General features: G+C 33.2%; 2 protein-coding genes across 2 annotated transcripts; one reads left to right on the top strand and one right to left on the bottom strand.

Moving 5' to 3' along the window:
- Positions 1–20,510: 20,510 nt before the first annotated feature.
- On the bottom strand, positions 20,511–26,066 carry LOC133179089 (endoribonuclease LACTB2-like). The gene is made up of 7 exons (XM_061313824.1): positions 25,930–26,066; positions 25,469–25,632; positions 24,239–24,362; positions 23,662–23,764; positions 22,892–23,116; positions 21,782–21,863; positions 20,511–20,683 (listed from the first exon to the last, which is right to left on the bottom strand). Exons 1-7 carry the CDS (start codon positions 26,061–26,063, stop codon positions 20,625–20,627), a joined length of 891 nt encoding a protein of 296 aa, XP_061169808.1. The 5' UTR covers positions 26,064–26,066; the 3' UTR covers positions 20,511–20,624.
- A 1,126-nt stretch (positions 26,067–27,192) lies between these two features.
- LOC133179080 (inner centromere protein-like) lies at positions 27,193–51,587 on the top strand. The gene is made up of 13 exons (XM_061313812.1): positions 27,193–27,278; positions 28,535–28,589; positions 29,643–29,727; positions 30,012–30,184; positions 32,433–32,819; positions 33,120–33,209; positions 33,658–33,765; positions 34,488–34,580; positions 37,041–37,109; positions 37,430–37,516; positions 38,630–38,719; positions 39,050–39,163; positions 51,219–51,587. The coding sequence occupies exons 2-13, from the start codon at positions 28,545–28,547 to the stop codon at positions 51,387–51,389; spliced, it is 1,512 nt and encodes a 503-aa protein (XP_061169796.1). The 5' UTR covers positions 27,193–27,278; positions 28,535–28,544; the 3' UTR covers positions 51,390–51,587.
- Positions 51,588–72,089: the final 20,502 nt, after the last annotated feature.

Raw genomic sequence — 72,089 nt, 5'->3', positions numbered from 1 at the left:
CTTATGATCTGACAATTTAGATTCACTATATGATGGGCATATGGTCATTCTTCTGAATTAATCATTAAGTACAGTTCCACATAACAATCAGGCAGCCTATATTTAAAAGGTGATACATGGGGGTTCTCAGAAGTTAATGATTTTTCACTCACAGCTTTTTCTTGGTCTATAAGCCGTGTATGTGGAAGGAAAAATATTTTGGGTCATCGTTACTATGGAAACCTGGACAAAGAAATTTCCCTAGCAACCACCCAATTTTTCTTTGTAGATTGACGAAATTTCACTCATTTAGAAGGCTTTATACGAAACGTAAATATAGTGATTTTTTCTCTTATTTAGTATAATAAGAAAGATACATTTTTAAAGTGTTCTGTCAACATAATAAAAAGAAATTACATTCTCTAATATATTTGCTATAGACACAGGTAAAGATACATGTTTCCCGTTTTTTGCTGATTCAGCATTTTGCTTGATTTTAGCAAAAATCAAGTCAATAATATTCATTTCACCATCTTAATACAACTGTTTCATCTATTTCATGTAAAACCACTGGAAAGCCTCTCTTAGAATTTGAAATAAAAAGTTTTGCAAATTTGAAAATTCCTATCTGTTGCTAAGCAACAAAAATGGATGGTTTGATTAATTAAAAGAGGAGATAATGAAAAGCATTGCAAGAAAAATCGAATTAATTGTAATCATTGAGTACCAAAAACAAATTTTAAAATAGTAAAATATACAGTATTCTTCCTTGTATACTAAAGACTATTTTACAATAAGCTATCTCCATAGCAACAGCAAATTTTCCTTAGCAACGAAGCATTGAAAGTTATTTATAGCACATATTCATCTAAGTTTTTAAAAGATTATCTGATTCTTCTTATTGAATTGCTATTGCATAGAATCGACATTGTCAAACTGGTTTTTCAAAGGTATTTTTGAGTTAATTCATCCATAGCAACAGAACTTGTCTACATAGCAACAAATGTATTTTATAAAGAATCAGTATGTAGCAATTCCTCAACAAAAATCTTTGTCTTTAAAGGATGTTTACTAGGCAAAAACATTCTACTAATGGGAATGCATATTACTTACTTGACTTATGACTGTGGTATTTTTTTCACTTTGAAATAGTAAATCAATAATCTATTTTTCATGCTAGTGGCTTATTGAGACTCTAGAGTCTTGCAAATTCCTGAAAATTTTGCATCATGACCAATATTTGCAACGAAAACTGGATAGTCTAACTTCTGACAAGTTTTAAAAAAACCCAGTAATCTCGTAATAAAAAAAATAGATTTTTGATAAGGTTTACTTGTGACAATGCAGATCTGGTGAGGTATTGGTTGACCGAGGCCGAAGGCTGAGGTTAATCAGTTCCTGACAAAGTCCGTATAGATACAAGTAGACCTAATTCAAAAGTCAATAAGTGTATTTTAAAGTATCAGGATTTTTTTTTTTTTTACATTTTTCACAATCCACCTATTTTCTTCATCAAATATATATTAACGCCCATAATATACTTAGTATTTTGTTTTGCAGCAAGATATAATTATTTTTCAACAGTTTAAACTGTTTAACAAAGGTGGAAAATAGTATATTAAAACTATAAATATTCAAACCATTTACTTATAAGGAGTTTAGACGGTTCAGTACTGGAGTCTGTGCGCAATTTGACTGGCAGATAAAAATGTAAGCATAGCTATCAAGATTGGCTAAGACAGAAAACCTAAATAAACAAACTCTTTTTAGCGAGACTTCTGTCTCCTGAATTACAAGATAAAAAAAACTTATTTTGATGAGATTACTACATATGTAATAAGTTATAATGAGATACTAACTCATGAACAAGATAGCTAATTTATTATAAAAAAAAAATGACTAACTCGTTGAAACGTTTTAACAAAATAACAAACTCGTTGTAACGAGACTACTAACTCCTGGAGAATTAGATTAAAAAATTATTATAATATGATACCAACTCGTTATAAAACCAAGATAGGAAATTCATTTTATTGGGGTAACTAATTCATTATTTAAGGAATGAATTTAATAGCTACTCCAGTTATACTGTACGGTATAACCTGCGTTGGGACAGTTTCCGCTTTATAAACCGTGAAGCGGTTAATAAAAAAGCGTAAACTGTTCCAACCCAGGTTATACCAGTGTAACCTGGGCAGCTATTAATTAAATTCATTTCTTATAATTCAATTTTCCAATTAAGGCAATTTTCCTTAAGAAATGCCTTCAAATTAAGCATATTTTAAAAGTACGTCAAGCCAAATAATACGTTTTTGGCGTAAGTCATTGTGACGTAGGCAACATATGTTATACGGTATAAACTACATCTTTTATTCTATCAAATGACGTGTTACAACCAGAATTAAGTTATTAGGAGATAACTATCTCGATTTTTATCATTTACTAGTCTAGTTATGACAGGATATTTACATTTAATAACTAAAAAACATTTTTGATATAACGAGCTTAATGAAAAAATAAAAGAAATACACTGAAAATAGTGATAGTCTTGTTTCATGAAATAAACAATTAAAGTTTGTGCTTTAACTGTAATCTAAGCTTGTTTTATATCTCCAAGTTGGTTCAATACACAAGATATGCTCTAGGTACGAATAATTTCTAAAAGGAGGCAAGCTACTGACAAACAAGTTGATGAAATAAGAATATCAACAGTCTTGTTTATAGTCATAATTTCGCAACTTCTATGGTCGATACAATGACTTTGTCAGCAAATACAATCTATCTTTGAATTGTATGCTGACTGAACCCATTCATAGTATTTTTTTATTGATTATATCCTTAATATTCCTTTGTATAAATATGATCTCCTGTTATGGCGCCTCTATTCTCCTGGATGGCAATGATTTGAAAAAAAATTAAATTAACATTAACTGAGGATGCTTTTATATTTTTATTACCGATCATGGCTTTGTTGGTCTTGTGAAGAATTTAAGATTTCCCCTTTGTCTTCATATTTAAAACTTTGATCGCCCATTATGGCCCCGCCCTACCCCCGGGGTCATGATTTGAACAAGATTTTTTTTTAAAATGATGCCATTAATTTTTCACAAAATCATCATAATATCCCTTTGGAAGAAGGCGTGTCCCTTCATCTGAACAATCTTGAATCCCCTTTACTCAAGGATACTTTGTGGCTAGTTTGGTTGAAATTGGCCCAGTGGTTCTTGAGAGGTAGATGAAAATGTGAAAAGTTTACAATTACAACGACGACAGATGTCCGACTCTTTTTGATCAGAAAAGCTCACTTGAGCCTTCGCTCAGGTTAGCTAAAAATCCTTAGCATGACAAACTTCAAATTGGTTCCCCCAAGAAAAAGGATGATCATTGTTGATTCTGAGGTCACAACGTCAAAGTCAAGGGTAAAAGAAAAATAACCCAGACAAGAATTTTTTTTTCCTTTCCAGCCAGTCATCTTCAGCTTGGAGGAATGATCTTTATTCAATATGAGGACACACCCTCGGATCATTAGCAAGCTCTGTTTTAAGTAAAGCTACAAGTGAATCACCATTACAAAGTTGGAGTTCAGACAAGCATTTAATATGTTTTCGTCAGTGACCTTGAACTTGCCAAAACCTGTATGGGTCAAGGTCATGAATTACCCACAGTCAAAAGCATTCTCTGTACAACGTATAAGCCTATTAATTCTCAATTACAAAGTTAAGGGAGCCGACTGGGGTTTTATAGTGTGAAAACTACTATAGAGAAACTCTTTAATTTTTTACCATATATACCTTACATTGACTTCAATATACATGCCAAGTTTAGTGAAAATCTACCGTCTGGTTATTTTTGAGGGACCGTCTCAAAATACAGGTACATTTACTATAGGATTATATAGGAAAATACCATTTTTTCGCTCTTCGGAGCAAATTATACAAATACTACTATAGACTTTTTGCTCAAATTTTATTATTTGATGAGTAATACTATATTGTACAATTTGTGCAAGAAACACAAAATTCTACCGTCTGATTTCCAGAGGGGACATCTCAAAATGTCAAAATTCATGATATTTTCCTGTTTTTACAGAGTACTACAAAACATGACGGACACCACAGATTTATATAAAAAATTATAAAAAATGATTGTGAGATTCTCAATTTCCTATGTTTAAAATTTCAAGAGCATCTATTTTATAATTTTTATTTTATGACATAATTAATTACCCCTCTTAAAGAACTTCGATTATTCATAACGTCAAAACCACACTATTACGAAATCTATCTAACCATCATTTGAAAAATCGTTTAAAAAATGAGTTATTTAAAAACGTAATTAGATTTTTTAACTTGAGATTTCCTAATTTTGTTAATTTTCATAAATTATGTAAAAATTAGTTGCCTTTAAAAAGTAAATACGTTTTATTCACTATGCTGCGCGAAGTATTGCGCAATGAAAACCCCAGTCGGCCCCCTTAAATGACAAACCAGAATTTTATACTTTCTGTAAGTGAACTTGAACAAAAATGGGTTCGGGTTAAGGTCGGCTTTACTCTTAGGTCAAAAGCAATCTTTGTACCAAGTATGAGCTTCCAGTAATTCTCCATTATATAGTTTTTCTGCCAGTGAATACGTACTTGCCGGAATGACCTAGGGTCAAGGTCAACAAACACTCTTGGATCATCAGCAAATTTTATTCCATGTATGAGCTTCCAGAGATTCGCCATTACAAAATCACTTATTACCCAGATAATTATAAAATTTTTCACCAAATGACCTTGAACTAATCAAAATGGCTTTGGGTCAAGGTCTAAACACACTTTGGTCAACAAAGCTATTACTGTACTAAGTATGAGCTTCCAATGATTCCCCGTTACAAAGTTTTGGACCGGGCAACAACTTTTATACACTTTTTTTTTGCCAGTGACCTTGAACATGCTGGCATGACCTTGTGTCAAGGGCATGGCACCTCCTTGGGTCATAAGCAATCTCTGTACAAAGTATGAGCTTCCAGTGTTTTTCAAGTTATAGCGAGAAGATTGCATGGACAAAATGGACACACAGTAAAGGGATTTCTGTATAACACACATCCCAACCCCCCAAGTCCCCAAGCCCCAAACTTTGTTTATGTGGGATATTTGAATATTTGTTACAATTTCAATAGCATAGGAAGATTCAACAAAAAAGTAGAATAGCCAGTCAGACTGCGCAAATTCAGTTTTACTGCAAAAATGTAATATAAATATTTTTAAAAACTTTCATGAATACATGTTTGTGCTAAATATTACTTTCCTTGCCTTGTTGCTAAGGAAAATTTTCTGTTGCCATGGGAGATGTGCCAAGGAAAATTTTCTGTTGCCATGGGAGATGGAAAAATTTTTAATTGCATTTAGTTTACACAGAAGAATATTGTATTTTTTATTCTTTTAACATTTGTTTTTGGTACTCAATGATTACAATATAAACATTTGTTTTTATTGACCTTTTGAATTCGGCCTACTCGTGCCCATGCGGACTTTGTCAGGAAATGATTAACCTCAGCCTTCGGCCTCGGTCAATCAATACCTCACCAGTTCTGTATTGTCACAAGTAAACCTCATCAAAAGTCAATTTTTTTATTACAAGATTACTGTTTTTTTTAAAACTTGTCAGAAGTTAGACTATCCAATTTTCGATGCAAATATTGGTCATGATGCAAAATTTTCAGGAATTTGCAAGAAATTTTAAGACTCTGAAGTCTCAATTGGCCACTGGCATGACAAGTAGGTCATTGATTTACTATTTCAAAGTGAAAAAAATACCACAGTCATAAGTCAAATAAATGATTTTTCATTCCCAAAAAGTAAAATTTTTTTGCCTAATAAACATCCTTTAAAGACACAAATTTTGTTGAGGAATTGCTACATACTGATTCTTTATAAAATACATTTGTTGCTATGTAGACAAGTTCTGTTGCTATGGATGAATTAACTTAAAAAATTACTTTTTAAAAAACAGTTTGACAATGTCGATTCTGGGCAATAGCAATCCAACAATAAGAATCAGATAATCTTTTAAAAACTTAGATGAATATGTGCTATAAATAACTTTCAATGCTTCGTTGCTAAGGAAAATTTGCTGTTGCTATGGAGATAGCTTATTGTAAAATAATCTTTAGTATACAAGGAAGAATATTGAATATTTTATTAGTTTAAAATTTGTATTTGGTACTCAATGATTACAATTTATACGATTTTTCTTCCAATGTTTTACAATTATCCCTTTTTAATTAATCAAACCATCCATTTCTGTTCCTTAGCAACAGATAGGAATTTTCAAATTTGCAAAACTTTTTATTTCAAATTCTTAGAGAAGCTTTCCTGTAGTTTTACATGAAATAGATGAAACAGTTGTATTAAGATGGTGAAATGAATATTATTGACATGATCTTTGCTAAAATCAAGCAAATTGCTGAATCAGCAAAAAATGGGAAACATGTATCTTTACCTGTGTCTATAACAAATATATTAGAGAATGTAATTTCTTTTTATTACGTTTACAGAACACTTTAAAAATGTATCTTTCTTATTACACTAGATAAAAGAAAAAATCACTATATTTACGTTTCGTATAAAGCCTTCAAAATGAGTGAAAATTCGTCAATCTACAAAGAAAAATTGGGCGGTTTCTAGGGAAATTTCTTTGTCCAGGTTTCCTTAGTAACAATGACCAAAAATATTTTTCCTTCCACATACACGGCTTATAGCCCAAGAAAAAAATGTGAGTGAAAAATCATTAATTTCTGAATACCCTTTGTATCACCTCCTGCCTGATTGTTACGTGGACCTGTACTTAAATGTCTAGCTCACCTTTGACCATCAGACAGGGACTGATGGCAAGACTCGATACAGTCTTACCATGGGACATTATTTTCCCTCTATACCTTTTACATGTATTATTGAAGCTTTCTCAAATTTGTTTGCTATGAACCAGAACATTATATATGAAAATGTATGGTTTGATTCGAATAATTATGCTCCCTTTTGTGTTTTCGGTGTGGGATGGTTAACAAGCCATCCAACATATTCTTTTCAGGCAAGTGCAATGGGTCGCCCATGTGTTTACCCAGTATAAGTTGTCTGCCCTGTTAAGGGGGAGGGCAGCGCTTCCATTGGGGTATTTATCCCTGGTACTAGTTGTGATATAACTATATATACATGTAACGTTAATCATCTATGTTTAGTCTGTGAATATGATATATTTGCTAGTCACACAAGTTCGACGATGTACAGTTACTGTATTGCATTTTTGCCTTTTCGAGAATGTACAGTTACATTTTTGCCATAGAACTGTAGGTAGCTAGATTTTTAAAAGTATTTTGACATACATGTAGGTAAATTTGCATTATATGTTCTTTTCAATGTATGTTTTTCTAGTCATGTTTTAAAACTGCTTTAACATTTTCATGTAATCTACTGTGCAGTTGTATTTATCATGTTTTCAACAGGGGGTACTATTTTTATTTGTGTATTTTTTCTATGTCATTTATGATGTTTTGCTATATATTTTACATGGAAAATAAATGACATTCAACTCTCTGATGATCTTATTTTCTGTGGGCGAGAGGCAGACATACATAAAATCTTTTAAATTTATTTTAGAAGATGAGATAAAATGAAAATAATTTGTAGAAAATCGAATTAAACGTTTCCCTCTTTTTTTTAACTATCAATAGTAAAACTGAATATAAGTAGGTAGCTTAAAATCTTTTTTTTTTATATAATTTTTTTAATTCATAAAGAAATTCCATAATCTATCATTTAACAGAGAATATTCCGACGACAAAGATACAGTCTGGTATAATATCTCATTCCATCACTGGTCGGTTAGGAACACCCGACACTCCGCAGAACATCAACCAGCAGGTGCCTGGGCAATCACAAGAGGGCCAATTTTGTGCATCAGTTAAGCATCAGGTAAGCTATAGGATTATCAGCAACAGAAACATATGTACAGGTATGCCAATTTCAAAAGTGTTTTAGTTACTGCGAGGAACTCATTTTACTGAATTCAGGTAGTCATCTTAATACAAGAATTTACCGTTTACTTTAATAAGGCATCATCACCTACTGCAGTTGACCAAGAAATGGGACCACTTACTGCCATCATGCTGGCCACACTACCACCTCAGGAACAAAAACAGTTGTTGGGAGAGCGTCTATACTCTCTCATTTCCCGTATGTTCCCAGTCATGGCCGCGAAGATTACTGGCATGTTACTGGAATTCGACAACACTGAACTGTTGCACATGTTGGAGTCTCAAGAGTCACTTGAAGCTAAGGTGACACTTTGTTATTAAAATATTATTTCAAGTAAATGCAAATTAAGACAACAGTGATAGGTTGCTTTGTTTGATATGATACAATCATAATAAATACTGGATAATTGAGTGCGTTCATGTGATAGCATAATCATTACCGATAATTATTAGTCAGCGGTAAAACGGTTACTAGATTGGAGCAATGGTATAATCGGGTACAAAATCTGTAACTGGTTTGTGAAAAAAAATGTGCATATTTGAAATAAATTTCAATTAAAGATTTACTAGTATTTGAAACACAATTTTAAAACTGAATATTAATCTTATTAAGTTAATTGTGAGATAATCAAGCTTCTGCGGATTGACCCTAACAAAAATACTAGTATACTACAGTTAATTATAGTTTAGGTATGTTTTTAAAGTTGTTACTTTGATAGTTATCAATGTTTTTATTATAGTAATTCAAAGTATCAAAACATAAACGGGATACTACTAACGTCTTTTAAAGTCTTTTTGAGTACCTTTGTATTTGAAAAAAAAAAATCTCTTCAGAAAAAGATACGTATGTAACATATGACGAAAATGCATTGGATACGATTAATCGGTTAAACTGTTGGGAGTTTAGTTAACTCATTTGCAATATTTTATTTTATTGCCATCCCAAATAATTATACTAGAACTTGTATACTGGACTAAAGTTTGGGTAAGTAGTTTTACTTCAATAAAAACATTTTCAAAAATTTAATTTATGTTACGACAAAGCTACAGTAGGTAAATAAACATGCCATTAGCCCAGTTTTAGTTTTGTTTACCACGTGTTTGAGTAATCTTGCTGTTGAGTTGCTTTAGAAAAGAGGGGTGTAAAAAGACCGAGTGGTACTAATAGAGCCGAGAGATCCCAATTCGGCTTCATGTAGTGTACAAAAAAAATATTTCGCTTTCGAAGGGGTAGGATTCATGCTAAGACAAAACAAGAGGCCCATGGGCCTTGAATCGCTCTTCTGATAACCTGTGCAACCTATCACTTCTATTTGAACCCTCGAAGTATCCTGTATATTTAAATAAACCCTTGAAATTCCAATTCACACTCTGAGAACCCAAGATGATTCTAAGCCAATTAGTACCTGAGAGTAGGTCATGGTGACCTACTTATCACTTGTTATTCTCTAAAGACCCATCAACTAAGTTTGATGATTCTAAGCCAATTAATACCTAAAATATTTCTTAAAATTATAACCATAAAATTTTATAAGTAGGTCAAAGTGACCTACTTTTCAATTGTTGTACTCCAAGAAACCAAGATGCATTAATTGACAAAGTTTGATGATTGTAAGCCAATTAGTACCTGAAATATTTAATTAAAGCCATAAATTTTCAAAAGTAGGTCACGGTGACCTACTTTCAGTTGCTGTACTCCGAGGACCAAAGATACATCGACTGACAAAGTTTGATGATTCTAAGCCAATAAGTACCCAAAGTATTTAATTAAAGCCATAAAATTTCAAAAGTAGGTCACAGTGACCTACTTTTCAGTCAATCTACTCCCAAAGATGCATCAACTGACAAATTTTGACGATTCTAAGCCAAATAATTCCTGAAAATATTAAATACAGCCATAAAATTTCAAAAGTAGGTCACCGTGACCTACTTTTCAGTTGTCGTACTCCAAGGACCCAAGATGCATCAACTGACAAAGTTTGATGATTCTAAGCCAATAAGTACCCAAAATATTTAATTAAAGCCATAAATTTTTAAAAGTAGGTCACCGTAACCTACTTTTCAGTTGCTGTACTCCGAGGACCCAAGACGCATCAATTGACAAAGTTTAATGATTCTAAGCCAATTAGTACCCGAAAAATTTAATTAAAGCCATAAATTTTCAAAAGTAGGTCACCATGACCTACTTTTCAGTTGTTGCACTCCAAGGACCCAAGACACATGAACTGACAAAGTTTTATGATTCTAAGCCAATTAGTACCCGAAATATTTAATTAAAGCCATAAATTTTTGCAAGTAGGTCACGGTGACCTACTTTTTAGTCGACCTTCTCCGAAGACCCAAAAGTCATCAACTGACAAAGTTTGATGATTCTAAGCCAATTAGTACCCCATATATTTAATTAAAGCCAAAAATTTTTGCAAGTAGGTCACGGTGACCTACTTTTTAGTCGACCTTCTCCGAAGACCCAAAAGTCATCAACTGACAAAGTTTGATGATTCTAAGCCAATTAGTACCCCATATATTTAATTAAAGCCAAAAATTTTCAAAAGTAGGTCACTGTGACCTACTTTTTTAGTCGACCTACTCTGAAGACCCAAGATGCATCAACTGACAAAGTTTGATGATTCTAAGCCAATTAATACCTGAAATATTAAATTATAGTCATATAAATTGAAAAGTAGGTCACGATGATGACCTACTTTTCAGTTGACCTTTTTTGAGGACCCAAGATGCATCATCTTACAAAGTTTTATGATCATAGAACTTAAAATGTCCAAATTATGCCTCTAAAACGCTTTGAAATCGAATGCCTACAAAGTCCAAAAAGTAGGTCACTGTGACCTACTTTTTAATAAATATGTTTTATGGCCCCAAGATGCATCATCTTACAAGATTTAATGATTCTAAACCTCTCGGTATTCAAATTAATGACCTTAATTGTTTTGAAAAAGATAAGCCATAAAATTCAAAAAGTAGGTCAATGTGACCTACTTTTTAGTTGACGTACTTTGAGGACCCAAGATACATCAACTGACAAAGTTTGATGATCATAGGCCTTAAATTGTTCAAAATATGCCTCTAAATCATTTTGAAAAAGAATGGCCGCAAAATTTAAAAAGTAGGTCACCGTGACCTACTTTTGAGTCAACATGATATGAGGTCCTTAGATACATCAACTGACAAGATTTGATGATCCTAGTCCTTATAGTAAGCAAAATATCAACATTTTAATAAAATGTAATTTTTGGTCAACTTTGAAGTGACATTGAGACCACGCCCTTTGCCCCAGGGTAAATCCCCGTGCAAATTTTAATCTACAACATATCCTCATCCTTTTGTGTAAGTTTGGTTATAATCTGCCCAGTGGTTCTTGAGAAGAAGATTTTTTAGCAACCATTATTTTTGTTTCTATTTTCCTAATTATCTCCCCTTGTTAAAGGGTCACAACCCCAGTTTTAGTATAAAAGGGAGCCCTTGGGCCAAGGATACCTTGTGACAAATTTGACAATAATTGGCCAAGGAGTTCTTGAGTTATGGCCCATATTCTAAAAAGTTTATGCACACCGCACACCGCACGCCGCACACCGCACAAATGGTCATAGCATTAGCTCTTTGAGCCTTTGGCTCAGAAGAGCTAATAAGATGGCAATTGTTCTTAACTGAAAGTTCCAGGACAGTGGATTGCTAGAAGCAGGCAAGAGCAATTGCACAGTTGCAGAAAGACTCCATGTTTTCAGAGCGGTCGTCTATGGAAACCGTATTTGCAGACGGGAGACGTCCAAAACAGGAGCGTTATTTGACCAATTTAACAATGCTCTCAAAGTGCAGCTAAACGCTGACTTCCAGAGAACGACAGGAAGAAAATAATTCCTATTCACTAATAGGTTGTTAGAAACAGACTACATCAGGCTAATTTCAAAGCCTGTAGCCCAGTAAACATCCCAAGTTAAAACTGGAGCATCGCAGAAGTTGACTTCAATGGGCAACAGAGCACAGAAATTTGCAACGTCACTGTCGCTCAGTTCTCTTCTCAGATGAATCTCGAAATTGTGTCGACTTCCATGATAGTAGAAGCTTGAATGATAGACGAAAGGAGAGATATGCTGAATGTTGCATTACTGAGCATGACATATTTGGAAGTGGATCAGTGATGATTTGGGAAGAAATAATTGTTGATCAAAACTGATTTGCACTTAATTAAAATTTCCCTGACAGGTTTAAAGTATTGTGACGTGTTCTCCAACCAGTTATGAGACCAATCGAAGTTGCAGTTGGGCAGGATTTTATCCTAATACATGATAATTTGCGACCTAATGGAGCCCGAATTGTAAATGAGTACCTCGAAAGAGAAACTTAACAGCGTATGGATTGGCCAAGTCTTTCTCCTGGCATCAATCCAATTGAACAAACTTAATTAGGGCATTCTTCAGTAACGCATTTCAGCCATTCAAACACTTCCTCAGAATCTACAAAACAACAGATACCACATGCGAGGATTGCATGGCTATCATGGCTAATGGGCAGCATGGAAAGGTGTTGTAGGGTTGTTATTCCTTCGCATGGAGTTCATACAAAATACTGACAAACAATAAAAAAAGATAACATGGATAAAACGTCTGAATTAATTAATTTATATATTTATGTCAACAGATATTGTGCAAGAAATGTTGTGTTTTTCAGTATGCATGGGAAGAATGTGTTGAGTTTTGTGTTAATCACTACGAAATTTTGCTTAAAATTGATTTTTAAATCTGTGAATAAATTGATGAAAATACTTAAGAAAAGCAACTTTTTTCTTTACAAGAATGCACATGACAAATACGTTTTCTATGATCCCTAACGTCTTTTGTCCAGTAATACCAACAATAATGAGATAAACAATTTTTGTAACTTTGTAAACCGTTAAAGTCGCTCGTCGACTCTAACCAGTAAAACTGATAAAAATGTTCAATGAAAGTATCATTGGCATATTTAAAAAGTAACTCTTGTCAGCTTCGAGTATGTAAACATTTAAGAAACCTTGTTTTTGCTGCGTGTCATATCTTGATGGAAAATAGATTCAATCCAAGCTGTTTACGGTAGACTTATTTGTATGCCAGCTTTTTTTTTCTTTTTTTTTTTTTTTTTGTTTGTTTGTTTGTTTTTTTTTTTTTTTTTTTTTGTTACGATCCCGCGTGGTACACATACCGTGGATCTTTCGTGTTTCTTTCATTTCAACAACATTTTGCTCTAAATGTTTAATTATTATGAATATGAAAGTAAAGAGCATGAAATGTTGTCTTCTACTATTGAAAGACAAAAAATGTATTAATTAATTAGCTAAGTGAAACTTTTTTTCTGTAGGACTTTTCTTTTCGGACAGCGTTCGTAAAGTATGGGAAGCACAAATTAAAGATCATCTGTAGACACAATCATGTTTTATACATTGTATAAACTTGAAATTTTGTGTAATACTTTCAGACTGGTCTATATTTTTCGAATTTCAAATTCTTTTAAATTAAAGTCTTCATCTTATTGTCCCCTCAGACTCATATGTGATATTTTATTTGTAGGCCAAAGAAGCTGTTGCAGTTATAAAGTCACTATGTTAAGGCATCGACTTCCCATGTTTAAAGTATTATTTATATTTACATATGTACATCCAAAAATGTGTAAATTACATTTCTACAATATATATATAACATTAAATTAAATTTTTGTATAATATGGTTTATATACATGTAACATGGTTTTACACCAGTGTCACTTTATTTAAATCTAAATCATTTTAAAAATACATGCATGTTCATTACTGTTTGGTAGGAAATCGTAGTGGTCTATTGATAAAACTTTATTTGACCAATTATATTCATTTTTTATTACAGTTTCAACAGTGAAATACTGTAATTTATTTACTGAATAAAAGTGATATTCTGACACAGTGTGAAAGGGTATCAAAATGGTATTCTCAAAGTGTGAGAATATCAGAAGTGCGGCAAAACTTACGATTTTCCTTCCCTTTACGAAGAGTGTTTTAAAAAAATCCCTGGTCTGTTATAAGATAGAGTTAATGAACCATCCTGAAAGAGACTAATAGTTATACTGCCAAAGTTTTTCCAAATATGTCGTTAAAAATAAAAAAAATCCATGTTTACAACGTTTTTCAATCTCGCATCACTTATAGCTATGACGTCTCAACCGCTCAACTATGACGTCACAGCCTGACACTTTGTTATGAAAAGACAGAGGCAAAGGGAAAATCAAAGAAAATGTAATAAACAGAAAATTCAATGTTTGTAGATGAATATGGAATTTATTTCACTCGTGAAAATATAAAAAATCCTGTCCCAATCGTGAAATAAATTCCATATTCATGTACAAAACACTGAATATCCTCTATGTATCACACCTGACGCAATACTGGGTATATGTCACTTTTATTGAAATTAGTTTTTATGATCCGCTACTACTTACTAACATCTTTCTTTAAAAGCTTTTTAGAACAGCTGATTTAAATCAGATTGCGTGTGCCCCTTATCATGATCGGGTAAAAAGAGAAATTTGTATACTTATTACGAAAATGATGGCCTGGGAGACGTCAGTCAACATTCGATCTAACAGATTTTATTGCCTCAAAAAATGTTTATTTTATCTAACATAGGATTTGTGAAATATTGACTTAAGACGAGATTGATCATACATGTACCTTTGTAACATCAATTTTTTTTTTCATTAGCTTCCCTGTATACTGCTACTTAAATAAAGGAAGTTGTACATGTAAGTTTTCGATCAATGTCTTTATCTAGTAAAACATCTAGGCCTAAATATGAAACAGATATCAGACTCTGGAGTGTCTTTGATTTCGAGTTAAACTGGATATCGATATCAAGGTTGGATACTGCTTTCAAAAGTATTTGAGAATTTTTCATCAAGTATATATTTAGAATCTACACACAAAGCTCAATTAAAAATCAAAACACAAAATGGGGGTCACTGTGCTTCTTTTGGCGCTACGGAGCATATGATATGACCTTTTAGCATTGTAATTACATGTACACTGTAAAAATTGTGTTTAGGAAATAAACACTTCTATTACATGTTTAGATCTAAACATGTATAGTATTGTGTTTAACAACTAAACACTTATGTCTTAACATGTTTTATATCTAAACGCGTTTAGAAATTAAACACGTTTTACTGTAAAGTGCAGAGTTATCTTCCCGGAAATGACACACATATATTTGAACGTTAATTTGAGCGGCTATCTAAACAAAGGAAACACAACAAGCTAAGGCGATGTATCAGTGAGAGTTATGACAACCCAATTCAAGGGATAACCATGACGAAATAGTGAAATACGTGAAAGGGCATCTTGCTACTGCAATACATGAAAGGTTTGTTTTCTTTTTCTTTGAATTAATTAACCACGATGAGCAATGTAAATAAAGTTGACTTGGGATATCTTGAATTCGTTAATAGACTTGTAGGAGAGGAAATAATATTCAATGTCATTAAAAACATCTATATTTATATCAGTGTAGTTCACTAAAATTTGAACAATTCTGTTTTTCTAAGTAATGTAAAATATCAGTGATAGTGTACTTATTCTAAAATCAGGCGTTCTTTCCTACAGGCACTGTACATAGTCCAGACTGAACTCAAAATACACGTATCAGAGTACCTGGTGTCATCTTCAAGTGCAATTTTGTTATTCCGTAATCAACACTTTGAAACTTCATTTGTTGAAGACTACTTAGTTAATTCGACAGTGTTTACAATTATCCTCGTGCATTTGAAATGGATTACTTTCTGGCAGTTATTGATGGGATGTAGATTATAATATGTGGTGTTTTGGGACTTGCTGAAAGTTAATAAAATTTGATATTTTTGTGATTGACATGGGGAAAACTCTGCAGCCGATTCAAATTATAATGATTATAATAAATATATATGTATAATAAATATACATTTTGTATTTTTAATTTAAAAATTCTTTAATAAAGCCTTTTAGAAATATTCAATGAAGTTTTGATATTAAATTGTCAGCTGAATATTTTTTCTTAATAATTTTGAAGATTAAAAGTTTGTTATCTATGTGTACATTATAAATTATGTGTCATTCTGATTGAATTGTTGAGACTAATCAAATCTATTCAATTCTATCTCCTACATTATTTGTGTAAATTAAGTACATGTACATCGCACAGTGTCCATTGTATTGTATAATTAAATACATATCCCAACGTTCAGTGGCTTTATGGAAAATAATTGATATTGGTTACATATTTTGAAAATTTTGACAATTATGCGCATTTAAAAACATATACGTTTTGCGCCTAAATTTACTACAGTGTTTTGTTTTTCGGCAGGTACAAATTATACTTATGATGTGTTTAGATATTAAACACATCTGCTTTTATGTGTTTAGAATTTAAACACTTGTGTTTATGTGTTTAGATATGCTTAATTTCTAAGCACACAAGTGTTTAAATTCTAAACACTTTCTAAGACATGTTTAGGAATTTTACATGCATATAAAAAAGGAGGTGACAAGAAAGTGTTTAGAAAAGTGTTTGAATTGTAAACACATTTTTTACAGTGTACGTCTAACACATAATCAAGTTTTTCCTCCAGTATTTTTTATTCAAATAAATTAGCGGAACAAACACAGTCTCATTTCATCTTGCACATTAAAAATTTGTGACAACAAAAGAGCAAAATACAGCGCATGGTCAATTATTTCACCTTTCTGCACTCAAAAAAATGTCATTTTTCTGGCATTAAAAATTTAACAAGCAATAAAATCGTTTGAAAGTAATGGCATTTTACCGAATTTAAGCAGAATGGTTTGAATTATCATATATATTTAGACAAGAAAATTAAAAGTGGGGGTCTGTGATGTTAATTTTTAGATATTACTAATAAAATGTTAATTTTTAGATTAAATTGGGGCTATTTTTCCTGGACTTTCACAATATATTTGCTATATTTGTCAAATGTGATGATAGAATTCATAACAATTAATTTAATATGTAATTTAAGACCAGTATAAAACATTTCACTGCACATAATAGCTGCGTGCATGCTGAATTGATAAATAGGATTCAAATTTAACAATACTGTAAATACTTTGAAAGAGAAAAATTGATCATTTTCTTCTAAAAAAAAAAAAAAAAAAAAAAAAAAAAAAAAAAAAACAAACAAACAAACAAACAAACAAACAAACCTCTGACAAAAAATATAGTTAATGCTTTTGGTACGGGATTCAATCATGAGGTTTTAATTTAATATAGTTTGATTTGCATTGGAGAATCCAAATTTATCATAAGAACTAAAACATGTAAAACACTACGCAGATTTATTTCAAATAGAGGTCAAGACAAAAATCCGCTCAAAAGCTAGTCTACACACATGATAACAAAAGATTATCTATTGTCGGTGACATTGTTTATTTAGTCATCATTTTCTACTATAATTGTATCTTTTTGTTAGGAAAGCTATGCTCAATTTACTGAAGAAAGTTAGATGTTTAGATTTGCCTTTAGACATTCAGCTGAAATTATTTGGCAGTATGTACCTACTTTAAAATTGTGATGTGTGGGGCTTCCCATAACAATAACTTACAGTAAATTATAAAAATTCATTTTAACAGTTTTACAAGATATTTTTAAATCTAAACAGGATGTGTAAGGACCTTGATGGTCATCTGAGTATGAAACAACCCTGTACGGTATCCATAAAATGGTATTTGATAATTACATAATGAAACATAAATCTGATGGATATGTTGCTCAGAAAAGTGAAATAAGACGATCAGAGATCAACACAATTCAGCAACAACTCAGAAAGTATATCTATATATTTGCTTGTATGTGCTACATGTGCAAGTATACATAACACACTATATCACTATCGATCATCAGATTAACAACACAATTGTGTACAAGCATAAAATAATTATACACAAAGAAGATCCAGCACAATTCATGCTATACTGATCTGTAGCTCTTTGTCTTTGAATAATGTACTAATATAAAGTGTTATGCCTAATTTTTATTCAAATATTAAATTATGTTAATATTCAAAGTTATTTATTGTCATATGAGAAAAACATTAATGAGGAATAACATCTATCATGATCAATAACTATCTGTCCAGCACCAGAATCCCTAACCCAATGGTAATGAAGGAAAAGGCGAAGAACTGCAATCGATCTCAAAACCAGAAGTTCTGTTTTCAGCACACACTACTGGTGTGTACTTATAATAAAGGAAGACCAATCTTAGTATAGTCTTCATGTGTAAAAAAAAGTCTAATCAGACCAAAACTGTAGAAGGAATAGCGTTTTAAAAGAATTTGAAGAAATTTCAATTCTTAGTAAGCATATGGCAACACCGTTTGTCGAAAAAAAATAAATAAAAAGAATTATGTATCTTAGTATAGTCTACTTGTGTACCAAGTCTTATTGAAATTTGACAACAACTGTAGGAGCTAGAGAAGCGTTTTAAAAGAATTCTTTGAAAAAATTTAAGAAATTCGAAATCAAAAACCGATAAACAGAATTAAGTACCTTATTATAGTCTATAGACTTGTGTACCAAGTCTTATTGAAATTGGACTAAAACTGTGAGAGGATAGCATTAAAACAAGAATTTCAAAGAAATTTCTATTTTTAGAAACCATGGCAACACTGTTTGATAAAAATAAAAAACCGATAAACATAATTACGGTATGTACCTTAGTATAGTCTACTTGTGTACGAACTCTGACTGAAAATGGATCAAAACGGTAAGCAGAGTAGCGTTTTAAAAGAATTTCAAAGAATTTTCTATTTTTCATGAGGATGGCAACACCATTTGTCGAAATAAAAAAAGATATATATAGAATAATTTATCTTTGTGTCTACTTGTGTGACCAAGTCTTATCGAAATTTGACCAAATCTGTGAAAGTAGTAGCGTTTAAAAAGAATTTCAAAGAACTATTTTTCATAACCATGGCAACACCATCTTTGAAATCCAAAACTGATACACTGTGTATACAGAATCATTCATCTTACTAAAGTCTACTTATATACCAAGTCTTATTGAAAATTGACAAAATTTTTTGAGAAGTAGCATTTAAAAAAAAATTAAAAAGAAATGTTCATTTCTAGTAACCATGGCAATAATGTCAAAATCAAAAACTGATAAACAGAATTATGCATCTCAATAAATTCTACTTGTGTATACCAAGTCTTATTGAAATTGGACCATAGCTGAAAGAGGAGTAGCATTTTGAAAAATTATTTACAGACGGATGGACGACAGACACCTTACCAATGCATACATGTAACCTCTTCTGGTGTCTGACCAGTAGAGCTAAAAACCTATGAATAGTATAAATCTGTGTACAGGGCTTAAAATGCAGACCTCTGGAAACCCCAGGTGGGATCAGGTACCTAGAAAGAGTAAGCATCCCCTGTACCCATCACACCTGCCTCAAGTCCTATGTACTATTTATCAGGTAGACAATTTCACGAATTTGGAACAAAAGACCTTGCTCATAACAGAATTGTACTTTGTTTGCATCCTACATGTCCTAGATTCCCACAAAATATTCTTAAAGTTTAAGAAAAAAATCATTTTCACTATATCATCAATAGAGCCCTACCTTAACACCACACCATGACCCAGGGCCATTAATTTCATTATTTGAGAAGAACCCTTTCACAACATAGCCATGCACTTTGTTTGTCTTCTTTATTTCCTGGGAACAAAGAAGATTTTAAAGAATAAATACATTTTCATTACATGATCATAAGAACCCTGCTCTTATGCCAGAACCCTTGACCAAAGGTTATCAATTTAACAATTATGGAAGAAGCACCCTTGCTCATCATAGCCATTCATTTATTTTGTTTGCTAAAAACCCAGCGAAAGAGAATATTTTCAATGAATTGATAGACTTTCATTATACGATCAATTGAGCCCTGTCTAAACACCTGAGAACCCCCTGACCCAGGGGCCTTCAATTTCACAATTTTTGAAGAGGTAGTTTGTCTGATAAATACCCAGGAGCAGAGGAGATTTTAAGGAATTAATGCATTTTCACTATTTGATCAATAGAGCTTGGCCTTAACACCAAAACCCTGACCCAAACCAAAGGTAATGAACTTCATATAATTAAGGAAGAGTTTGTCTGCTAAATACCTCGGAGCAGAGATTTTCAAAAAATAATTAATGCATTTCCACTAAATGATTGATAGAACCCCACCCAGACACCCACAACCTTTGACCCTGTTTTGTACAACATTTGAAAGAGGCACCCTTGCTCACCATATTTAAGTACTTACATTGTTACTTAAAATACAGGGGTGGGGAGTTTTTTAAAAGAATTTTTGCATTTTTACTACATGATCAATAAAGCCGCACTCTAACACAAGAACCCTGACGCCATGAATAGAGGGGCCATTGAATGCCCATTATAAGCATGCCAACAATTTGACTGCTTGATGTCCAAAAAGGTTTGCTGGCCCTCTCTTGACTCAGGATCATATTCATTTCATAATATTACTGTCTATCATGTTTTCTTTCAATTCATAATTTATTGATTTTCATGACAGAAAACCTTGCAATTTTTACATTTGAAAAAAATATGCATGTGAGTCTTCAAATTTTACTGGAATTCTTTATCCTCCACACCTCTTCGTTGTCTTTGGTATCTTGTTCTGAAAATAGTTCAAAATATAAAATGTTCATCAGTCACCACTATTGTAGTGGATATCATTTTTTCAAAAAATCCACCACAAAACACAATATAATCCTTGCAAAATTATGTCATTCACACAGCAGGTTTTCAAAAAATTTTGATATGTTGTGCTTGACATGATGAATACAAATGAGTCCTGGTCTTATGAGCTTTTGAGCCTTTCATAAATATACTCCTTCACATGACCACTTTATACATGTATCTTTGTAGTTAGAAAGTATGAAATTCAAAAATCAAGCACTTCCAACAAAACTGTGTCCACAGCTTAGTTTACACCTATTACAGTACTAAATTTGAATTTTTCACCCTAAAATTAACAAGTTGCTTCCTCTTTCCTCTTGACATCATCATCTACATGTATTTAGCAAGTAAAAGACAGAAAGGTCAAGTGATACTCAATTCACAATCATTAATCCAGACTTTTTGACCCACAAATGTAGGGACCTGTTTCCCTTGTCATCTAGGCCTACCACCTCTGTAACATATTTGAAATCAATATGTAAAATGGTACTCTGCATATTGTGACCATGACACTTCAAGGACACACAATAACTTTGACCTTCATCCTTTGATTCTCAATGAATATGCATGTTTCTCTGATCAACTCCCCTTCTCAAGTAAGATTGTGAAAAAAAGGTCAGATGGTACTGTGCTGAACACAGTGTCACTTCAGCTTGACCTTTGGTACTCTCCATGTTGTGGCCACAATAATGGTAAGAAAATAACTCTTTCATTTTGACTTTTTGTCATTCAAATCAATAGTGACTTGTTATCTAATTTTATTCAGCTTTAAGCTCATCACATAATTAGTGTAAATATTTGCAACAAGTAAGTAACCATTTCAATTTACAATAACGTATTAACAAACATTGTGGGGGACTCATAGAAATATGGATGGCCAGATACATTTATTGCTTAGATACTTTTAAGACCTTTTATGACTCTATTCCCTTATAACTGTATTGGTCATACAGATCTATTAAAGTCATTTTTCTTTGATTGCCTTAACTTCTGCTGCATCTGCATTTGAAATTTTTGAATATATACATATTCTTACCAACTCTGTTGTCCTTTATTAACTTATGGAGGTGGCGTTTAACATTACCAGCTGCTGATAATTCTAATTCTGGTGCCAAATCCTACAGATATTACAAAGACATAAAAGAATCTGCAATAAATTATGAGTACATGTTTTTGTAAAGACTAAAAATAGGTTGGTACTGATCAAGTACATGTCATGCAAAATCAAGTTTCTCTATCAAATTCAGTTCATGTGTTTCATAGGTCAGTGCTGAACTTTCTCTGCAATGTTACTTAATTAAGAAATACTGGCAAGAAGTGCTACAGTTACTACAGGATGTGACCCTGGAGAATATTAATTGCTTTGGTGGCACTTGCTACCTTTCTCTATGGTATACCTATAACTGTTTTATTTTTTACCAATACAAATGTTAACCTAACTAGTTAAAAGCTGTCTTCTGCTCAATGTTACCTCAGTCCAAAACACTGCTAGCTGACTGGTTGATTTGTATTTTAAAATTAGAAAGAGTTATTTATCATGTGTTTTATATTTGTACTGTAACTTTATTAAGTAACTTTTAGGAGTGAAATGTGCCAACTTAGACACAGTTCAGATTTAAGTAGATATTGTAAATTTCTTATTTTACAAGAGTACTTAATATATTGCTCAATGAGTCTAAGATTTCAAATTGAAGGAATTAACATTTATAAACTCACCACTAGTCACCAGAGGGCTGCTGATAAAGAGTTTTTATATGCAATTCAACCACACACCAAAAAAAGTAATTTTGATTTGTGAGTGGTGCTTTTCACGAAATTATGTAAATGATAATAAATTTGGGAATCAACAGTATTCCATATCCTTAGCTTGTTACAATAATACTTAATTATTTAAGGTTGACACCATTAGAATTTTAACCAATATACAATGACCATATGCAATTAATATTACCATTGAGTTGATATTTTTACTCTTTGACAGTTTGATTCAATTTAACAGATCTTATACCAGAGCAGTATAAATAAGATTTGCTCTCGAGGAAACAAGAGTGAATTCAAAAGAATCTTGGTGATTTAGAGAATATAAATTACCCTTCTTTGTGGATAGAGAGGTATAATAACATCAAATAAGTGAACAATCACTAACCTCATATACATTTTTCACAATTTCCAGAGGTGTGAAAGACAATGTGGGTTTCGATTCCAAAAACTGAATTATTTGATTCTCCCTCTGTAAACGATGACTGATATAGAACTGTATTTTTTCTACTGGGTTTTCCACAACAGGTCCATGAGATGGATATATCACTAATGGATTCAGATTTGCCATTTTTTGTAATGAATCCATGTAAGTGTGTAGGTCATCAAATACCTTTAAAAAAAGCAGTAAATATCTGTAAATAAAGTCCAAATGTTCAATCAGCAGTTATTTTGTGAAGATACAGAACAGACATCAAGTTATTAATAGGTATACTGGCAGTGGCATTTGATCAACAACAAAAAATTTGTACTAAACAGGAGGGTTCAAACCTATGCATTTTTTGTCTTTTAACACTAAATCATGTAAAGAGAAATGAATATAGTCTACCATACAATTACATAACATATAATGACTTTTTTTTTAAAACTGTATTTAAATTTCTTGTTCACACCTATTGATGAACACTTCATAAAATAATCATATGGTTTAACAATCTAATTAACCTTTTCCTATTCTTCAAAATAAAATGAATGTTTGATTCCTTTATGAATATAAACATGTATTTATCTAATGTATAATCCAAAATGTTGGCAAACAAACCTCAAGCTTAACAAAAAAGCTTGTCAGAATTTGATGTCTAAGAAAATTTTACCAAGATAAATCGGTAAAAGATTAGTTAATGCAGGGATGTAAATACATCCTTGTTATTTTGTTACCGCTGTAGCTTCTCCTAGGACACTGTCTCCAGAAAACAAAACTTTGTCCTCTTCTAAAAACAAACAGATATGGTCATCTGTATGACCTGGGGTAAATACAGTCCTGAAAAAATATATTTACATGTGTAACAGGCAGGAGAAAAATGTAACGGTCCAGACCAGGATTCAAACCAGGTGTGGTATGATATTTGATACTGCAAAATATTGAACCTGGGTGTAATATTTGCATAATATTTTAAACCCCTTGTCTTTTAACTGCATGTGAATGTCTTTAAAAGGGTTCAAAATACTATGGCCTTAATATATATTTTGAGTCATGGGTTCAATAGTGTATAGGGAGGTTAAATATTTAGCAGTGAAATTTTAAATCTGGGTTCAAAATATTGCAGGGTTCATTACATTATATGACAGTGGGCCCCCTGAGTCACTAGTGAGGTGCACTACCAACTAATTAACAGTGCTCTTTAACTAGAATATGAATGTTGATGAGTGGAAACTTTGACGATTTTAAGTCATTTGTCAATTTCGTCATAGTTTCCACATCGTCAAAGTTTCCACTTTTACAGTATACATGTACCTTAGAGTTGCTCCTTCAGTTTTGAACACATGGTTATCTTCTATAAAATGACAAGGAATGCTACCCAAGTCCACCTCTGTCTTCTCTGGGGGTCTTCTGAACTTTGATACTCTTGTTTCATTGGCTGAAAAAATATCATTTTGGGTGAAAAATCACAATAAGATATGAAACTTCTGAAATGGTTTATTTTGACATGATCTTAATTTTTTCAAAGAAACTACTGAAATTTTCAATGAATTCAAGTTACAAAAAATTTGAGTTTCTTTATTCTTTCATCCTGAAGATGCATGCATGCAGCCAAAGAAAATCTGGTAGTTAAGTGCATCTCTAAATGAAATGAATTAAAATAATCTAGGTAATGGCAATTATGGGCCAGGCAAAAGCTTCAATTTAAGTTCCTTGGAAATGGACCTTTTCTAACAGGAACCAGTTGAATCATCTGGAAGATGTAGGTCAGGTCATAGCAGCATCCAAAGCACTGTAAGTCTGATATTGTGCATCCCTATAGATATCATTCGTGCATGTGGCCCGGCCAAGAAGAGCTTATAGTTATGTACTGTATACAGCAGATACCAGTAATATTTGTCCCCATTTTACTTTTGCCCTTGGTGTGAGGGGGCTGATTTTAAATGGGGTAAATTCAAAGAAAACATTTTTTTTAACAGAACTGTGTCTTGGTTAATTTAAAACTTGAAGAAATACCAACAAAAACTACACTTAATTCTGTTAATTTTTCTTTGAATAACAGAAGGATTTTCATCATATGATATCTGTTTAAATCCTTTGGTAATGTATGCTGATTTTTTTTGTCTGAGAACATTTGATGGTACTATGATTGTAAATAAGGAATATCTTGAAAAAACCGTCAGTGAGAAAGGTACATTATAAGATATGTATATATACATGTACTAGGTTGTGTGTAACTTTAAGCCTGTTAAGTGGCCCATCATTTGTACAAGAACATATCTCAATTCTGTTCAACAGTTACTAAAGCATTATCTTAGAATATATATATATATACTTTTCATTATACATGTACAATGTAAATATATTTTCTCTTGATCTGGAAATGTCATGTGCCAATCTGAACAGCATTTTAAGATATTGTTCCTATTGCATGTATTGAGTTATATAATTGAGTATACATTTTCCTATGCATATGATAAGGGGTAAATAGTACATGTAGCTATGATTTTCATCATGCACAGTGATTTTTTTTTAATTACTCACACTTTGTTACATCCCTGCAGACATCAACAGTCCCCCCTACATGATCCAAGTGCCAATGGGTCAAGATTATTTCCTGAATTTTAAGCTGGAAGTCACACAGAACACTCTGGAGATTTTGGATGTAGTTGGGAACACCTGGATCACCAGTATCAATTAAGATTCTCCTGAAATTAATAATACATGTCAGGAATTAATCATACAAGTTACACCCCCCCCCCCCCCCCCCCACACACACACACACATACACAATTTTTAACCCCAAAAGATATACACGAGTTAATCCATATTTTGCATGATAAAAAAAACATATTGTTACAATTTTTCTGGAAGTTTTTATATGGCATCAATCTTCACGGGTTGATAAAGGAAGGTTATGCCCATCCTAACTAAAATCGACACACTTATTCACCTTTAGCAGTTTAGCAGATGATCGAGATACATTGTAATTAAAAAATATCTACCTGTCCCCGGTTCCTACTAAATAAGTATTCGTTCCCTGAAGTGTCATTGGATTTGAGTTGCATCCTAAAATTCTTATAACTCTCTCTGACAATTTTTCAATGTTAGGAATAAACGACAGTTTTGGTAATGCCATGTCTGTTTACTTATGTACAGGGTAACCACGTGACTGTCATGTGTCACAATATCGACGACACCTCGGCCCGTGACGTCTGACACCTCGGCCCTGACAGGTCGGCCCAAAATTATTGACACGTCGGCCCATATAAAAGACACCTCGGCCCAAGCGGAATTTTATGATATAAAAAATTAATCCAGTGTCTGAATTATTATTATTATCAATGTAATTATTCTTTCTGACGGTTAAACGATCGATATTTTAAAAAAGGACATTTTATTGTTTATTCTTATGTCAGTATAAATAATCGTATAAAATAATAGTTTAAGTACGTAAAATAATTGCATTATTGATCTGAACTTCATCGTATGTTTCATCTTGTTCATTGATTTAAAATCATAGTTTAATACAGATAGCTAAAAATAATATTTTTTTTTAAAAATCAGGGCTCGAACTAGTTTTTAATGTAAGTTGAATTCTTAAGAAATAAATGGATGTAAATGTTCTGAATGACTGTCTCACAATTAACTCTCCTCGTAATTATTCCCTCATTGTCACCAATATGACACGCACTGGAGATTTCAAAGGATGCGCCATGGCATCTTGTTTGTTTATCGGTTAGTACTTTCAAAATTATAATTAATTTTTTTTTTATTCCTTGATTATAGTCAATCATGTAGCTTGTGGAAGGTCTTTTTATTACTAAAAATAATCTTGATCATTTACTTTTTTTCGGTCAAAATTTTATTGAAGTCGCAGATTGGAAATATATAATACCTCACAATAAAAATTTGCTTGGGCCGAGGTGTCTTATGTATGGGCCGAGGTGTCTTAAGTTTTGGGCCGACCAGTCGAGGCCGAGGTGTCATTGGGCCGAGATGTCAATGGGCCGAGGTGTCGTTGGGCCGAGGTGTCTGACATTCATTTCGTACATTCATGAATATAAGTTAATTCCTGGATTTGAGGTATCTGTTTAGATACTTAAAATACATATATTCTGAACATGTTGAAGAGTAGTTCTTGCACATACTTTTTCAGTAATGAACCAAAATACGTAAACACAGCATTTTTATTACGCCAAACGGTTACTCACTATAGTGAGGTACAGTACGAGTTACTGAATTTTAAACGCTGCCAAAAATGTCAGCTTCCACGAAGTTGGATTGATTGTTCTTTTCCTTGGTGTTAATTTCCTATTTAAATGTTTATGTCAAACCTTTGACCGATAATTTAGTAAGATAACATTGCAGACATCTCTTTGTAGAAAGATGAGAAAAATTTAAGTCGACTGTTTAGATAATAGTCGACATGTTTCATTTGTTATTCACCGTTATTTTCAAGCTGAAATAATTTAATTCTGGTTGTAACGCTGCATTTGATTGGATAAAAAATTAACTTTATATCGTATAAAATGGGTTGCCTACGTCACAATGACTTGCGTCAAAAACGTATCGATCCGCCTGACGTTACATTCAAATTTTGTACAAATTTAAGTCATATTTAAGGATAATCATCTTTTTTTCTTACACCAAATGAATGAAAATTAAATTATAAGGAATGAATTTAATAGCTACCCAATTTATACGGTATAAACTGGATTGGAACAGTTTACGCTTTTTTATAAACCGTTTCGCGGTTTATAAAGCATAAACTGCCCCAACCCAGTTTATACCGTATAAAATGGGTAGCTATTAAATTCATTCCTTAAATGGAGCTGGGTAGACTTTACTTTACCGGTCCCCAGATCCGCAAGATCCGCGCGCTCATTGCACTATGACGTAAGATTTACGTCACTCAATGATTAGGGTTAGTTTTGCACATTTTTCGACTGGTTATGGTTAGTCTTGTACCCACCTGAAAGAATAGGGTTAGTCCTGGCACAAGTTTTCGACTGATTAGGGATAGTCTCGCATCCATCCGAGAGATTAGGGTTAGTTCTCGCACATGAGTTAGTCTAGCATCCGCCTGGGAGATTTGGTTTAGTCCTCGCATACCATTCGAATGATTAGGGTTAGTGTCTTGTTCTTTTAGATTAATTAAGAAATTCAGTTACATCTCTATTTTTTGCAAGATCTTAATTCAGCTTCAACGTGTTTACATGAAAAAAAAAAATGGCTAAGTACGAAAGAAATGGCACTAAGCATGCACCACACACACTTCGTTGACAATTATTTTTTATCTCCTTTTCACCGAATAAACAATATTTTAAATTATTACTTTTTTTCAGAGAACGAGGTTTAAAACGAAATTTTAAACTAAACTTTTAACCGTAGAATTCGATTTTGGGGTCAAAAAGGCTTTAAACCTCATACTTTTTTTTTTATCACTCACGCGATCTCATATATATTGAAGTCGCCTACGGCGACACTATATTTTAGCGCGTTTTTCTGGAGACCGGTAAAGTTAAGTTGTTACATGGAGCTTATCATTGCATTGTAACAGCATATACCTACCTGTTCATGAAATTTTATACATACCCCTTGTTTTAGAATAGTAAGGATGGACGATGACGATGATGATTTTGGCGACTTTGGTGGATTTGAGGTATTAAATCATCATACGTTTACATGTATGATACTGTTTGCTAATGATTGTAAAAAAGAAACTGATAAATTTCAAAATACTAGAATTCTATAATTAGCCCTTTCTATGTATCTTTCATTTGTATGTATGTATATTACATGTATTTTTATGTAACAGTGGTCAGAAGGTCCATTGGCCCTTGAGAGATAGCTCAATTGGTTGAGCATCTGACTATAGTGTTTCAGGGGGTCCAGGTTCAAGTCCTTGTCTGGTCCATCACACTGATGCCATTCCATACCCTGGAAATGACAGGTGATGGAACTGCCAAGAAAGAGCCAGGGTTCGATGGTGTCTTTTGGGGGAAAAGACCTTTCAGAAGGAATGTGTCAGTCAGACAGGTTTAATAACTGATGGTCAAATAACTTTGTTGGTAGAGCACCTGCCTAGTGATTCAGAAAACCCGGGTTTGAATCTCGTCACATTTAGTGCCGTGCCATGCCCTGGAAGTGACAGGTGATAAACCTGTCAGGGAAGAGCATAAGTTGGTGCCAAGACTTTTAAGGAGAGAAGAATGTGGCAGTCAGATAGGTTCCATACCTGTTGGCCAGTAAGCTCAGTTGGTAGGGCACCTGAAGAGTAATTCAGGGGTTCCAGGTTTGAATCCTGGTCTGGTCCATCGTAATTTCTTCTCACTGGTTACTTTAGTGTCGTGCCATGCCCTGGAAGTGACAGGTAATAAAACTGTCAGGGAAGAGCATGGTTTGGTGACTTTGGGGGCAAAAACCTTTTAGGAGGGAGAAATATGGTGGTTAGGCAGGTTGATAGCTTTTGGCCAGATAGCTCAGTTGGTAGAGCACCTGATTTGTGATTCAGAGAGGCCTGGTCTGTCACATTTTTCTCCTCACTAGTTACAAAAGACTAAAATGCATATGATGTATACATGTATACTACATGATATCACATCTACTATTTCAAAAAAGGTATACATGTATATGATTTTATAAATGCATCTAATAGATAACATGTTTTAAATAAACAAAAGTTGTGGTGTTTACAAAAATTGACATTTTACAGGCAGCTGATCCTGCATTTCCAGTTGTTGATGAAATACAGCCAAGTGTGGAAGCAGGCCCTTCTCCCTGGGCGATATTAGACACAGGTAGGGAGTGTCCTAAAATGTTCATCCCTTTAATCAGATAGCAATGTTAACCACCAGCATTAACAAGTACACATATAAATCAGGAATGCTGTAACAATCGCAATGCTACTGTGGTTCTTATATGAAAGTGCCACATGAGTTATAATTTTCACCATTCGCTGAAACTTAAGGTTATGTTCTTTATTTGAATATTTTCTCAATTGAATTAAAATGACAATAAATAAACCAGTGCTTATGAATCAAAAATATTTTCAAAGGTTCTTTTTAACCTTATAACACTTCAGCTGCTCGGAGTCAGGTTGGAATGCGACCAGACTTATTGTGTGTGCAGAACCAGTTCCCTCCAGTTTTGGATCCTACAGTTCCAACCCAGCTGTCCAATGGAGATGTGTCAAACAATCAGGAACTGGCCACTCCCCCTCAGGAGTTCCCCCCTGCCCTGGACAGTCCCAATAATGTAAATTAAATATAACTGACTTTTCCGATTGACGAAGCTGTTATTTTAAACTGCATACAAAGTAAATCTTGCTCTGCTATTACAAATGAAAACACTGAGGTCATAATTGTGACCTGCAATGCAAATGGGCATTTTTAAGTTGTAATACTGTATAAAGTAATAGAATAGTAAATATATAAAAAGCTAGGCTTTGAGATGAGTTTAATAAATTTGTATTAAGGAGGCTGGGGGTCAACAAATTAACCATCAGATATAACTTAATTTTTTAGATATGATATTTTAAACTGTCAAATATCATTTGGCAAACAAAAATTTCTTATATTTAAGTTTTAAAATTTGATCATTTTTGTATATCTTTATATGGAGCTCTTCTTCTAAAAGAGATCAATATAATCTGAAAATGGCCACAACCACCCAGCCCTCTTAATCCGTTTCCTTTACAAATTAGATGAAATGTTTAATATTGAATGGCATTACCAATTCCCTAGCAGCTGAGGCTTGGAACATGAGTTCCACACACTTTATTTTTAGCTTACCTGAGCCAAAGGCTCAAATGCACTTTTCTGATTGAAAGTTGTTTATTGTCTGTTGTTGTTGTCATTTAAAAATTTTAATATTTTCATCTTTTCCAGAACCATTGGGCCAATTTCAACCAAACATGGCAAATCCTTGGGTTAACAGGATTAAAGTTTGTTCAAATGAAATGCCACATATACTTTATGTGTACCTTTTTCTGTGTGGGATAATTTATGCTATGTACGTGGTCACAAACTTTCCACGAAAATTTGTCCAAACATACTTTAAGTACATTTGAGGCATATATAGGCAATCTAAGAAAACTGAAAAATTTTCTAGATTGAACAGAAAATGTGACTCTGCAGAATTATGACTCCATGGAAAAATGTACATTTACAGTAATAAAGGATAGTGAGAATTGGATGGGGTCAATAAAAAATCTTCTTCTCAAGAACCACTGGGCCAGAATGAATGAAATAAACATTAAAGCTTCATTACATAATGTAGATTTAAATTTGTTCAAATCATGACCCCAGGGGATAGGGTGGGGCAACAATGGGTGATCAAAGTTTTACATAGGAATACAAAGGAAAATTCTTTATAAATCTTCTCCTGAAGAATAGCAAAGCCATGATTAGTCATACATGTATTTATATGGAAGCATCCTCAGGTATTGTATATTCAAGTTTGTACAAATCATAGCCCTTGAAGGGCCACAATGGACTATCAAAGTTTTACACAAGTACATAGGAACATATAGGAAAAAATTTCTCAATAACAGCAAAGTTGTGATTAGTCATATTAATATGGGTGCATTCTCATATAGTGTAGATTTTAATTTGTTCAAATCATGAACCCTTGGGTAGGTTGGGGCCACAATGGGTGATCAAAATTTTAGATAAGAATACATGGGAAAAATCTTTAAAAATCTTCTGCTTGATTTTTCATATTTATATGGAGGCATCCTCAGGTAAAGTCGATTCAAGTTTGTTCAAATCATGAGCCCCTGGGATGGGTTGGGGCTACAATATGTGATCAAAGTTTTTCATAGGAATGTAGGGGGGGGGGGGGATCTGCTGATGAAGAACAGCAGGGCCATATGGACTCAGGTGAGTGTTGTGGCCCATGGGCCATGTGGTTACAAGTGTGTATCATTTTGGAAAAAAAATTGTAGGGGGAATGAATATAGTTTTACAAAATTAAACCCCAAGCAAAGATGATCAATGGCAAGGGTACAATGTGCATGCATGGATCTTTCCAACAACATATATTTTCATCATGTAAATCATGAGCCCCTGGGATGGGTTGGGGCTACAATATGTGATCAAAGTTTTTCATAGGAATGTAGGGGGGGGGGGGGGGGGGGGGATCTGCTGATGAAGAACAGCAGGGCCATATGGACTCAGGTGAGTGTTGTGGCCCATGGGCCATGTGGTTACAAGTGTGTATCATTTTGGAAAAAAAATTGTAGGGGGAATGAATATAGTTTTACAAAATTAAACCCCAAGCAAAGATGATCAATGGCAAGGGTACAATGTGCATGCATGGATCTTTCAAACAACATATATTTTCATCATGTAAGGTCAATGTGTGTGTATGTTTGTAATAAGTTTGTTATATGTTGTATACTGATTACTCCCTTGAAGTGCTTGGATACATGCACATGTACTTATTTTTAGCTATATGGTTATTTTATCTTTTAAAAATATAAACTGTACACTTGTATTTATAGAATGCAGCATCCATAGTAAATGACATTCTGGATGGCAGTTTCAATCGAACAGCTGAGCCTAATTCTCAGAATTCTCATCCAAATGGAGAAGCCAGTGCCCCTGTTGTACCTGACATTCAGGAAACAAATGGTATAGAGACTTCCAAATCTGAAACATTCCAATCCCACAATTCTCAAACAGGAAATAGTGAAGAGCTTTCATTGCCAGTCCAGAGACAAGAGTCTGCTGCTCAAGCAGAACAGAGCAGCACATCCCAGGCATTCCAGGTGCACACCTCTACAACAAAAGATAATGATGCCAGATTAGGAGGCGAATTAAATGTTGTTGAGATGGAAGTTCCCCAGAAACCAGATACTAATGTTGTAGTGCCCCCTGTTCTCTCTCATGTAAGTTCATCAATGTGGTCATTCTTCTAAAGGGGTTAGGAGAAGTATAATTTGTAAATTGTTGTTATATATACATGTATTGTAAAAATTAATATGGAAAAAATTAAAAAATTTTAAAATTAATTTGTTTGTATTTATGAGGAGTTCTGATTTCTCAATAGTTTGCCCTTTTTGGTATATATACGATGTAGAAACCACTAGCATACTATTATTAGAAGTAGCAGACATTGTACATGTATATGTATATTACAGCAACCATTGATTTCTGTAACAAGTCACCTTTTAGATTATGTTTTATAGAATGCTCGGCCTGTTGAGCAGCAACTGTGTCTCAGGCAAATTCAGCAGGAATCTACAAATGCAGTCCAAAGTGTTGTACAGGAATACAAGGTACAATGGGATATTACAAATACAGTACTCTCTCTCTCTCTCTCTATATATATATATATACATGTATATAGCTAATAAACATGATGGTGGTTAATCAGTGTCAGTCAGTATGATAAAGTGGTTCTTTACATTAAACTCGGTGATTAAAAATGTTTTAATTACGTTTTGAACTGTTTGTAAAGTATATTTGAACTTGTATCAGAATTTCCTTTTCTGCAATTTTTCAAATTTAGACTCACAATGGATGTATATATCAAGTCACATCACTATTATATACATGTAGTTATGAGTGTCATTTGAAGATTTCAGTTTGAGAATACAAAAAGTATGGGGTACTACTTATATAAATTAAAACTTCTCTGAAAGACTACATGTAGTAGAATAATGCTTGCCAATTGCTATATTATGAAATTGACAAGTAAACTGAAGAATATTCCTTTCTTGTCAGACCTTAATGCAATCCAGCTTACAGAATCACGAAGAGTCAGTCAATAGCCTTCTCCAGAAAAACAGCAAAGAGAGACAACTCCAGCTAGAGTTAGCAATAGCTCAACAGGTACTGATAGCATTTATTGTACTGTTTCACAGACCAAAGCATTTATAGGAAAAAAAGAACCATAACAAGAGGGGAAATAAGAGTTAAATTGGGATTTTTTTTTTATTTTCTAGTATATATACATTTCACTGTTAACAGAACTTGAATATTAAATTACATAAAAAGCAAAACATAAGTCTAATGAAAACCCTTATTATCCAGATGGGTGTAATAACTGCTTATTAGTCCCCTACTCATGAAATCAGAGGGGAATTATAGGTTTCCTCATAGTCTGTCTGTCTGTCCTTCCATCTGTCTGATTGTCAGTCTGTCCCATGTGGTTTTCCATGCTTTTATTTCTAAACACTTGCAGATGTTGAGCTGATTTTTGGTATGTGAATGTATGTTGATGAGTTACAAATCAAATCTGCATTTCTTTCCACTTGAGTGATTTTTTGATTGGCCTTTTTGATTTCTTGGGGGGAGCAGATTTCCAAGTTTTTTTCTATTTTCCTAAACAATTGCAGATATTGAGCTGCTCTTTGGAATGTGAGTCTACCTTGATAAGATATACATTAAGTTTGCTTTTTGTTCCGCTGAAATGATTCTTGATGGAATTAAGGCTTTTTCAATTTTTTAGCCGAACCAGATCACACTTGCCGGTAGGGAACTAGTATTGCTTATGCAATATACTAAGAATGCTTGTTTTCTTTTATTTTATCACGTTCATTTACTTGTTGTAGAATAAAGATGTGGAAACTGCTCTACAGGAAATGAGACAAAGCCTCAAAGAAGAATTTGAAAATATTGCTCAAGAATCCATTCAAAATTTTAAGGTGAACAGATTTTGTAGCTTTGTAGTGTTTTGTATAAGGGTGAATTAAAAAAAAAATGACCACCAAACTGAATTTTTTTGGCAAAATTCAAGTACTTATAACATATTTTTCACTTATATCATCATATTGCAAATGCATTCTAGTTTAAAATTCTGAAGTGGCAATAGAATAGACAATTGGATTAAAAAGTTTCAGAATTTTTATTAGTAAAATTTCTTTTGAAAAAAGAAAATATCATTACACCTTAAAAGACTTTCTAAAATACATAATCACAAGAAATTATAGATTTTTATGCTTCAAAATGGTAAAAGGGGTATAAATGATTAAACCTAGACCTTGAATGAGTATCTTCTCTTGTACATGTGACAAAAAATTGGCTTTTTTGATTGTTATTTTACATTATTTTTTCAATTCTGGTTTGAAAAGTTTTAATATGAAAAAAATATGAAGCAATAAAATTCCCCAAAATTCACTTTTTTGTCCGTTCAAGTCAATTCTTTAAATCTAAGCCAAAAAAGAATTGTTATATACAAGTTCTCTCACAAAAAATACTAGATTTTGAAGTGACCCTATATTACATTAGTCATTATTGTGTTGCACTCCTGACAACTGATATGTATTTTATTTAACATTGTTTTAAAAATTATAACACACAATAACCCATTCTTACTTTGTAAATCAATTTGTCGTGTTGATATTTTTCATCGTTTACAACAGGTTTTTCATATTTTGAAGACCTTAAAACATGATTATTTGCAAAGTGTAATATACATAAATTTTATTTAAAATATATGTGAAATGATGAAAACTATTCCCTGAATTGACTGTAAAATTTCTGTAATTTGTTGATAGATGTAGTGTTTTGAACATCAAATAGTATCAAGCATTTTTTTCAACTTATTTTTTAGTAAAGGTAGTTAAAAAACATCGGTAATTATGAAGCAGTTTTGTTGCACTCCTGACTGCAGTAAAGTTTAAAATTAAAACCATAGAACACAAAAATTCATAAAGTGTTGGCAACATCAAGTGGTAATGAAATTGTGCAATACTTATAGTCTGATACTTCATAATTAAAACAGATGAAAGTATTTAAAATTCGCATTTTATCTGGAATTATACCCTATTTTATGCCAAAAAACTAGCTTAAATGTGTATTTAGAAGATAAAATATATTTTAAAGCATATTTTCCTTTAGAGGACAAACACAGTAACCCACCAGAAAAATTCTACTCATCATTTTTTCTTTATTTTTATTCTTATTGGATGATTTATAATTCTAACATATTTGTTGCACTCCTGACCAAAGGCATTGGGGCCTTTAAAGTAGAATTGTGAAGTGAAAATTACATAAGAACTTGTTCTGTTGTTTCAGTGAAGTTGAGGAGGAAATACTTGAATTTAATGACAATGTTTTAGTGTGTTTATTTTTAAAATTCATTAAAAAAAATCACAAATAAGATAAAAACATATCTGAATTGATAAAATTGAAAAAGAAAGAAATTTAATAATAAAACTATCAATAATTTAGCATTAAATTATACAAAAAGATCATTATTAATTAATGAATACCTCTACGCATGAATAGAAGTCTTTTTGACACACAACTTGAATCTTTAAAAAAATGTGTTGCACTCCTGACCATAGAAATATGGATCTGAAGCACAGACAGATCCTGTAATTGATAAATCTATTTGGTAAAAATGTTCTTTGTGTCTTTATTTTCCAAAATAAAAATCAAAAAATCATATAATGATAATAGTTTTTTCATGCTTGGGAGCAAAACATCAAATGTTGCACTCCTGACATTTTTGGGTATGCACCTATACTTGACTCTCATTAATGCTGCTTGTGATTTATATAATATTTTTAAGTTTTAAAATGTATATCAGTTATTATTTTACACTTCCAAAATTCTTTTTTGTCTTAATTTTCTATCAGAATTTTACAATTGATGTTTTTTTGGCAACACTACATTTTTTCTGTTGCACTCCTGACATGGTATAACATTTTTTTAAACATCAACCATGACCACAACTTGATTAAACAAAAGTTATGACAGTCCACATTTAAAGCTCAATACTTTGAATATTATCAGGAAAGTCTTTATTTTCAACATTAAGCATTGTTTTTTATTTCACAGATCTCCAAAAAATATTGAAATTTCAAAATGTCACAAAAAGGTGTTGCACTCCTGACAATTTTAGCATCATTTTTGGGCATAACTTTTTTGTTAATTGAGACATCAATGAGATATTTGGCAGGTATTTAGACACTATCTAAAGACATATGCTGAGACATTTTCATTGCCTGTATTTTTAGTGTGGGTTGACAAATATGCGTTTGGTCATTTTTTTTTAATTCACCCATAACCTACATTTACTGCTTCAGAGTTCAGTTGAAGGAAAAAGACTGTTTCATTTATTGTCCATTGGCAGTCTATGGTTCTGATTTATTCTACAGGATGAAATGAAAGAAACATTAGAAAGGGAGAAGAAACAGATACTGGAAGAAATGCAATTGGATTTACAGGTTAATGATTTACAAGAGGTTATTCCTCTAGGATAGTGTCAAAGAAGCCATTGTATTTGGAATATATGCATTTGAGAAATAAATAATTGTAAAGAATTCTCTCTCAGTGCTGGAAAATGTGTATTGTTTCACTTAGTGTAAGTATAATAACAAAAACATGTTTGAAAAAAGCTTTTTTTATTTCCATTTCTTCCGTACTTGGTCTCCTTACTCAAAAATGTAAAGATACATGTATAGAAAAATAATGGAGTAAATGTGCATAACAGATGAAGTGGAGACAGATATTTGATTCACTGGTATGTAAAACTAAATTATTACAGAAGGAAAAGGATTGCATTAATGATCTTGTACAGGAAGCAGTCACAGCAGAACGGGAACGAGGTGCACAGCAATTGGCAGACCAAAAGGTAAAACCCTCAATTTCAAGAATTTATTTAAGGAAAAATAATATATACATTCACTGATTCTTTTTAACTAGGTGCATGTGAGTTGTAAATATTGGCTAATTCCATACCTAAGTCTTTGATATAATTTATTAGAATTATTCAAGTAAGATGTGTGTTATTTTCTGAATGAATGACTCCCATTTATATACTTGTTTGTATTTAATATATAAGAGAGAAAAATGGTATCTTTCATAAAATTAATCTTATTTGTAATTTGAAAATGTAGTAGAACACCGGAAGATTAATATGATTTCTTTGCAAGAAGGCAGTGTCTAATTGCCTGAGCTTTTGGGGATTATGGGTGTCTCTTTTTCTTCATTGTAAACTTTGTTGTTTTCCTCTATAGAATAAAATACTGATAGGTTTCTCTGTGGTCAAATTAATATTCATTTTGTTAAACCAAGACAGTATGGAGAAATAACATGAATACTGTGAAAGAAGATAGGAAGATTCCTGGTTTGTGACTTTAAAGATAGTAGCAGTTAGTCAAGCGATCTGCTCAATCTCACTAAAATTAAATCCTGCACACTCCCATATTGTATTATGTCACAGCAGCAAAACACAATATGGGTGCATGAAGGATCTAATTTTAATTAGATTTCCAAGCTGCTAGACTAGATATCTAGGTCTATTAAGAGCACTATATGAATTATAAATGCTTGTTATCCCAATGTAGCAGCTAGGTTAGATATAGTTAAAGTTTGTAGCTCGATCTACAAAGAGTTTCATGACCTTGTTATCCCAAAGGAGCAGCTACAAATGTAGGTTACGTATAGTTAAAGTTTGTAGCTCTACATAGAGTTTCATGACCTCTATGATCTTGAACCTAGTCCTGGTGTTTTGTCTTGGTAAATTTACATACATATACATTTCTAACTGTTTTCTCCTTATCATTTCATGACATATTTGTGCGTTATTTAAGATTCTGTGGAAGTATTAAAAGCCTCCTTACCCTAACTAATCCATAACAAATAAGAGCTATCTGAAAATTATTTTGTTTTTCCTTTGGGACTTGTGGTCTTTGAATGTGACTTAACTCTATACAATCAGTATTTGTTGGTTTTATCATTGCAGGATCAGTTCCTCCAGCTTATAGGGGAAGCAAGACAAGAATCTCTCAGCCAAACCCAGAATTTACTGGAGCAAGAAAGGAAACAGTTTCAGGTAGGTACACTTTAGAATTAAAGAAAAAAAAAAAGACTTTAACTATATACATGTATTTTATGATTGTAAGGAGTTATTCAAGAATTAAAGAAAAATACTACAACTTCCTATGTTGGACATATTGCTTCTGTTCAAGATTAATATTTTAAGATGTAGACAAATGCTTGTATTTGATTTTAGTATGTTAGAAACTACTTTTGAGTGGAATAAAGGAGCCTTGAAATGTTGTTATTACAAATGTACTCCTTGTGATCTTTATATGATGTATAAGTAAAAATACTGCTCTGTGACTCTTATTTTAATTTATTTTAATTTATATGTAAATTTCAGGAAAAGCTAAAACAGCATTTGGAGGAAGAGAGGAAATCTCATAAGGAGTCTATGGACCGTGTCATTGAATTTGCCAATCAAGAAATGCGGACATATCTACAGCAGAATCGACAGGTCAGTTTGTCGTGCAGTAGACATCATTCATAACCCTGTCATCTGACACAGGAATTTAAATCTTTCCATGTGAAAAACTATATGTAGGTTAATAGGGATGAAAAAATATTTATGGAGGTTCAAAATCATAGAAGTTTAACAAATAATGATTTCTTTTTCTTCATTGAAGTCATAAATGAAGGAAATTTCAAAGATTAAATGATACTGGAAAGCCAGGCTTATTTTTCAAGAAAAAAATTGTGTACACATTACAGAGATGAATGTATAATCCCTATTTTGCAGGATTACACTATATATTTAAAGTTGTCCAGCTTGAAAATCTTGTACATGTATGTAGTACATGTCATGCAAGAAATTTACAATTCCCTCTTTTCAAATGGTAACATTAGTGTTTGGTTCAAACATTCTTTTTGGGAAAATTGTCGAAAAAATTTGCCTTTTTTTACAAACACTATACAGGAATGTTAGTATATTTTGTAAGTAAAAAAAGAAATGAAATATAATGACAATTGGGTGTATTAATTACAGCATATCAACAGTAGAGCGCCATGTAAGATCGGGAGGTTTATTCATGATTCAATATACAATAATATTAATGTTCATGATTCAATAAAACAGTTGAAATTCTTTATTCTTTTATGTAGATCACCAAAAATAGAATATAAATGACTTCCCAACTTCTATAAAAGCAGTGGGGGAGTCGGCCCACTTTCTTGAATTTCTATTTTTGCATAGAAAAGAATGATGCGGTATTCATTGATTCAGAATCCTTATTCCATTTTTTCCACAACCATGTGAATTCTGTAGATTTTATCTGATGATGAAATTCATTTCAATATAGAAGCACAAGAGGCAATCAGAAGTTAGAAGGTTATTCCCTATTCCCTATTGACTATTCGAATGGCGAACCGGATGCTGCTACCGGTTCCCTATTCAAATTACCGTAAGTGTCCTAATAATTTTTTTTCGAAAAACTTGAATAACTCATTATAATACATGTTAAAGAAGCAAATCAAAGACATCACTTAAAAAGGAAGAATGAGGACCCCAAACCAATGTAGCTAGCCTGACCAAAATGATGACAATGGATAGAAAAGGTAAACCTTGAACCAGGAGCTGGTTAACACCCTGGATCCCATATTTAGACCTTCATCGTTTTACAGGGGAGGGGTCTGGGAGGGACCCCTTGACTGTCAAAAGGAATTGAGTTTACAAGAGCGGTAACCCATTTAGCTAGCCCGGTCAAAATTGGAAAAATCCCGTATAATACAGTTATAAGAGTCCATAGTTCTAGGGGCTGGCTAACACCCTGGATCCCATATTTTGAGCTTCATCGTTTTACAGGGGAAGGGTCTGGGAGGGGCCCCTTGACTGTCAAAAGGAATTGAGTTTACAAGAGCGGTAACCCATTTAGCTAGCCCGGTCAAAATTGGAAAAATCCCGTATAATACAGTTATAAGAGTCCATAGTTCTAGGGGCTGGCTAACATCCTGGATCCCATATTTTGAGCTTCATCTTTTTACAGGGGAAGGGTCTGGGAGGGACCCCTTGACTGTCAAAAGGAATTGAGTTTACAAGAGCGGTAACCCATTTAGCTAGCCCGGTCAAAATTGGAAAAATCCCGTATAATACAGTTATAAGAGTCCATAGTTCTAGGGGCTGGCTAACACCCTGGATCCCATATTTTGAGCTTCATCTTTTTACAGGGGAAGGGTCTGGGAGGGACCCCTTGACTGTCAAAAGGAATTGAGTTTACAAGAGCGGTAACCCATTTAGCTAGCCCGGTCAAAATTGGAAAAATCCCGTATAATACAGTTATAAGAGTCCATAGTTCTAGGGGCTGGCTAACACCCTGGATCCCATATTTTGAGCTTCATCTTTTTACAGGGGAAGGGTCTGGGAGGGACCCCTTGACTGTCAAAAGGAATTGAGTTTACAAGAGCGGTAACCCATTTAGCTAGCCCGGTCAAAATTGGAAAAATCCCGTATAATACAGTTATAAGAGTCCATAGTTCTAGGGGCTGGCTAACACCCTGGATCCCATATTTTGAGCTTCATCTTTTTACAGGGGAAGGGTCTGGGAGGGACCCCTTGACTGTCAAAAGGAATTGAGTTTACAAGAGCGGTAACCCATTTAGCTAGCCCGGTCAAAATTGGAAAAATCCCGTATAATACAGTTATAAGAGTCCATAGTTCTAGGGGCTGGCTAACACCCTGGATCCCATATTTTGAGCTTCATCTTTTTACAGGGGAAGGGTCTGGGAGGGACCCCTTGACTGTCAAAAGGAATTGAGTTTACAAGAGCGGTAACCCATTTAGCTAGCCCGGTCAAAATTGGAAAAATCCCGTATAATACAGTTATAAGAGTCCATAGTTCTAGGGGCTGGCTAACACCCTGGATCCCATATTTTGAGCTTCATCTTTTTACAGGGGAAGGGTCTGGGAGGGACCCCTTGACTGTCAAAAGGAATTGAGTTTACAAGAGCGGTAACCCATTTAGCTAGCCCGGTCAAAATTGGAAAAATCCCGTATAATACAGTTATAAGAGTCCATAGTTCTAGGGGCTGGCTAACACCCTGGATCCCATATTTTGAGCTTCATCTTTTTACAGGGGAAGGGTCTGGGAGGGACCCCTTGACTGTCAAAAGGAATTGAGTTTACAAGAGCGGTAACCCATTTAGCTAGCCCGGTCAAAATTGGATAAATCCCGTATAATACAGTTATAAGAGTCCATAGTTCTAGGGGCTGGCTAACACCCTGGATCCCATATTTTGAGCTTCATCTTTTTACAGGGGAAGGGTCTGGGAGGGACCCCTTGACTGTCAAAAGGAATTGAGTTTACAAGAGCGGTAACCCATTTAGCTAGCCCGGTCAAAATTGGAAAAATCCCGTATAATACAGTTATAAGAGTCCATAGTTCTAGGGGCTGGCTAACACCCTGGATCCCATATTTTGAGCTTCATCTTTTTACAGGGGAAGGGTCTGGGAGGGACCCCTTGACTGTCAAAAGGAATTGAGTTTACAAGAGCGGTAACTCATTTAGCTAGCCTGGTCAAAATTGGAAAAATCCCGTATAATACAGTTATAAGAGTCCATAGTTCTAGGGGCTGGCTAACACCCTGGATCCCATATTTTGAGCTTCATCTTTTTACAGGGGAAGGGTCTGGGAGGGACCCCTTGACTGTCAAAAGGAATTGAGTTTACAAGAGCGGTAACCCATTTAGCTAGCCCGGTCAAAATTGGAAAAATCCCGTATAATACTTTCTTAGTTTAAGTTTTTGAATAAACATCGGGTTCGGAAAGACTGAAATCAAAATACACGTGGGCATTATAGACAGAAGCCTCCTTGCATCCTTCTAATTACGCTTCATGAATTTTGAATTTGCGATAAATATGCAACCTGTAAATTGTTACAGACGTATTTTCTTTCGTCTATGTATTTAAAGAAACACTGCACAAACAAAGACAATGACAGAAAACAGAAACTTCATTTTTGAGTAGCACTATCTGCGTGGTCAATGAATGAACTCCTGTGAACCCGTCTCAACCGAAAGAACTACGCACGCTAACCCCCGATTTTCGCCTATACTTTACACCCATTTAAATTAATATTAATGACAATTATGTCCTTAAAAAAATTTCCAATGCAAAAATTAATTTAATAGTAATTGATCAATAGATTTAACACCAGTGCCAAATAGTTTATCACTGTTAATGACAGGGCTTTTTAGAGGTTTCTTTTTTGGGGGGGGGGGGGTAAACAATGATATCCATTGAGGCTCTAAACCTCACCGGGCTTTTAAATACTCATGGATATGGATAAATGTCCTTTTAATCTTTCCGTGTATTATGTTTAACTCACGTATAATCAAACATATGAGGTTGATAAAACACCATTTTTAGATGTAAACGTTTTTGAAATTGGTGATAACGTGAACAAATTTGCAATAAACATATGTTCCCCGTGAAACAACAAAGAATATGGTATTTTTGTTTTTCGGGAAAGGGGGAATGTCCTTTCAAAATATTTTCCTTTTAATTTCTGTGGATTTCTAATGTGAAAAAAAGTTTTACTAAAATTATAAACTTCTTTCTGTATTACATGTAAGTGTCGAAATAAATTGTGATTTGTAAAAATTCATACAAATATTTACGTAAGTATGAAAAATCATTCACGTATGTTTACTTCTGAAAATGGACTTGTAGTTATGTGGCAGAACAATATTTTCGTTCGCAGTTCTTTGAATATTCCTGCAACTTTCTATTTTAAAATAAATTCAGAAGGAAAAAAAAATCCGAATTGCCTTGAAGACCTATCCATTTGATGTCCATTAAATGTACGTAATTACAAATTTGGGTTGTATGGGTTATTTAAAGTGAAGATTCCAAATTTAAGGCAAATCCTGCAATTTCAAAAAAAAGGGGGGGGGGGGCAAAAATATTTTTGAAGCGTAGTAGATCATATCCAATATTTTTTTTATTTAAATAGACAAGTGTATTATTCAATACTGTGTATTATTCAATACAAGATGTTCCTTTGATATCTAATATTTTAACTCGACAAAGCTTATAAACCTTTTTAAACGCATGTTTTTTCTTATACGATGACAGATATTTAACATGATCATATTCGAAAAAATGCACAGAACTTCTAGGCCATTAAATTCCCTCCAAGAATTTTCTTACGTCATGCTCTCAAAATCGTTGTGAAATATAATCAAAAAATTAAACAAGTCTAATTATTTTCCAGTTTATTTCTACTTATATTAAGCGGCAATGCCTTACTTTAGCGCATCATTGCGGTTTTATTAATTGCGTTATTAATTATAAATTATCTTCATTTCTTAAAAAAGACTTATAACATATATCTATCTGTATCATTTAATCAAGTAGTGTGTAACAAGTAATTAATTTCAATACTTTTATCAATTATTACATTTCAGATAAAGAAAATCATTATCAATAAGTGAAGTCAGTGCATTTTGTTCAAAATTTTAACCAAAAATTCCATTCCAAAAATGCCCATTTCAAAACATTACTATAATAATTCATATAATTATCAAGTCTTGAGGATGGGATGGGGTAGCATGAGGGGTGTATGGTGATTTACTTATAAGATAGACAACGCAGAGTGTAAAATATATTATACTTATTACTTACTTATATGTACTAAGAACATATTGTGATGATGTGTTAAAACGTAAGACGTTATGGGTTGTAAAGGTAAAGAAGGCGTTGATTTATGAGTTTTGCGTGTGTGTGTTTGGGGGGGGGGGGGTGTCATAAATCTAGTTGACTTCATTTTGTAATTTCATCTTTTTCCAGAAATCGTTCTCTGCAAGTATTTTAATTGACTGATGTAATCTGATGGCTAGAATCTAACTGTACGTGAAAATTGTAGTCCCCGGCGTAGAAGTCCTCAATATTCCTGAACCCGATGTTTAAAGATTCTCAAGATTTGAGTGGCGGATCTCACAAATTCAAATTCCAAATCACCAATCATGTTGAGCCCGAAGTTTATTGACGCAATATACAAATAAGAGGTCCGTGGGCTAAATCCTTTACCCGAGTTATTTGGTTAGTGAAAAGCAGAAATCAGTTTAGCATTGAAAAGTTTAAATCTAAAAGAGGCCTCACCCAACCCCAAATGGAGAGAGGGATAAGATCTGAACAAATCTACACTAACTGAAGATATTTCCATATTTATATGACTATAATCATGGCTTTAAAAGATTTCTTATAAATTTGTCTTATATATTCCATGTGAAACACTGATCTTTTATTGTGGCCCCGTCCTATCCCCTGGTGTCATCATTTGAAGAAGCTTGAATCTAAACTACCTGAAGATGCTTAAATATTAATATGACCAATCATTCCTTTATTTGTTGTTCTTGAGGAGAAGATATTTAAGGATTTTTCTTGTATATTCCTATTTAAAACTTAGATCGCTTAACATGGCCCCACCCTAGCCCTAAGGGCCATGATTTGAAAAATCTTGAATCTACACTACCTGAGGATGCTTCCTTATAAATTTTACTAATCATGGCTTTGCTTTTCTTGACAAAAGAATTTTATCAAGCCTATATGTAATGAGGCTTTCACATATGTTTCTTTTTTTTTTTTTGTCCCAGTGGTTTTTGAGAAGAAGAAAAATTTAAATGATGCCATTAAATTTTAACTGTTTCTCCCCTTGAAAGTGAGCGTGACACTTCCTGTGAACAAAATTAAATCCCCTTCAACCAAGAATGCTTTCTGGAAAGTTTGGTTGAAAATAGTTCAATGTTTCTTGAGATGAATTCGAAAATGTCGATATAGCTACACACTAAGACGGACGACGGACACTCTTCGATCAGAAAAAACTCACTTGAGCCGTCGGCTCAGGTCAGCTTAAAAGTAAGGGGCAAATCTAAAAAGCTACAAATGGTACACTTAACTTTTTTCCCACAGAGTTAGAAGTTGACTACAACGCTATATATTAGGAATGACAATTTGTAACCGGTTACTCGATGGGAACGATGGTAATCGGCTAGAAAATCTGTGATCGGTTAGTCAAAAAAAAATGGGAATTTAAGCATAATTTCCTATATTCAATTAAAATTATTTAAAGTTCTGAAATGTAAGCATGTTCACACATCTATTAAAGCTGATTCGGAGATAATTAAGGTTCTCCGAATTGACATCGAGGGGTAATCTGCCAGTTTGTGAGATGTTAACTGTGAACTGATTATAATGAGTATCTTACCACTTCTATCATTTGCAGTTACCTATCAAATTATATTGTAAATTAAGCATTTAGCACCGACTCAGTTCTGATTATCCATATATCATTATTTTTTGTCTGTTAAAATTGAAATAAAATATATAATAACACCCTTTTAGTCCTCTTGTTTATTTCAATAGAGTCTGCATGTTAAAATAGAATTTTTGATACGATTAACCGATTAATCGGTCGGGAGTCCAACGTTAACCGATTCGTAATTCTGTATTCCATTGTATGGTGTACAATGGAATATTGTACACCATACAATGGTGTACAATTGTCGACTTGTCAGATGTTATTGTTGTCTTGTCAGATAATTATGTCGACTTGTCAGATTTTTAGGTCACCTGAGTCACTCAGGTGACCTATTGCTATCAGTTTACGTCCGTCGGCGTGCGTCGTGCGTTAACATTTGAACATTTTTAGCTTCTTCTCTGAAACCGCTTAACCAATTTCAACTAAATTTGGCATATAGCATCTATGGGTGAAGGGGATCAAAAATTGAGAATTTCATGGTCCCTGCGCCCCTGCGGCCTGAGGGGTGAGGCTAAAACCACCAAAATTAATGCGATCTTTAAAAATCTTCTTCTTTACTCCTGGACATCAAGCAGTCAAACTGTTGGCATGATTGTAATAAACATTTAGCCCTCTACCAAAATTTTGAAATTCTTGGGGTTCTGGTGCTAGGGCGGGGCTTTATAGATCATATAGTGAAAGTGTATTATTCCTTTGAAAATCTTCTTCTCTGCCCCTGGGTATTAGATAAAGTAGCTAAGTACAGAGTTATGATGAGCAAGAGTGCCTCTTCCAAAATTGGGAATTTCATGGCCTTAGTCAGGGATTCAGGTGTTAGGGAGGGGCTCTATTGACTATATAGTGAAAAAGCATTAATCCTTTGAAAATCTTTTTCTCTGCTCCTGGGTATTAAATAAACTAACTAAGAACATAGTTATGATAAGCATGGCTGCCTTTTCAGAAATTTTGAATTTCATGGCCCCTGGGTCAGGGGTTCAGGTGTTAGGGCGGGGCTCTATTGATTATATAGTAAAATTGCATTTATTCTTTGAAAATCTTCTCTGCTCCTGGATATTAAATAAACTAGGTACACAGATATGATGAGCATGGTTGCCTCTTCCAAAATTGTGAATTTCATGGCCCCTGGGTCAGGGGTTCTGGTGTTAGGGCAGGGCTCTATTGATTATATGGGGAAAATGCATAAATTCTTTCAAAATCTTCTCTGCTCCTGGGTATTATTCAAATAAAGGAAGTGCATGGTATGATAAGGAAGAATGCCTCTTCCAAAATTGTGAAATTCATTGCCCCTGGGTCAAGGGTTCTGGTAAAGAGGGGGGGGGGGTGACTCTATTGATTATATGGTGAAAATGCATGATTTCTTTCAAAATATTTTTTCTACTACTGGTTCTAAAGCAAAGAAACAAGTGTATAGTTATGATGAACAAGGGTGCTTCTTCCAGAATTGTGAGTTCATGGCCCCTGGGTCAGATGTTCTGGTGTAAGGGTGGGGCTTTATTTATTTAATAATATACTGGAAATGCATTTCTTTGAAAATCTTCTATGCTTCTGGGCATATTCGAGGCAAACAGAGTAAAAGTTTTAACATGCAAAGGTATTTTTACCAGAATATTGAACACCTGAACCATTTAGTCAAGTGTTCTGGACATGGCCAAGGCTCTCTTATCTTGTATTCTGCTAAGCAAAGTTATTCCCCTTTGCCATTCACCTTTGATAATTAATCACTGTAAACAATGTATTTGAAAGGTCAATAAAATACGAGAATTATGCAAGAATATTTATTGTATAATACTAAAAGTACTTTCATAGTTTTAATGATCAGGTAGACTTGGAAGTAATAGATGAATAAAAATGAGACAAAAATAACTTATCTTTTTAAATGTTCTTCAAAGGCCAAGAGAGGCCAATGTGAGAAGTACATGTAATAATATGGGATTAAAAAATAGACATTTTGTTAATAGTGTGCATGGTAATAGTGATAAATTGAGAACAGATAGATACTAGACCAATTATGTTGTTGATGCTAATCATACTATTTTTCTTGCTTTTGGGCAACAAAGCTTCATTTATCAGTTTATGGATCCTCTAAATTGTTGTATTGTACTCAGGTGACCGTAAAGGCCCTTCGGCCTCTTGTTTTGTGTACTTGTCACTTATTCACGAGTTCAAAAATTCAACATAAAAAATGTGTCCATGCCCAGATTAGGCCATCAGTTGACAACATATTTTTCTGACAAGTCAACATAAGTCTCTGAAAAGTCAACATAAAGATCTGACAAGTCAATATAAAGATCTGACAAGTCGATATATTATTGACAAGTCAACAAAATTTTCTGACAAGTCGACAACATAATATTCTATAAATCAATATCATTATCTGACAAGTCAACATAACATCTGACAAGCCGACCTGTCAGAAAATTATGTCGACTTGTCAGATAATGATGTCGACTTGTCAGAATATTATGTAGACTTATCAGATATTATATAGACTTGTCAGATATTATGATGAAAAGTAGATGTCAGTTAGTGGCCTTAACATGCTGTAATAACAAGATAAGCTGTCAAACTGTTAGCATGATTGTAATAAGCATTGAGTCCTCTACCTTAATGAAATTCATGGCCCCATGTTAGGAGTCTGGTGCTAGGGTTGGCTATGTTGAATTTAAACGTATAATGAAAATGCTTTTAAAATCTTCTCCTCTGCTCCTGGGTATTAAGCAAACAAACCAAATGCATATTTATGATAAGCAAAGGTGACTCTTCCAAATTTGTGAATTTTATTGCCCTTGGGCCAGGGGTTCTGGTGTAAGGGTGGGGCTCTATTGTTTTATAGTGAAAATGCATTAATTAATTCCGTGAAACTTCTATGCTTCTGGGTATTATGTCGATGTATGCCGATGATCTAAGTACATAGTTATAAAGAACAAGGGTGCTTCTTCCAGAATTGTGAATTTCAAGGGGTCAGAGGTACCTGGGGTTGGTTGGTTAATGATTAATGAATTAATGCTTTGAAATCTGCTCCTTGGTATTAATCAAACATTAATGATGAGCAAGGGTGCCTTTTCATAATTGTGAAATATGTGGCCCCTGCAGGGTCAGGGGTTCCTTTGGGGTGGGACACTACTTTTTATAATACAAATGCATTTTCTCTTTCTTCCTCTGCTCTGCCTCTGGGTATTACGTAATAAAACTAATATGGGATCCAGGGTGTTAGCCAGCCCCTAGAACTATGGACTCTTATAACTGTATTATACGGGATTTTTCCAATTTTGATCGGGCTAGCTAAATGGGTTACCGCTCTTGTAAACTCAATTCCTTTTGACAGTCAAGGGGTCCCTCCCAGACCCCTCCCCTGTAAAAAGATGAAGGTCAAAATATGGGATCCAGGGTGTTAGCCAGCCCCTAGAACTATGGACTCTTATAACTGTATTATACGGGATTTTTCCAATTTTGATCGGGCTAGCTAAATGGGTTACCGCTCTTGTAAACTCAATTCCTTTTGACAGTCAAGGGGTCCCTCCCAGACCCCTCCCCTGTAAAAAGATGAAGGTCAAAATATGGGATCCAGGGTGTTAGCCAGCCCCTAGAACTATGGACTCTTATAACTGTATTATACGGGATTTTTCCAATTTTGACCGGGCTAGCTAAATGGGTTACCGCTCTTGTAAACTCAATTCCTTTTGACAGTCAAGGGGTCCCTCCCAGACCCCTCCCCTGTAAAAAGATGAAGGTCAAAATATGGGATCCAGGGTGTTAGCCAGCCCCTAGAACTATGGACTCTTATAACTGTATTATACGGGATTTTTCCAATTTTGACCGGGCTAGCTAAATGGGTTCCCGCTCTTGTAAACTCAATTTCTTTTGACAGTCAAGGGGTCCCTCCCAGATCCCTCCCCTGTAAAAAGATGAAGGTCAAAATATGGGATCCAGGGTGTTAGCCAGCCCCTAGAACTATGGACTCTTATAACTGTATTATACGGGATTTTTCCAATTTTGACCGGGCTAGCTAAATGGGTTACCGCTCTTGTAAACTCAATTCCTTTTGACAGTCAAGGGGCCCCTCCCAGACCCTTCCCCTGTAAAACGATGAAGCTCAAAATATGGGATCCAGGGTGTTAGCCAGCCCCTAGAACTATGGACTCTTATAACTGTATTATACGGGATTTTTCCAATTTTGACCGGGCTAGCTAAATGGGTTACCGCTCTTGTAAACTCAATTCCTTTTGACAGTCAAGGGGTCCCTCCCAGACCCCTCCCCTGTAAAACGATGAAGGTCTAAATATGGGATCCAGGGTGTTAACCAGCTCCTGGTTCAAGGTTTACCTTTTCTATCCATTGTCATCATTTTGGTCAGGCTAGCTACATTGGTTTGGGGTCCTCATTCTTCCTTTTTAAGTGATGTCTTTGATTTGCTTCTTTAACATGTATTATAATGAGTTATTCAAGTTTTTCGAAAAAAAATTATTAGGACACTTACGGTAATTTGAATAGGGAACCGGTAGCAGCATCCGGTTCGCCATTCGAATAGTCAATAGGGAATAGGGAATAGCCTTCTAACTTCTGATTGCCAGCACAAGGTGATATTTCTTTTGAAAAAAATTTCTTTTTCATTTGACCAAATTAAAGGTCAAGGTCATGTATTGCAAAGACCAACGGTGGCTATTATATTGTTGACAGGATGCACAATCATCTTGTTACATGATTCCACTTAAAAACACATGATTAAACATGAACAATCGTTCATGCACATGATTTGACACATTGCAAGAACAATTAAGATTGATTATGCAAATGCAGGATTCTTCAAGCAAAATGGTTAAAACAATTTAAGAATACATGAAATGTAAATAGGGTAAGTATTTTTGAAAGATTTTTTTTTATACTCTTTTTAGACTAGATGTTTAACTATTAGAAAAGTTAAAAAAAAATGAAGTAAGCTTTGTTCACAATTACTAAAGTTATGATGATCCACTGTGGCATAATTCATCATATTAGATTAGAAAGTCATAGATCTTGAAATCTTGATTCTTTAAATGCTAAATATGCTGCAGTTATAAATTATAAATAAGATCCAGGGCATCTACACCATGAAAACAATTATCGTTATCATTATATTTTAAAAATATCAGTATACGTGTACCTCTCTGATGTATGGATATATAAAGAAAAACCATGACAAGGATTAAAGTAAACATAGCAAAAAGTCTGCATGAAGTTTCAACACCTTTTGTTTTCATATGTGGCTACCTTTTATTGTAGATGGATAGACAATTGCACCAAAGACAGCATGCTAGCTTGGATGTGTTCTTAAATAGTGCCAGGCAACAGTTAAAACTCTTGATGGAAAATGATACCATGTTACCTAGTGAAGGAGAGTGCGGGGAAGAAAAAAGTAACACAGAAGGAAAAGACTCCTCAAATGATACATGATGATTCAACTCACTGTCTGTATGTGAAATTAAACAGGCTTTTTCAAATATGAAGACTAAATGGATATTTAATTTGATTTGTTCATACTGTCAAATATAATCTATATGTTATTTGCTTATTAAGGGTGGTATTTTGAATAAGCAGCTTTTTTAAAAAATGTTACAGTACTTTGTATAGAAAAGTTTTTATTTTACTTTTTGGTAAATTTCAAATATCAAAATTTATATTTGAATTTAAGTTCAATCTGCATATATAAAAAAGGATGTTTTATCTGTAGATTCTTGAAAAGCTTATATAAAGAAACAGAGTAATTTTATTTTTAAAAATTTCACAGAAATATTATTAAATTACAGAATATTGTATAATTATTGACTTTTCAAGTACATGCAATAATTTTTTTTATTGCAGTAGTTGTTTTTTAGAAGACTTGAAATAGCTGCAATATACTCAACGCAAAGTGCAATATATATTGCTTTACAGTGATTCATTTCATCAGTTTGATGGTACATGTATTTATTAATAGTGATGCAAAACTTACTGTTGGTATTTACAGAGAAATTATTTAGCATATATTTTATAAAAATGATTCCACTATTCTACTCTGAAAAGGAACAGGTGGGAGAAAAAAAATTATGCTTTACAGAACATTGTACATACATATCAAGGGCTTCTAAAATATTTATGTAAGAATTAGCATGTAAGAAATACAAATATAGATAATGATTGTACAATCCTTACACAATACATGTTGGTTGTGAGTCATTTTCTCCAAAAAAAAAAAAAAAAAAATAGCATAGCCTGCAAGTGGTGAAAAGGTTGAAATCTCTTTTCATACAAAAAAATCATTTCTTAAATATACTTTGTAGTTCACTTCAGGCTCAAATTAGCTATTCTGATCAAAATTTGTTGTCTGTCACCATTGTTGTTGTCATCATCATAAACTCTTAGAATTTCATGTTTGTTCAAATCATGATCAAGGGGGGGGGGGGGGGGGGGGGGCACTAATCATGTGGATCAAAGTTTTACATGGATAAATATAGGGAAAATCTTTAAAAACCTTCTCAAGAACAGGAAAGCCATGATTAATCATATTTATATTGAAGTATCCTCAGATAGTGTAGATTCAAATTGGTCAAATCGTGGAAGCATCCAGAGGTAGTGTATATTCAAGTTTGTTCAAATCATGATCCCCAGGGTTAGGATGGGTCCACAATAGTTGATTTAAGTTTTACAAAGGAATACATAGAAAAAAATCTTTTTCCCAGGAACAGGAAATTCAGGATTAGCCATATTTATACCGAAGCATCCTCAGATAATGTAGATTCAAGTTTGTTAATTCAAAACAAGATCCCCACCCTAACCCTTTCATAGGTGATCAAAGTTATATATATTATACATGTAGGAAAAAAGAATCTGCTGATGAAGAACAAGAAGTGCCATAGTTGCTCAGGTGAGCATTGTGGCCCATGGGCCTCTTGTTTATTTATTGAAACATATCAAAGTTTGAAATTTTCCACATGTATGTATTAGAAGAAAAGGGAGGAATGTATGTTTGGCTTTATTGAAGTTTATTCACATGTACAAATAAATGAAAATAAAGTAGGATACTCTCATCACAAAGTTTTTTTGAGTGTTATTGAGAATTTTTTCTGCATATGGTTAAATCCATGGGTATATAATTATCAAAAATCAATCACTTGTATGCATGATTGTTTATTATTTTATCATGAGTTGTTAATAAAAATGTATTTGCAAATAAGATCATAATAACAAGCAAATGTTTAGTTTATGGTTTCTTAGGTTTTTCATGGTCGCGGTATCTCTGACTCATGACCAATTACTGGTACCACTTGCATGGTGGCAGACAAGAGGTAGTCTCATTAACTTTTCCCATCATTATTTTTTTTTATCATTTAGTGTAAGCCATTTTAAACTTCTAGTGCAAAAAGTTATCATTAGTACGTGTAAACGTTTTATCATTAGTGGGTATGATGGCAAATCATTAATTAGAGAGCACAAATCCATTCACTAATGCAACATTTTTATCATAAGTGGATTTTTTATAATCCCACCCTGCTTTCACTGAAAGTGTGGGATATTAATTTGGGTCTATCTGTCCAGTTGTCTGTCTTTTTGTCATTCTGTCTGTGTGTAACACTTTGTTTCGATCCTGATGAAGAAGCCTTTGAGCATTTGCAATGAAGATTTATACCACAACTCCCTATGGCCTAAAGAAGACCCCTATCGATTTTGAGGTCAGAGGTCAAGCTCATAATTTCATACATTCTGTTTGTAACGCTTTCGTTTCCTGATGATATCTTAAAATGTCTTTGAGCTTCAATTGCAATGAAATTGTGTATCACATCTCTTTATGGTCAAGAGAAGACCCCTTTTGATTTTAAGGTCAAGATCATAAATTCATACATTTTCTAGATGATAACTTAGTTTTCTTTAAGCTTTTTTGATAAGATTTAATATCACAACTCCCAGTGACCTAAAGTAGAACCATATCGATTTTGAGATCAAAAGATCAGAGGACAAGGTCATTAATTCATACATTCTATTTGTATGTAACACTTTTTTCCAAACTACAATGTATATATCTTAAAAAGCGTACAGGATCTTTGCAATGAAATTTTATAGTTAAAAGCGAAAGTAAAAGAAAATGGCTGGAATGAATGCACAAAACCGAAGTTTACTACAAAATAAAATGAATAATGCATTGGAAATAAAGAAAAAGAGAGTTCAACAGCATGAAGAAATATACGTATACAAGATAAGTTGTTTATAAATAAAGTGTCAATGTGTTTTAAGTAAGAAATTTGAGGTGGAACGGAAGAAGATAACAGAATGGAAAAAATACACCGCCAGCCACGGGTAACATAAGCTTTCGAAATGATCTTTTAATGGATTTTATTGGGGACTTTAATTACATTGTCCACCGGTCACAGGAGTCTAGTGGTAGGCGTTCGCTTTGTGATCGGGAGGCCCGGGTTTGATTCTCGATCGCCGCGCCGCGTCAAACCTAAGACGTAACCCTAGGTAGGCACTGTTTTTCCGCCGTATATCAAGATATTTACTTCACACATAAAAAATCGGACAAGAACCTGTATTTTCCATCTTATAGTTCATATCTAATTGAAATTATCAAGGCAGAGTGATTTATTCGTAATTTTTTCGTAGTATGTTAACCAGAAAGTAGGTTATGATGACCGAATTTTAGAACTTCCCACTTTTATCTTTATATTTAGGACAATAAGAGGCTTAGAATCACAAAACTTTGTCAGTTGATGCATCTTAGGTCCTAAGTATTTTGACCAAAGTAGGTCACGGTCACCTATTTTGGAATTCCATGGCTGTATTTAAATAATTCAAAAACTAAATGACTAAGAATCATCAAATTTTGTCAGTTGATGCATCTTGTGTCCTCGGAATGTGTCAACTAAACAGTAGATCACGGTAACCTACTATTGGAATTTTAAGGGAATATCTAAATATTTCAAATAATGAGAGCCTTAGAATCTTCAAACCTTGTCAGTTGTTGCATCTTGGGATCTCAGAGAATATTAACTCAAAAGTAGGTCACAGTGACCTACTTTTAGAATTTCACAGCCATATTTAGATATTTCTAATAATAAGAGGCCTAGCATCATTAAATTTTTGATTTGATGAATCTTAGGCCCTTGGAGTACTTCAACCAAAAATTAGATAACTTTGACCTGTTGTTTTGGAATTTCACAATTTTATCTGTATATTTAGGATAATAAGAGGCTTAAAATCTTCAAATTTTGTCAGTTGATGCATCATTAGCTCAACAGACTGTGTCAACTAAAACGTAGGCGTACTTTTGGAATTTCATGACTATATCTGAATATTTAAGAAACAAGGGGATTAGAATCATCAAACTTTGTCATTTGATGCATTTTCGGTTTTCAGAATGTTACCAAAATGCAGGTCCAGTTGACCTACTTTTGGAATTTCAAAGCTTTATCTAAATACATGTGATACTAAGAGAAGAACGATTCTAGGCCTTTGGGCCTCTTGTTACATTATCATTACAGATATTCTAAATTTAAACTTGATTCTATTTAATAATGCCACATGGTGGTAGCATTTACTTGTAAGTTCCTCAAACATTTCTTGCTTGAGAGAAGCTTCAATGTTCTAAATGTTACAACTGAGAAAAAAATATCATAAGTAAACGTTTTGTCATTGTTGGGGTTATGATGGCACATCATTAATTAGAGAACAAAATTCTATTCACTAATGTAGACTTTTATCAGCGGATTTTTTTTTTACTCTTTAATGGTTGGATATTGTTTTGAATCTATCGGTTGGTCGGTAGACCATGTGTTGTACGCTCAATTTATTGTGAAGAACCCAAATGCTTGACTGAAATCAAATTTTTTTCCTTCAGGAGTAGATTAACTCTATTGATTTTGAGGTCACAGTCAAGTGTCATATGAACATATAAAGATATTGACCGCCCAGTATCTCAAGACACTTTGCACAACAGACACCAAACTTTGTATACTGGTTTCTCTTAAGTAAAATATGACCCCTGCTAATTTTGAGTGACTGGATCAAAGTTCAAGGTCAAACTGGACATAAAAAGATATTGACCCCTCATTATCTTGAGACTAATTTGTTTGACAGACGTCAGACTTGATATACTGGTACCCCCTAAGAAGTAAATTACCCCAAAGGTTATCAAGATCAAACTTCGAATAATATTTACGTCTGCTAGGTTTTCAGTATAATTACAGGCATTTTACATTTAAATTTGCCCCTCTAAAATATTACTACATTAGGGGAGGAGGGCATATAAATGTATAAAATATGAAGATAACGAAAAGTAATCTAGATCAAAAGTCCTTTGAAACAATGCAAATTGTGAGCAGAGCAAACACGGACCTCTCACATCAGAAGTGGGATCAAATGACATAGAGGAGTGAGCATCCCCTGCTGACCGGTCATACCGGCTATGTGCTCCTTGTCATGCTCGGATAAACGGTAAAATCTATCGATTATTCAGTAAGAAAATTATACCCTAACAATTTGCATGAAAGCATCATTCAACATTCGACTTAACCGTAGATTGTGTTTGCTAACAATGTCAGCAATGCTTCTAAAGTGTTTCTTGTTTGATAGGATCTTCAATGTTCTGAATGTTACATTTTCAATTTTAACATTGAAAGTAACATTCTTCTGATAATTCGAAGTTCATTTAATTTTCTCCTAATTTAAAAAGCAGAACTGCATTGTGGGTTTATTGATAATTTCTGTCTTTTTCTGCATTAACAATAATTATTATATATAACTAGCCGGTACCTTTTACTTCAGCGGTAAATAAATAAGGATGATGGCAGATGTTGCAACCACTATTGACATAACAACAACTATTGAAATAATTATTTATTGCCACAAAGAATACACCCCCGAATGGCAGCTTATGGCGAAGGTTAAAGTTTCTCAAATGCAAGTCAAAATCTAGGCCAAAAGATGAAAAATTAATTAAAGAGCACAAATCCATTCACTAATGCAACATTTTTATCATAAGTGGATTTTTTATAATTCCACCCTGCTTTCACTGAAAGTGTGGGATATTAATTTGGGTCTATCTGTCCATCTGTCTAAAGTTGTCAACTTTAACCTTACCCATAACTTTTGATTGGTTGGAGCTTTGTCTTTCATATTTCGCATGTGTATTCCTTGTGACAAGACCTTTCTTTGGGTACCATCATATTTGACCTTTTGACCTTAACCTTGGAGTTTGACCCACTTTAACAAAATTTTATGAGACTTTAACCTTAACTTCTGAACAGTTGGTGCTTGGGGTTTCAAACTTCACATGTGTATTCTTTGTGGCAAGGCCTTCCTATGGATACCAATAACTTTGACCTTTTTACCTTGACCTAGGAGTTTGACTTACTTTTGAAAAACTATAACCTTGGCCATAACTTTTGAACAGTTGGTGCTAGGGCTTTCATACTTCAAAAATGTAATTCTTGTGACAAGACCTTTTTTTGGTTACCAACAACTTTGACCTTGACCTTGACATAGGAGTTTGATCTACTTTTGAAAAACTTTAACCTTGGGCATAACGTTTGAATGGTTGGTGCTAGGGCTTTCATACTTCACATATGCAATCCTTGCGACAAGACCACCCTCTGGATATCGACCAATTTGACCCTTTGACCTTGAAATAGGAGTTTGACCTACTTTCGAAAAACTTTAACCATGGCCATAACTTTTGAATGGTTGGTACTAGGGCTTTCATACTTCACAAATGTAATTCTTGTGACAAGACCTTCTTTTGGATACCAACAAATTTGACCTTGACCTTGACATAAGAATTTGACCTACATTTGAAAAACTTTAACCTTGGCCAAACTTTTGAATGGTTGGTGTTAGGGCTTTCATTCTTCACATATGTAATCCTTGTGACAAGACCTTCCTTTGGATACCAACAACTTTGACCTTGACCTTGACGTTTTACTTACTTTTAAAAAACTTTAACCTTCGCCATAATTTTTGAACAGTTGCAGCTAGGGCTTTCAAATTTCACAGGTATATTCCTCGAGACAAGACCTTTCTTTGGGTACCAACATTTTTCATCTTTTGGCCTGGATTTTGACTTGCATTTGAGAAACTTTACTTTAACCTTCGCCATAAGCTGCCATACGGGGGCATCAGTGTTTCACAAACACATCTTGTTTTATTTAGAGGAGGTGTAGAGCATACCCAGAAATTATAAAACTGCACAAAGGTCTCCAATTATCGGAACTTTAAAATTACACAGGAAATAAGAAAAGTTCAACACTATGTTGCGTACATGTATGACCTTAATAAAGATACAGACAGGTCCTATTTGTTCGATTATCGGTTATTCTGTCGTAAAAAAAAAGTCTAACCAGCTACAAGAAATATCCTATTGTCATTTCTTAATAATTTCACGTTTTGAATTGCTTGTAGTCTTAAGTTATAATACCTCCGTAATCAAAGATTCGGGGGCATATAGTTTTTGCTCTTTTCGTCCGTTCGTCTGTCTGTTTATAGTTTGTCCACAAAACTTTATCCTTGGTCATAATTTTTTATTGGTAAAAGGTTAGGCTTTCATATTTCGCATGTGTATTATTTGTGACAAGACCTTTCTTTTGGTACCAAAAAATTGACCATTTGACCTATGCAAAATTTTAACAACCATTAATCTTGGCCATACTTTTGTGAGAGGGATTTCATACTTCACATGTGTATTATTTGTGACAAGTTCTTTCCTTGGGTTCCACTAATTTAAAATTTTTGACCTTGACCTTTGAATTTGAATAATTTTTGAAAAACTTTGACCTTGGCCATAACTTTTGAATATTTGATTTAAGGACTATCATATATCATATGTGTATTCCTTGTGACAAGGACTTTCCTTGGGTATAAATATTTTTTACCTTTTGAACATGACCTTTGAGTTTGTTCTACTCTGAAAAACTAACCTTGGTCATAACTTTTGTATGGCTGGTGCTTGGGCTTTCATACTTCACATATGTTTTCATTGTGACAAGAACTTTCTTTTGGCACAGAAAACTTTAAGTTTAACCTTGACCTTGGAGTTTGACCTATATTTGAAAAACATCTCTTATGAACGGTTGGTGCTATTGCTTCCATGCTTCAAATATGTATTTCTTGTGACAAAACTTTTCCTTTGCTATGACTATTTTTTACCTTAACCTTGGAGTTTGACCTAATTATGAAAAACTTTAACCTTGACCATTTTGAATAGTTGGAGGTAGAGTTCATATTTCACCTGTGGTTTTTTTTTTGTGACGAGACCTTACCTTGGGTAGCAACTTTTTTTTTGACTTTTTGACCTGGACCTTGGAGTCTAACCTACTTTTGAAAAACTTTAACCTTGGCCATAAGTTTTGAATGGTAGGTGCTGTGGAGGTAATATTTCACGAGAACCAATATTTTTTTACCTCATGACGTTAACCTTGGAGGTTTACTTTCTTTTGAAAAACTTCAACCTTGACCATTTTTTCTGAATGGTTGCTGCAAGGATTTTTATATTTCGCAGGTATATTCCTTGTAGCATGACCTTTCTATGGGTATCAGCATTTTTTATCTTTTGACATTGACCTTGGCATTTGACTTGCATTTCCAAGGCCATAACTATTATTGAGGCAAGTGAGGCAAATGCCTCACTAAAATTTTAGAGTTTTCTGAAAATTGAAATTGGTTTTACTTTGATTTGAAATTATTTGCGTCTTTGTACTAAATTCATTATAATACATTCAACTTTACTTTCAATTTCTGAAAATCGATCATCTTACCAGGTGCTTCATTATAGTTTAGAAAGCATGTAAAAATAATTCAAAACATGTGAAAAATTTCAAAGATTAAGTCTTTAATGTACTTTAATCCAGGTTTTGAGACCCCCCGAGAACCCCCATCAGGGCACTACACTCGACCCGCTTGGGACTCGGGTGGCCCCTAGAATCCTTGCCTCACTAAAAATTGGAGCCTAGTTACGGCCTTGCATTTCAGAAACCTTAACCTTCGCCATTAGTTGCCATACGGGGGATCAGTGTAAAAAATCCTCCTGTATGAAATATAATAATGTAAAATTCTTCTGTCTATTGTCTTTTCAAAAAAAAAAATTTTCAATGACTCACAAAAATTAAGAATAGTGTATTAATACAATTTCCTAAATGGCTCACAATCTGTTCGTGTGAATTAATAGATGCAACGTAGATACAATGGAGCTCCGTATAAATCGTTCATTCCAGGGAATTCACAACGATGGTTATCAATTAAGTGCGGGGAAAACATGTCTTTATTTTAATTTTTTTTTTTTGCTATAAAAGAGGTTTAACATTTCATTTGGGAGATAAAATAATAAAATTGCTAACTTTCGAAAGAAAAAAAAAGCTCCTAAGATAATTAGAATACGACGTTTATTTGAAGATTAAAAGAAAATGTTCATTCGTCCTGTTCAGAATGTCATTCAACACTCACTGGGACAATAAGGCTTTCTCTTGCATACATTAAAAGTATTAGTTTAAAGGTAACCAACCAATTCTCTATTGACTAATAGCCTTAATAATTGTAACATGACTAAGTATGGAGACTTTACAAACAATATTGCATAATCACCAGAGTAATTAAATATAAAGCTTTTTGAAACAAAATATTACAGAAACATATTTAATATTTGTGCATTGAAATGGACCGTTCACGGTAGCTCAGTCTGTAGAACGCTCGCTCCGTGATCGGGAGGTCGTGAGTTCGAATCCCGGCCGAGACTGACCTAAATCGATAAAAAAAAAAATGGGTAGCAATTGTTCCTTCGCCATGCGCTCGGTACTTTGAAGTGAAAGTTGCGGGTCCTTCGGATGGGACCTTCAAAACCGAGGCCCCGTGTCACGGCAGGCGTTGGCACGATAAAGATCCCTCACTGCTCAATGGCCCTAAGTGCCGAGTAAAGGTCAAACTTTGAAGCCCTTCACCGGTATATGGTGAAGTCTCTTTACGAGTGAAAAATTCTCGAATGGGACGTAAAACAACATTCAATCAATCAATCAATATATTGAAATGGCTTTCATATTTCACGCGTGTATTACCTGTGACAAGACATTTCCAAATGTACTATTATTTTTTACCCCGTGACAGTGACCTTGAAGGTTGGACTACCATTCAAAAAAATTAACATGAATTTGGTAATGAACTATTAACTTTTGAAAAAGAGAAGAAAGAACTTCCGAATTTCAATGTATAGCTCAAAAAAAAAAATAATAATCTAACATACTTTTGTAAACGAACTAAATGCACATATTTAAAAAGCATATCCGGAGAAAAGAACATAAAAAATTTAGCAAGCATGAATTTGAATTGAACATATTTTATTGACAAAGAGTCAAAAGGATTAGACACAAGTTCAAAAACTTATAGTCTTCACCTAATACAACATTTTGTAAAATTGCCAAAATAAAATAAATGTATATATATGGTATACTACATAGTAGTTTCTGTATTAAAAAGAAAATAAGATCTTTAAATGTACAAATATAGATTTCCATTGGTAAAAAAATAAGCTTTTTTTTTTTTGAAAAGCGACCACATTCATTTAGAAAAGTTTGAATAATCTTGAAAAGTTCAGCATTTTGTTCAGTTGTAAGAGAATCATCACCCCACAACATGAATATATAATATAAATTATTAAATGACAATGGCTTATTCATTAAGGAATTCGTTAAGGAATTCCTTGCCTTTGCATAATTTTTACAGACGAAAAACAGATACCTGTATGCATCTTCTAGTAGTCCACATGAACAATTTGGACTTGTTATTAAGTTACAGCTAAATTAGTCGGAATTTAAAATGCAATGGTGTCTTAATCTTCAAGAATATAATTCATACAAGATTCTTGTATGAATTACATTAAAAAAAACTTTTTTTCCATATGAAAAATATTTCCTAGGTTTATAAGTAAACATATTCCAATAAAAAAAAATGTATCTTCATGAACGTCTCACGTTTCACAGTTATATATATGTACAGTATTTTTAATCGGATGCCATGTAAATTTTTATGCGTATCAGTTCCTGGAAAAAAAATATATCGTTCATACCCTTAATTGATGAAGGTATCTGGATGATTTTCAAGTGTATATCTCCTTTAATTTCAAAGGTGACCAAAATTTATCTAAAATACATAATGTAGAGGTGTCAACTAATTTCCAAATTGATTCGAGCAAAATTTAAGTAAGGAAGTATTGCAAAAGCCACATTATTGACAATCAACTGATATATTAAAGTATTAAGTGTTTGTCGATATTATAGATTCTTTGTATCACTGTGAATGTGGTAGCAGCTGTATCATTTATGGACATGATAAACAAGTCCTGATAATAATTTACTATTTAGTAATACGGACCTGTAATACCCTTTCTTACTTCATTTATTTATAAGAAAAATAGTTACCTATTTAAACGTTTAACAGGCACTGATATCAATGTAAATGTTAAATTTCAGAAATTTCAGATTCTTCACAGATCTGAACAATAACATTAAAAAGTGTTAATATACATGTACCAATAAATAAATACTTTTTTAACAAAACTATCACTAAATTCAACAGGAATCTGATGAACCGAACTTTTTCATCAATTGCTTTTCTCAAAGTAAAAATTTATGAATAATTCAAAATAAATTCTCCTCTAATCAACATGATCAATCCAATTGATAAATAGAAGCTATTGAATCTTTACAATGTACATGTAATTGACCTTTTCTGTTGAGGTAGAAAGTTAAGAGCATAAAAATAGAACAGACTTGCCACCAAATGGTATATATTATAGACATTACTGCATCAGGTAATAGACAACAATAATTCTAATAATTTCTGACATTTTAAAAAAAACAAAGATACATGTAACATTTGAAACCTTAATCTTTAAAAAGCAATTGGAGAGAGAGAGAGTAAACAAGCTAAAGCAATACACACACACACACACACCCTCCCTCACACACAGAGAGAGAGAGAGAGAGAGAGAAGAAAAAGTATAACTCGTGGTTAGTTTTGAATTGCGTATTAGATTTATTTTAAAGTTATGTTAAATACAAAACTACAATAACGGGGGAAGTAGGAACAAGAAATTCACTGTTTATAAGATACATTTTACTGGAGACATTGAGAAAAACTTTGTGTACTTTATTTTAAAAAAGAATTTTACTAGTTTTTAAGGTTCCCATTTAAATGTTGAAAAGTATTTATTCATATCAGGTATTTCGGTGGAGATTCAGTCATATATACACACACACACACACCCTCACACACACACACACACACCCTCACACACACACACACACACACACACACACACACATATATATATATATATATATATATATATATATATATATATATATATATATATATATATATATATATATATATATATATATATATATATGAAAATTGTTCATCCAACATGTAGCATTATTAGCTTTTTTCTGACCTATCGACAATAACAATGAACAATGAATATTGTATCAAAATATTCTACATTTTTCATATCTTACTGAAAAAAGAGTGTGTTTCAATAACGATAAATATGCATTTTGTATCATTTCTTTACACACAACAGGATGACGCTTTAAATAATTTAAATATATACACAATACCCGATCTGTTACGAATGAGATCATTCGAGGAATCAACATAAAGGGTCTGTAATCAATGTGCTTTTCATTCTAGCTACAACGTTGAGCGTGTTGGAACTATAAGTATTTAGAAGACAAATGTAAAATTGGGCCCTATTCCTTTGCGAATTTACACTAATTCTGGTGTAAGTTAAAAATAGAACAAGAAAACAAGGATTCTTTTTTTTTTTTTTTTTTTTTTTTTTACTTAAGGTGTTCTTAAACCAACGTTTAGAAGCCGAACCTTTTTCATTCCTTCCTCAATGTAATTTTGATCAACTCAAATCTTTTCGTGATTCTAATAAGTCACTCATTATGTACTTTTTCAATTTCAGATCCTGAGAAAACAAGAGGATAAGAACACAAGAAAATGAACAGTTCCAATGAACTAAGGAATTCAAATAAGGTACTTCTTGCAAGTAATTCAACAAGTAATTCAACCCCCATTCCAAATCTGACCGAATATACTACAGAGGATTCTAGTATTGAAAATGTCACGTACTTCCAGACGTATGACGACAATTTTGATATGGTTTTAAATTTTCCATGTAATGACAACTTTCCATATAAATGCCCTACTTCAGTTCTAACTTTGTTGGTATTCCTGCTCGGAATCATAGGAAACACAGCCGTCATTGTGACAATGAAAAGGAACAAACTATATAGGAAGACTTCACACACCTGTATTCTGATCTTGGCAATCAACGATTCTTGGTCTCTTTTGTGTAACATTGCCCGTGAGTTTATATTGTATCCAAATATATATTATTTTAATTTCAAATTTGGATTTTCTGAACCATTCTGCATGATTTTCTTTGTGTTGTTCTACACTCCTTACCTATGTTCTAGTGTTAATGTTGTATTTATGGCATATGAGCGATATGTTCTTGTGACCAACTCGCTTGCATACATGAAAACTCACACAGCTAAGCGGGCTGTATTCAGGGCACTAATAGCTTTTATAACTATTCTCATCATTAATACATGTTATGCCATTGCCATGTTGGAAACATCCAAATGTCCAGATTATTTATTCCACTCAAATTATTACGCTTTCATAAGTGTTCCTTTAATTCTTTTGTTCTCAGTTTTATTAATGCTTTTTCACTGTCTTAAAATAGTAAAACTTTCAAAATTTCGAAATTTAGGAACCAAGCATTTAAAAAATACGCATAATCATTGGCGTATGACAAAAATTGTTTACATTATCGTGATAATTTACATTTTGTCTCAAATTCCCTATGTTGTTTATGATATTATTTCTACTTGTGAGGAATTTGGTCTTTTTGTATGGCCAGAAAAGAACTATGATGCGCTTTTAGAGTGTGGTATCGTTATATTTTTGATGAATTATGCCGTCAATCCATTCATTTATTGGCTAACACCTCTAAGTTGTAAACCTAATCCTAAAGGTTTGCAATCTACATCAATCACACACAGTGCAAAATCCACTGCAGAAATGCCTGATGGTTAAAATTTAGGGATGTCAAATCGGTCATTATTTGATAATCGGTTACTCGGACGATTTTCTGATTGAGTACCCGGATACTCGGAAAAAGTGTGTATACATGTAAAAGTTTGTTGATTTTATTAAGACCTGTTTACCCCATCGATGTTTTCTTTCGTTCATAATGCATGTATATAAACATGGAGCCCAACGAAAACAATTTTGGTACTTAATTTATGTATCAAACAAACACAAAAGACTACTGTACGCTAATTAAATGATCTAAGGATAATTATTAATTAATAGATCATAATTAAAATTAGAAGATGTTCATTGAAAACAAATAATTAAATCGGTCCAAAAATTAGGGTCGCAAGAGGTGAGAACAGCCGTGTACAATGTCCAGTGATTGGTCACGGTAATTATTATTGTATATATATGTACACAGTTACAGACGATTAACTGGTGTAGGTGACGCTAATTAATTACCGTATAGACATGGACAATGCATATTTACATTTGAATAACATTTTTAAAAAAGTCTTTAATAAATATATGCACTTTGAAATATGAAAATACATGTATATACGTTCGAGTAACTGAGTACCGATTTTAGTATTCGATACTCGGACGTTCGATCGAGTATTCGCTTAACCGGGTACTCGTTGACATCCCTATTAAAATTACATCCAAAACATCACAAACGTCACTCACTATGTATGGTTTACTGCTTTTTTCAATTTCTAATCAGTGACATTATAGAGTTGTTTTTGTTCATATGTTGTAAAAACAAAAAATGCGTCAGTGGATAATAACATTGATTCATCAGGATGATTAAAAATTTGTAGGGATATTAAATGGTAGTATTTCATTACACAAAGTAATAGAAATTTTATTTTTCGTAATTTTTTTTAAATTTTGCCCCAAGAGAATATTTTAATGAAGTAGATTAAAAGCGCTTTATCTCGTTTTTGGTTCAATGGATCTTTTGCTCTATGAAATACATTACAATTCTTAAAAAAAATAATAATAATAAAAATCACAGTGCTTTTGAATTATTGATGTCTGACATAAAATGATGATGCACCGACATAAAAAGTAAACCCTGCAAGATGCAGCATAATTTGTGTATATTAACATGCATAAAAAATGAAAACTTTAGGAAGATTCTTAACGATTCAATTATAACCAGAATTAGAACTCATTTAGAAAGAATAAATGTTTTATAGACATTTATTGTTAATTATTAGGATATTTTCTAATATTTCAGCATTATGTATAGAAATTTCCATTACCTCATTACCTCGTATTTGTCCTTTCGGTGTTGTAATGAATGAATAAATCAGTGTTATAAACAGATAAAACGTGTTATTATTTTTTCAATGTAAAACAAAACACACTAGTTCTATCAAATAGCATGCATTGAAAACAAACTCTACATGTATAATTTTATTCAACTTGAAAACTTAGTACTATTCAAGTATCAATGAGCAGTGGATAACTGACGACTGTTTAAAAATGTTAGACAGTGGGACCCGCAAGAACAAGGAATAGTCTAGTCCGTATATCACTTATAAATCAAATTTCTAAAATGATTTAGTTTGACTTGCTAAGTGATATACATACCCAGACTACAAAAGGCATAAGAACTTGAGGAGCGAATCTCCAAAATTTTAAAATTAGAGATGGTACCATCCCCATTTTTCCCCAGAGCAGTGGAAGTTGACTACTAGTACCCCATCCTGAAAATTTCAACCCTGGTGTGTGCAACTTCGATGTTTACCAGCCCGATTTCTTGACTTACCGTAATTCAATGGACATAAAAACTAAAGGTATGGATCTCAAATACTAGAGATTGTACCATCGCTTTTTCTTTACAGTACGTAATAGAAGTTTACCTCTAGCACCCATCTCTGAAAATTTCAAATTCAGGGATTGGGGTCTTCAATATTTGTAGTGATGTCTAAACAATCAATATACATTTAAAAATTTTGAATTTCAAACTGTGTTGTGGAATTCAGTTCACCTTTAAATTGCTAATACTGAACTGCAATCTGTGTTCCAAAATCTAATTTCCAAAGGACCAGTTTGATAATTGTTTATTAAATTTCGTAAGAGGCGCATAAATACTAAAATATCAGTGGGTTCAGCAAAATTCCTGTTCCGTTTCAAATGGGGAAAATGTTACCACTCTACCAAATGCAGAAACTGAAATAGCACTAATAGATAATGAATTCAGTATAAAGCTGCTTAGTAATAACGGTGTCATAAAGTAAACCTTCACCCATAGTAAAATATCCCCGCTGGAGATTTACCATAAAGTAAACCTTTCCAAATTGGGGGGGGGGGGGGTACTTTATAGTATCTCTTCCGCATAGTGAACCTTTCCACCTACATGTACATATTCGTAGTTTACCTATTCTATAGGAAATATTAGTATACTTTATTTTGGTTCATCTGTATATTGAATAAGTGTGAGAAAAATTTATGATCAGAAGATAATGTATTGAATTTCTATAAAAGAATCTTTAGTAAAGATTTTATAAACATGCAGTTTTAACATATGACCAACAAATTTCTGTGTGTTTTTTTTTTCCGAGATCACAATTTTCATTTCTCGAAAAAAATGTGAGAAAAAAATACGTTTGAAAGCAAAATTAATCATCATGGAATTGGCTTCGTTTAATGTTAAAATCCTGCAGCGATGGTGCATCCTTTCAATATAATTCCATATTCAATATAAGAACAAAGGTACACTAGTAATACAAAATTTTTTGATTCGGAATTTTTTTCATTCAATGAGTTAATTTTGATTGATGCTAGAAATCTAAATTAAAAATATGTTTGTATTATGATAAATTATCCGAATTAAGTGGGAACTTTTACTGTATCACAAAATATCGGGGAAGGAGGTATGATTTACTACACACGAAAAAGTGTTTTGCTAAAATGTTAACTTTCCGCGGTGAAAATTTTACTTTATAGTAAAGTATTGGGAAGGAAGGTTTGCTTATAGCAATTTTTACGATGGGGAAGATTTACTATATAGTTTACAGTCCAAGGGGGTTAGCCATGCGGAAGGTTTACCGTACAACATAATCATAACGAAAGTTAATTAAACAAGAGTTATTCTTTTCATGCAGCTGATGAATTACATGTATGTTAATTAAATAACATGAAATTGTCAGGGAAAGTTATCATTTCAACTTAAAATACCATAGGTTGAAGTGTGCCTCTCTGTCTTTGTTTCATGGCTCTTACAGACTTATGAAATACAATTGATGAAGAAAAGAGTGCTCGAATCAACTTAAAGATAGTGTGATAAAGACCTCTGCAAGGGAATGTCATTGTTTTATTGTGCATAGTTATTGTGCCATTGTGTTAGCCTGCTTGTGTTGACAACCATGAAAGTAAGTATTGTCTTCAATATGAACATCAGTAAAAAGGACGTTAACTTACAATCGTGTTAATACATATTCTTATTACTACAATGTTTTTAATGACACAAGGATCACGGGGAAAAAAAACAAATGTAAAAAATGTATTTCTTTTGTATAATTATTTAATGACAAATATGAGTAAAATATGAGATGGCGAAACAATTTTTACTTCGAAGAGTTTTAAGTATATCAAATGAACTGAACAGCACTGAAAAATTTGTTAATTATTATGTAATCAATTTTTAATATCTTAACTTTATTGTTATAGGAATTATTGAACATCTCTTTGGGGTTTAAAGTATATCAAATGACTACACTTTAGTAATAAACTTTTTTTATGATTATACCTTGATAACGTATCCTCCCATAAGATAGAAAGAAAATATTAATTATGAATATGGCCGGGGCATATAGTGTTTGTCATGTCCGTCTTTCGTCCTTCCGTCCTTCTGTCCTTCCGTCACACTTTGCGTTTAGCTCTGTTCAAAGCTCAGTTTCAAAGAAACTATCAAAGATATTTTTATCAAACTTCATATGCTGATAGATATTGATGAGAGCTATGCATCAACATTTTTTGACCTTGACCTTTCCTTTGACCTTGACCTCACTTTTCCTAAATTAGCATTTGGTTCAGTTTTAAAGATACCATTCAAGATAATGTAATCAAACTTCATATGTTGATACATACTGATGAGAGCTATTCAACTGCATCAACATTTTTTACCTTGACCTTTCCTTTGACCTTTACCTCACTTTTCTTAAATTAGTGTCAAACTTCATATGCTGATACATACTGATGAGAGCTATTCAACTGCATCAACATTTTTTACCTCGACCTTTCCTTTGACCTTGACCTCACTTTTCTCAATTTGTGTTCAACTCAGTTTTAAAGAAACCATTCATAATATTTTTATCAAACTTCATATGCTAATACATACATGTACTGATGTAACCTTTTCATCTGCATCAACAATTTTTGACCTTGACCTTTCCTTTGACCTTAACTTCATTTATTTTAAATTAGCGTTTAGCTCAGTTTTAAACAAACCATTCAAAATATTTTTATCAAACTTAATATGCTGATACGTATTTATGAGAACTATTCAACTGCATCAAAAACATTTGACCTTGAACTTTTCTGGGACCTTGACCTCACTTTTCTTAAATTTGCATTTTGCTTAATTTTAAAGAAACCATTTAAGATACATTTATGTAAGCTTATGCACTTATACATAATTTGGTGAGAATTTATCATCTATATCAAACTTTTTAGATTTCAATTTCAATTTTAAAGAAAGTATTCAAGATATTCTCATCAAATTTCATACACTAATACAAATTTTCATGTTGCATTACTAATATACCCTCGGCGGGGCATTCATGTACTATGGACATATTTCTAGTTTTATTTACAAAATAAGATCTGAAAGTATAATAATTATTCAAAGAGAACTTAGGATCACAACGATAACTCCTTTTCATTAGCTTCTATATACATGTAAAATGATCTGCTACCTCATATAAGTGAAAAGATAAAAACAATCTACAACTAACAGAACACAGGGTAAATGCTACTCTAAGTTCTCTTTTGATTCATCTCTTCGTTGATTCTCAAGCAATGTCGTAATTTGCTTAAACACCTTCGAAATTACATGTTTTATTAATATCAGCATTTAATTGTCCACATTGACACAGCTTTAACTATAGATTCTGAGAACATAAGGTCGAATTGAACAGTTGTGCCTGCATGCTAATAACTTTATTTTGGTCACACAAAGATACTTTCATGCTATTACTGTTTGAATCAAGAAAATTTTATAAATTAAAGAGAAAAATCCCGATCGATATAGGTATTTTTTATTGTTTAAAACTCTATGTTTGAAATAAAGTGGTTTTTCCCTGTTTGTTTGTTTCCTTGATTAACACAATAATACATTTCTATAGCCTAAATTCACACGCTGTTGTCGAAGATTTCTTTTTAAAAAAGGCAATGAAGATCCCCAGTTGGCTCTGACGATATCCCCCAACTTAAATCTTCTCTTTTTTAGGAATATACCTTTGCGTTGTTTACTATGTACTTACATAACTTTATCTGATATTGATGAATAAGAAAAATCTTGAATAACATAGTCATAAATACAAGTAGATAACACAATGTCATCGTCTTTTCAGTAGACAATATCATGAATAATTCATGTCATCACTGTAGCAAAACAAACATTCCACTGAATAAATAAGTAGAAAATATTAAAATTAATGATACACAGTTCAAATTCAATATCGAAATCAGAAAAACAAACCAATTAAACTACGTCAATTCATGGATCAAATACACTGGTATAGATATTTTATGAAATTTATAAGCTAACAAAGAAAATACATTGTTCCATGAGTCATTTGAAAAATAATGATAGCTGTAAAAAAAAACATCCGACCAAATAATGTTTACATACTTAATAATAATGACTCAATATCTGAATAATGAAAATGACATGAGATGAACTCCCATACGAGACTTTAGTTCTGAAATTGAGTTTATATGCACTAAAATAGACTTTTATAGTTCTCTCTAGGTTTAGGAGTCAATGATGAATATTCGTTTCTAATCTTTCTTTTTTCTGCTAGAAACTCATTTATTTCTCTAATTCTAGAGTTAATGAATACCAAAATGAATCGCTTAATTGGTTCATTCCCTAAAGAAGTAACTTTAAACCAGGTATGTTGACGACAGTAAAACCTAAACACGTATAAACCTTTTTGTTGGTGATGTATTAATCATATTAAATGAATGAACTTTAAAACTAATGAAACTAAATTCAATATTTACTTCTTTTCGTGTCTTCCCACCTTAGATATGTGTTGAAACTTTGACGTTTTAAGCAAATTTTGTTTTAAAATGATATATTTTCCGTTCTGAATGGAAAGCTGTCAAAATGTAGAGTTTTTTTTTTCAAATGGTCGTGAAAATATATGAAAACGAAAGATAAGGAAGAGAAATTAGGACTGTCAAATAAAAAAAAAAAAAAAAAAAAAAAAAAAAAAAAAAAAAAAAAAAACTACTGTTATTAATTTGCGTTAAACGTAGTTCTGAACTTTTAAGGAATTCAACATTATTCAAGACAAAGGTACTCTGATTTTTTACTCCTTACTCCGTGAATCTAGAGCAGACGCTCTAACCACTGTTCCACGCGGGCGACTATCTTGGATTGAAAATTGCGCCAAATTCGAAATAAGGACACTCCTCCATGGCACCTGATTCCACCTCTGATGTTTTAGAGGTCTGTGTTTGCTCTCCTCGAAAATTTGTTTTGTTTAATGGATTTTTTAATTTGAATACTGTTCGTTTTCTCCATATATTTCATTATCCCAAACGGTAGAGCTGTCGCTCCATGATCGGAAGGCCGTGAGTTCGAATCTCGGCCTCGACTGACCTAAGTCTAAAAAAATAGGTAGCAACTGGCTCCTTCTCCAGGCGCTCGGCACTGAAGTGAAAGTTGCGGGTCCTTCGGATGAGACCTTAAAAACCGAGACCCTGTGTCACGACAGGCGTTGGTACGATAAAGATCCCTCACTGCTCAAGTGCCTGAGTGCCGGGTAAAGGTCTAAATTTGAAGCC

Source organism: Saccostrea echinata, unplaced genomic scaffold, assembly GCF_033153115.1.
Source record: "Saccostrea echinata isolate AGI-Se365-2 ecotype Australia unplaced genomic scaffold, CSIRO_AGI_Sech_v1 ptg000001l, whole genome shotgun sequence".
Taxonomy (NCBI): Eukaryota; Metazoa; Mollusca; class Bivalvia; order Ostreida; family Ostreidae; genus Saccostrea; species Saccostrea echinata.
Note: the sequence above shows the minus strand (reverse complement) of the source record. Positions and strands in the feature narration are given on the sequence as shown.

Excerpts from the sequence above, each read along its gene's own strand:
- LOC133179080 (XM_061313812.1), top strand. The coding sequence starts at position 28,545 with ATGGACGATGACGATGATGATTTTGGCGACTTTGGTGGATTTGAG. Across the intron at positions 28,590-29,642 it reads GCGACTTTGGTGGATTTGAG|GCAGCTGATCCTGCATTTCC; the intron begins GTATTAAATCAT and ends GACATTTTACAG. Across the intron at positions 29,728-30,011 it reads CTGGGCGATATTAGACACAG|CTGCTCGGAGTCAGGTTGGA; the intron begins GTAGGGAGTGTC and ends ATAACACTTCAG.
- LOC133179089 (XM_061313824.1), bottom strand. The coding sequence starts at position 26,063 with ATGGCATTACCAAAACTGTCGTTTATTCCTAACATTGAAAAATTGTCA. Across the intron at positions 23,765-24,238 it reads ACTGAAGGAGCAACTCTAAG|GACTGTATTTACCCCAGGTC; the intron begins GTACATGTATAC and ends ATATTTTTTCAG. Across the intron at positions 20,684-21,781 it reads AATAAAGGACAACAGAGTTG|AACAAGATACCAAAGACAAC; the intron begins GTAAGAATATGT and ends AACTATTTTCAG.